At 40.0% G+C, this 72,089-nt stretch overlaps 1 protein-coding gene across 1 annotated transcript; it reads left to right on the top strand.

Annotated features, from left to right (window-relative positions):
* Positions 1-16,346: 16,346 nt before the first annotated feature.
* On the top strand, positions 16,347-65,149 carry hecw2a (HECT, C2 and WW domain containing E3 ubiquitin protein ligase 2a). Its single transcript, XM_072440177.1, has 30 exons — positions 16,347-16,768; positions 20,036-20,143; positions 21,258-21,358; positions 21,475-21,541; positions 21,627-21,796; positions 22,671-22,810; positions 22,881-22,972; positions 25,863-26,159; positions 26,881-27,443; positions 30,670-30,979; positions 31,940-32,032; positions 33,783-33,933; positions 36,172-36,278; positions 38,662-38,786; positions 40,159-40,344; positions 41,042-41,176; positions 42,795-42,897; positions 44,510-44,606; positions 44,729-44,812; positions 46,355-46,437; positions 48,979-49,099; positions 49,357-49,470; positions 50,840-50,992; positions 51,966-52,064; positions 52,442-52,571; positions 53,589-53,735; positions 54,886-55,000; positions 62,910-62,995; positions 63,773-63,885; positions 64,375-65,149. The coding sequence occupies exons 1-30, from the start codon at positions 16,381-16,383 to the stop codon at positions 64,484-64,486; spliced, it is 4,590 nt and encodes a 1,529-aa protein (XP_072296278.1). The 5' UTR covers positions 16,347-16,380; the 3' UTR covers positions 64,487-65,149.
* Positions 65,150-72,089: the final 6,940 nt, after the last annotated feature.

The raw sequence follows: 72,089 nt of genomic DNA, 5'->3' as shown, positions 1-72,089 counted from the left end.
GAACAGAATTGTACAATCAAAGACGAAAAGAATAAAAAAGAAAACGAGTTCTCTATACAAAGTCAGTCTGGCATATGTCACAATTTGATATTTAAAATTAAAATAAACATTCATGCAAAATTCTAACATCTCCATGGAGACGACGAGGTAGCGAACCCTGGATGTGTAACTTAGTGCACCTTTAAGTCACTTTCTTAACCACGTTTTACTTCTGCCGCCTCAATCGCTCACACTAACCACCCTTTTGTGGCTTATCACATGTTTGGATCACCGCCGCGTGTGTCATAAACTAAATGGTGATTGTTCACTGGATAATTACACGTAAAAAAACACTGTTATTGTCTTGAAGTGCTTTAAAGTGCCGTCTCGTTTCCTTTATTCTCGCCGACAGCAGCTCGAGCGGCTCCAACGCTGCTGTTTGTGCGGAGCCGGTTCGTTTGTGACCTTGTAATGCACCATGAGTCCATTTGGTGTTTTGAATAATATACTTTACGAAGCAGCTCTGGTGTGAAGAGTGTTTAACCCCCTCAGGTTTAGGCTTTTGTCGAAATGAGCTAATTTGTTATTGTAAAATACTGTATCTCTGTCATTTTTTATCTGATGTCACTGTAAATGGGTAATAAACTGTGCAATTTTTCGCACTCGTTGTTAGAATAAAACGAAATACAAACACAATGTTGGTGTAATTTTTGTTCATGGACGTGGCTGAGATGCAAAGAAATATTGTGTTTTTCAAGTCAATAATGTCTGTCTTCTGGTAGAATAATTGCACATTTAATTTTAATGTAATTTATTTTGGTTAATTGGACACAAGACATTACAGTCAAACAATATATTTCAAAAAGCAAACTAAATTATAATTCCCAAAACTAAAATTGCAGCACGTGGCCAGTTGGACATTTACACAATCATAAGAAGGAAAACGTTACCAACAAATATTCCACTATCATTATTATTCATAAATTAGTCATAAACTTTTCCATTTTTATCACTGACTATACTGTATTTATAAACTCTACTATAGGTGAAACCACATGTTGTCAATTACCATTTGTTTTGAATTATTACCCAGCAAAAGTTGACCAAAATGAAAGTATGTTTACTAGAATGTTTATTTCAGTCAAGCAAAAAATTAAAATGTTGGTACCACTTTTTAATAACTACTCCAATAAAGCATGAACAAAGACTTAATTCATAATGAATGTGAATGCTTCAGGCTTAGTAAATAGTTTATTAACTCCTAAACCTGAATCAGTCTTCATAAGGAACACATCGTTTATTAAATCTTTGTTCATGCTTTATTAACACTAATGTGTTTTTTGTGTGTGTTTGTTTGTTTGTTTGTTTGTTTGTTTGTTTTTAATAAGTGGCACCAACAACATTTAGCTTGGATGAAATGTAAAATATTCAATAAAAAATAAAGCTGAAAAATGACTTGAAATTGGGTTGTTTTATTGCATCGCTGCAATAAGATCAGTCTGACAAAACATCAAATAAATAAAAAACGAATATATTTCCACACTCTTTTGTCTTATTATTCGACTGGTGTCATATTTGTGTCAATATTTCATCTTCACACGCACGACGTTTATTATTTCATGTGACTTTATTTACTCTGGTTGCCTGACACCACGCTGCACCTGCTCTGACCGTCCACCAGAGGGCGCCGCATCTCACCAGCACCATGGACAGCGGCTGCGTCTGAAGTTACGAAAACTCCTCTGTCACGTGACACAAACTATGTAATGGGTAACACTGAATACATAACTGTGTGCAAATTGTGGTTAACATCAAAGCTAGAGATAGTTTTGTCTATTTTTCTTTAATGCACAGTATGTTAGTATTTGAATATGAATGCTTTTCGTAGTAAATTATACATGTTTTTGCGACGTCTATATCATTAAAACAAGAAAATATAGACTAAATAATATTTAGTCTATATTTTCTTGTTTTAATGATTATATTATTGTAACAAGTAGATTTTTTTTTTTGTTGTGAACCAGAACTATGTCTCTGTACGAGTTTAAATGTACAATATTGTTTAGGTTTTTTAATCAGAACTAAACACTGCTGTATATAATGAGCTTATTAGAACCTCTACAGCTCAAATCATACTACAAAAAAACAACAAAATGTGTCTTCATTAATGCAAAGGAAATAAACTCACTACTAGGTTATTTTTCTATCTTCGTTTATTGAATGAGAAATGTACAATATAGTGACAACCTAAGCCTGAAAATAACTTTGACAACTTTGAAATACTTCGAACATGACCTTTTGTGTTCATCTTGACAGGAAAAGCACGTCTCACCTCAGACCCCAGAATCCCCACGCGTGACTGTGACACAAAGTGGACCCCCGCGCGCGCGTGGCAGACTTCCCCCGCGTGCCACAGGTTGGATCGTAACACTGCAGTCTCCGCGTGCCCCGAGTCCCCGCCCACCCCGGCACTTTTCCCACATCAATATGCATCGTAATATGTAACACAAAACTCCCTCCGCGCGCCTATAGGACGGTCCGCGCGCGGCTGAATTACGAGCGCCGCGGCGAATAAACGCAAATCTCATCGTGACGCCATCCCCGGAGCGGCCGAAGGTAACGGTCCGGTCCGCCGCCGCCTCCCGCCGCCGCAGCTGGATTCACACACGGTCCCGTCCCCCGTCTCCTCCGCCACATCCGTGTGACTCTCGAGGACGAACCCGCGCGCGGAGAGAGACTGCGGCGCCCTGTCCTGTGCACGCGGGGAACGGGATGTTGTGACTGTGTTTTTTTGTTGTTGAATTTTTAGATTTTTTTTTACGCCATCGCCAGCGGTCGGACTGCGGCGTGAATGCGCACACGCCTTCACCGTGTCCGTGCGTGGAGAAGACGGCAGAAAAACGCGGCGTGAGGGGGAAACGGTTGTGGTTTTTTTTTAAAGGTTTTTTCTTTTTCTTTTTTTGGCGTTGCACCCCGCCCGTCTCGCCGCGGTCGGACTGCGGGATAAACGAGCCCGTGCGAGTCGAGGCGTGCGGAGCAGGTGCCCCGTCCGTGTGCTCGGTGCTCGGCGCGTACGCATTTTTCTTCTTCCGCCGCCGCCGCTGCAGCAAAAGGTAAGCGCTGGTGCTGATGCTGGGGATGCTGAGGATGCTGAGGATGCTGGGGATGCTGGGGATGCTGAGGATGCTGAGGATGCTGAGGATGCTGGGGATGCTGATGCTGATGCTGCTGGTGCTGATGCTGCTGACTCTTTTTTACATGCACTTCCACATCCAGCGGCGGCGCATTCATTCACCCAAATAAACCATCGCGTGCAAATATTGACGCGCAAATCTAATTAACCAGGCGTAATTCATTCACCGCCGCGTGTGTCTCGCTGCTCAATCGATCCCCTTTTTTTGTGTTTTTTTTTTTGCTTCATGGTGGGGAGGAAAAAACATATAGAAAAAAACAATATGACGTAGGGAATTCCCACAGTAATCCAATAGCGTGCACACAGACCCGCACCTGCGCTTTATTTTATTACTATCATGATGTGTGTTCTTCTTTTCTTTTGGCCGTTGCGTTGCCGCGCGCGGATCCGTCATGATGTGCGCCAAAAAAAAAAACCCGAACAGCAGATTAAACTTGGGAAGAAGACTGTGTTATGTAACGTGATTTTGCTGACGTGATCGGGCTCGCAAGTGGGGGTTACCTTCACGGGAGCGTTTGGGGTTGTTGTTTTTCTTTTTTCTTTTTTGCCCAAAAGGTGCTGCAAAAATAAAACGGGGGCAAGGTAAATGAAATAATGGCAAGTGCTCGGGTTGTGTACATGGCAACAGACAAATGTTGGTCTTATGACTGCGACAGGGCTCAACGCACGCCGCGCCAAAGCTGCAGAAACATTGCTTGTTTCACCTTTTCCCCCCGCGTGCTGTTGTCTGCTAATGCACAGCTGGGACCCGCAGCACCTTCTCAGCTACATCTAAAGCAGGTTTCTTTAATTATTTTGTTTGAGACTGAGTATGATGAGGACAGCCTTTTCAAAGAACACAAAATGACAACTGTAAATCGATTTGTTTTATTTGCCTTTGCCTTTGTCCTCTCCGAGATTAAGGTGTAAAAAGCATTCAAACCAGAATCTTTTGTTGGGCTGTCACTCAAAAAGAACAATACTCTGCATTTGTATGCTGCCAGGTGACTCCACGGTCCATCTGTGAGCGTGCAGCCTGTAAAGATTGTAATTCAGGATTTGTGTATGTATGTTCTTAGTTAAATGTGATTTATAGTTGTTTAGGGTGAGTTCACATTTGTACGTTCACCACCATCAAATTTGGGACTTAACAGTGACTAAATCCAGAACTGAACCTGCGTGGACTGGACCTGGGACTGGACCTGGGACTGGACCTGGGACTGGACCTGGGACTGGACCTGGGACTGGACCTGGGACTGGACCTGGGACAGGACCAGGACCAAACCAAGTCTATTCGGAGTCAAATGGGATCAAATCAGGAGCGAATCTGGACTAGTGTGAACGCGCCCACAGTCAGTTGATCTGTCGATAATGTCTTAGTCGCCCAAATGTTTGTATCGACTAATTATTTTATTATTGGCCTGACGAGAGTTAACTGGGGTTTTGGACAGTTTAATCTTCCTTCTCATTTCTTACGGGGCTGTTTACTCGTACGCCTTTGTTTTTGTGCAAGATTTTAATCATTCTGAGAGCTTTTGCCAGAGCCACGCCTCCTTTTAGTCGATTAATCGATGCACATGGATGGTCTGTCATGCTGGTCTCTATGAAGATGCATGATGTTTAAGGTGTTTTTATTGGTTCAATCTTGAAAAACAGGCATTCTTATTGTAAGCGAGTTCACCTCTCCACAGATCTGACCCGTCTTGACCAGAAGGAGTCACATGATACATTGAATGCCGGACAGTGAAACACAAAATTGGTAACATCTCATGGAGACAAACAAGTGGCGGAACCTCCATCAGAAATGTTACATAGTGCACCTGATAATAATAATAATGATAATAATAATAATGATAATAATAATAATGAAAATAATGATAATAATAATCTTTATTTAAGAAATGTTTAAGTGCTGCAGACTCAGCATTGTTCAATACAAACAATCAAAGCATTTTTCTGTTTAATGTTACACAGCTTAAAGATGCATTCAGGCTACTTTCCCCCCCACTCCTCCAATAGGTCCTCTTTTTTAGGTCCTCTTCACGATAGGTCCTCATCACGATAGGCCCTCTTCACGATAGGCCCTCTTCACGATAGGCCCTCTTCACGATAGGCCCTCTTTTTTAGGTCCTCTTCACGATAGGTCCTCTTTTTTAGGTCCTCTTCACGATAGGTCCTCATCACGATAGGCCCTCTTCACGATAGGCCCTCTTCACGATAGGTCCTCATCACGATAGGCCCTCTTCACGATAGGCCCTCTTTTTTAGGTCCTCTTCACGATAGGTCCTCTTTTTTAGGTCCTCTTCACGATAGGTCCTCTTCACGATAGGTCCTTTTCACAATAGGCCCTCTTAAAGATAGGTCCTCTTCACGATAGGTCCTCTTCACAATAGGCCGTCTTCATGATAGGTCCTCTTCACGATAGGTCCTCTTCACGATAGGTCCTCTTCACGATAGGTCCTCTTCACGATAGGTCCTTTTCACAATAGGCCCTCTTAAAGATAGGTCCTCTTCACGATAGGTCCTCTTCACGATAGGTCCTCTTCACGATAGGTCCTTTTCACAATAGGCCCTCTTAAAGATAGGTCCTCTTCACGATAGGTCCTCTTCACAATAGGCCGTCTTCATGATAGGTCCTCTTAAAGATAGGTCCTCTTCACGATAGGTCCTCTTCACGATAGGTCCTCTTCACGATAGGTCCTTTTCACAATAGGCCCTCTTAAAGATAGGTCCTCTTCACGATAGGTCCTCTTCACAATAGGCCGTCTTCATGATAGGTCCTCTTAAAGATAGGTCCTCTTCACGATAGCCCCTCTTCACGATAGGTCCTCTTTTTTAGGTCCTCTTCACGATAGGTCCTCATCACGATAGGCCCTCTTCACGTCAGGTCCTCTTAAAGATAGGTCCTCTTCACGATAGCCCCTTTTCACCATAGGTCCTCTTTTTTAGGTCCTCTTCACGATAGGTCCTCATCACGATAGGCCCTCTTCACGATAGGCCCTCTTCACGATAGGTCCTCATCACGATAGGCCCTCTTCACGATAGGCCCTCTTCACGATAGGCCCTCTTCACGATAGGTCCTCATCACAATAGGCCCTCTTCACGATAGGCCCTCTTCACGATAGGTCCTCATCACGATAGGCCCTCTTCACGATAGGCCCTCTTTTTTAGGTCCTCTTCACGATAGGTCCTCTTTTTTAGGTCCTCTTCACGATAGGTCCTCATCACGATAGGCCCTCTTCACGTCAGGTCCTCTTAAAGATAGGTCCTCTTCACGATAGCCCCTTTTCACGATAGGTCCTCTTTTTCAGGCCCTCTTCACGATAGGCCCAGCTGAATCAGCTGAGTCTTGCACAAAGCAGTGAGTTACAGAGGGATAATCACTGCAGCAGGTTAAGACTTTTGACCATATGTCACTGGAGGAAACATACGTGTTTATGAAAGTGTTTTAGCCTCAAAGCTAAAGGCTAATATACAGTAACTTCAATATACAACACACAAACTTGATAAAAGTACATAGAATGTTTTTGTGAACAGGTTAGTTCAGTTTGTGGTGATTATTGTGTGTGATTATTGACTGCATTTATTGTATGTTAGCATTAGCTTAGCGACAAAAGCCCTTACTTTTATAAACACATAGATGTCATGGTACTAAAGGTCTTAGCATGCTTCCTGTGATTTTCCATCTGTAACTCACTCTCCGCTTTATGTTTATCATTTATTGATTTATCTTAGCAAGACTCGGCTAATTCCCCATAATGAACCAACGGAGCAGGAAGTGGAGCTCCGCATCTTTAAGCCAACTGGAACTGTCCGAGCGCTGTAATGAAAAAGCACCTATTAGTCAGCCTCTGCTCTGAGTGACGGGAGGATTCAACCAATCACAGTGAAGTATAGTTTCCCCTTTGACGCATCACAAAGCTGATTATTAAAAAAAACTGTGATTAAATCGAAATGTAGCTTATTGCGCATGATTCAGTGGCTGCGTATTTAGCTTGAGACAAATTCCAGACATTCCTTTCAGACTAGCATATTTATTTTATCCAGAGTAGCCTTATTTAGCCCCCAAAAATGTAGCCGGGTTTGTAGCCACGGCCCTTATGCCTGTGTTTGGTCAATGGGACGAAGCCAAGACTGAGACACTATTTTTATTCAAATATAAGCGTCCACTTAATCCTTCGCATCCTTCTTTAATAGCACGCGCTCAGGGAAGTTGCACCAGTGCCAAATCGCTACAGCCGCATCTGGCGCTGCTTTAGTGGGAGAAACGTCATAAATTAAAGCTATAGGAGTTGAATTAGTTACGTCTGACAGGGTTCAAATGGGAGCGGGCGGGGTCAGAGCTGTTTGGTAAATGCAGGTCGTTCTTTATCCGTTTGGCACCCGCCCTGTTTATGCTGAACCAAAACAATCACTCACTTGCAGCGATTTAAATACTGTTTTTTTTTTTTTTTTTGCCGTTCGCTTTATCGACAGTAAAGTACAATGTGGGATTGGGGATGAGAGAGAAGGGGAGGACATGCGGTAAATTGTCCGAGTCGGGAATCGAACTCACGACACTGCGGCCGGCTGCATATGTGCTGTGCCTTAACCACTCGACACAAGCAAATGTATTTGTATTAAACATATTTCATACAGACCGTGCTTCACTTTAAAATGTCAACTCTGACATTTGACTCTAGCACCAGCAGGAGGCCGGTCCATGTTTAGTCCTGACTCTGGCACCAGCAGGAGGCCGGTCCATGTTTAGTCCTGACTCTGGCACCAGCAGGAGGCCGGTCCATGTTTAGTCCTGACTCTGGCACCAGCAGGAGGCCGGTCCATGTTTAGTCCTGACTCTGGCACCAGCAGGAGGCCGGTCCATGTTTAGTCCTGACTCTGGCACCAGCAGGAGGCCGGTCCATGTTTAGTCCTGACTCTGGCACCAGCAGGAGGCCGGTCCATGTTTAGTCCTGACTCTGACACCAGCAGGAGGCCAGTCCACGTTTAGTCCTGACTCTGGCACCAGCAGGAGGCCGGTCCATGTTTAGTCCTGACTCTGGCACCAGCAGGAGGCCGGTCCATGTTTAGTCCTGACTCTGGCACCAGCAGGAGGCCGGTCCATGTTTAGTCCTGACTCTGGCACCAGCAGGAGGCCGGTCCATGTTTAGTCCTGACTCTGGCACCAGCAGGAGGCCGGTTCCTGAGCTCCATGTTTAGTTCCAGACGATGTTTGAGCTTAGTTCAATCAAGCTTTGCTATTTCAAAAAAACACAACAAAAACAATACTTAGTTCATATCAAGATTATCACTTATTGTTTCTATTTATTTATTTATTCATTTCTATAATTTGTCTTGGTTTGGGCTGTAGACTAATGACATGTTTGGTTTACTGAACACAAAATGATTAAGACCTCACACAAAACTTCATACACAGAAAAGCACGAGTAAACAGCATCTTCAATAAGCAGATTAAACTGTACATGAGTGTCCAAACTATGGCCTGTTTGCAAAATGCGGTCCTCAGACTGATTTATTTATGCCCTTAGACCTCCTGTATATGTACATGTATATGTACATGTATATGTACATGTACATGTATATGTACATGTATATGTACATGTATATGGGGTTCACGATTCCTGTAAACTTGAGTGAACTAAAGCCATCTGCTTTTTCTGAAAGACAATACAATTTGTGAATCACTATGTGTCGATTTGACCAAAGTAGCATCACTGGATCATACTTCAGTTTTCATCATCATCATCATCATCATCATCATCATCATCATCATCATCGTCCTCATCAGAATCATTATCATCAGAATCATCATCATCATCAAAATCATCATCATCATCATCATCAGAATCATCATCAGAATCATCATCATTATCATCATCATCATCATCATCATCATCATCATCATCACCATGATCATCATCATCATCATCATCATCATCATCACCATGATCATCATCATCATCATCATCATCATCATCATCATCATCAAAATCAAAATCATCATCATCATCATCATCATCATCATCATCATCACCATGATCATCATCAGAATCGTCATCATCATTATCATCATCATCATCATCATCATCATCAAAATCAAAATCATCATCATCATCATCATCATCATCATCACCATGATCATCATCATTATCATCATCATCATCATCATCATCATCATCATCAGAATCAGAAGATTTATTTTCATTATCAATTAACAGAAGTCACAAACATTGGAACTTACTTTGATGATCCGGTGCAACATAAAACAATGATAAATGGATCAAACAACCTACATAAGTCGAATATAATGTCTGGTGTATAAAGCGCTCTGCACTACCATCACGTAGCGTCAGACCGTATCAAAGGCAGCGGCGTGTGACTCAGAGCCGTATCGTCAGCCTCTCAAACGCTTATCTGTCAGGATTCTTTCAAATCCGTTGAAATTCCCATTCAGTGAAGCGTCTGCATTACAAACGAGCCGCGGCTGATAGCGATCGGCTTCTTCTGACGAGACGTGTCGGGGAGACCTTCTGAGGAGTGACTCATCCCAAATGCAGGAGGACTCACTTCAGGGGCCTGAAGCGCCTTAAGGGAAACGTCCAAAAGGTCTGCTCCGGACCTTGAGTTTGCTCTGTGACTCATGAGCTGCAGCGTGATGTTTTATGCCGTTAAGTTCAGGCGAGGACAGAGAGAAATAGGTTTTTAGAAGTCAAGGATGGTCTGCTTTCGTATGCGAGTACTGCAGTTTGACATGTAGCACTTTTGTCCAGAGCTTCTTTTCTTTATCATTTGCAGCGCTCTTTTATTTTGTTTTTAGCATGTTTTTTCCCCCATGTTTCCTTTGTGTATCTCCATCATTATCAGCAGGAGAATCCTCCAGATGACCTGCACCTGACCAGTTCAGTTCATCTTTATTTGGTGGGACGACGTACAGAGACATTAAGCACACTTGAAAAAGACTGGAGATCTAGTCCAGACTAAGATCTAGTCCAGACTAAGATCTATTCAAGACTAAGATCTATTCCAGACCTAGATCTTTTCCAGACCGAGATCTATTCCAGACTGAGATATATTCCAGAGCGAGATCTATTCCAGACTGAGATATATTCCAGAGCGAGATCTATTCCAGACTGAGATATATTCCAGAGCGAGATCTATTCCAGACTGAGATCTATTCCAGACTAAAATCTATTCCAGAGCAAGATCAATTCTAGACTAAGATTGATTCCAGATTTAGATTTATTCCAGACTAAGATCTCCAGGTAATGCCCAAAACTCCTAACTATATTTTCCCACAGAGAGAATTTAAAAGTCTTTATTGCCCCAACATGGACCTAACCTAAAGTTTCTGGAGTTTGGTATTACATTTACTATTATAGTACTATTATATTATTTTATTTTAATTATAGGGATGTTCTTAATCTTAATCCAAACATTATTGAAGATGTCAAAATCTATATCAGGGACCATTCAAAGCCACCTTCTTTTCAAACCTGAAAACTGTTCCATGTGCCTCAGCTCGTATCCCTGGAAACACTGCTTTAGTCCTGCACTTTTGTTCCTGTTTTCTTTGGGAAAACTCCATGTATAATCCTGATCCAGCCTCGACCGCCGGCTCCTCATTAAACTCTAACATACTGACGTGGCATCCTCTAAAAGTTGTAGCTTATTGTCAAAAGTGATTGAGTTGCCGCCTCATTCGTGCCTTTATTTCTACTTTATGTGTCAGCGAGTCACTTCAGACGGCGCGTGAGTGGGTCCGTGCCAGAGCCCAAGGTGCCCCGATCTGTCAGGCTTAAACTACTGCAGTCACCTGACCACACGCACACACACACACACACACACGCACACACACACACGCACACACACACACACACACACACACACACACACACACACACACACACACACACAGGATTCCCCTGTAAACGCTGCGCCTCTCGTTCTCGTTTGACCCGTGGAAATACTTTTACTTTATCAGATATTATTTGAACTTTGGCTGCATTAGTGATATTGCAGTTGTGAGTAGAAGTCGTTTTGAGACTCTTGAGTCTTCAATTCTGTGATTGGTTTGGGGGAAAATTCTACGGCATTGATCTTGAGACATCCACAGTCTTGTTTCATGAAATAAACATGAGATATATTTTGTGTACTACTGTCTGTCAATTATTAGATGGCTAGTTTACCTTATTTCAATAGTCAATTCTTAATTTATGCATGCCATATTTGACTCTATAGACTTTGCTATTATTATTATTTTATTATTAGTTGTTTTATGTTGCACCTTAACGCCATGAAGTTCAATGGCAGTAAACACTTTTCCTCATTCTGATAAAAAAAAATCATAGTTATGTTTTTATTATTGTAAAAAATGTTATCTGGACATTATTCAATACAGAAATTCAGATTTTCATCAAGAATTAACTTTATTTGTAAGTACTCTCTATCTAGAAGCCTTCAGTCACCATATTTCAAACTTTTATTTACTTAACAATGTATTTTAAAAAAGTCTCAATGTACAATTTCCCTATTACCGATCATATATTAATTTAATTTCCATTCTTCAAAGGGGATTTTTAGATGGTAAACAAATCCTGATCCAATTGTAAACTGATATTATTATGATATTGTGATATTATTATGTTTTTGATATTTTTTGTAGTTGTGGTGCTTTGTTTACCCGTGATCCCCCCCCCCCTCATCTCCTGAGAATCAATCAGTAATCCTACTTCAGGTCAGGCCCCACGCTGCTGCTGCTGCTGCTGCTGCTGCTGCTGCTGCTTCTGCTGCTGCTGCTGCTGCTGCTGCTGCTGCTGCTTCTGCTGCTGCTGCTGCTGCTGCTTCTGCTGCTGCTGCTGCTTCTGCTGCTGCTGCTGCTGCTGCTGCTGCTGCTGCTGCTGCTGCTGCTGCTGCTGCTTCTGCTGCTGCTGCTGCTGCTGCTGCTTCTGCTGCTGCTGCTGCTGCTGCTGCTGCTGCTGCTGCTGCTGCTGCTGCTGCTGCTGCTGCTGCTGCTGCTGCTGCTGCTGCTGCTGCTGCTTCTGCTGCAGCTGCTGCTGCTTCTGCTGCTGCTGCTGCTGCTGCTGCTGCTGCTGCTGCTTCTGCTGCTGCTGCTGCTGCTGCTGCTGCTGCTGCTGCTGCTTCTGCTGCTGCTGCTTCTGCTGCTGCTGCTGCTTCTGCTGCTGCTGCTTCTGCTGCTGCTTCTGCTGCAGCTGCTGCTGCTTCTGCTGCTGCTGCTGCTGCTGCTGCTGCTGCTGCTGCTGCTGCTCATTGTGTACTGCTGACTGAACACAGTCTTGTGTTTTTCTGCCGTTTTTATATTTTTTATACCAAACGAAGAGTCGGTGGATTTGTAAACACAGACTCATTTGTGAATACGTGGTAACAATTCAAATGAACTTTTAAACTGTATTTTCTTTGGCTCCGCAACGACCAATCGACTATAGAAACAATCATAGTCGTAATTTCTTACAATTGCGCCCACAAAAAGACCATTTTATAACGAAGACAGTGGCATTAATAAATCAAAATGACAACATTTAATAAACAATTTCAGATTTTCTTTAATTTATCCATGGAAATTGTCCTTCAAGAAGAATTGGCCTTTGGACACCATAAATCAACATTTGTTTGGTTATTGATGTATGTAAAAAGTCTCAACGGTATAAAATAATTAATTATCTGACTAGTCGACTACAAAATGAATAATTAGCCCAAGTTTTAGTACCTCTATGCATAAAACTACTTTTGAACCCCTGAACCTTGGTATTCCATGTTGTAACTTATTGTAATACATTGCTGCATTTTGAATACACTTCCTGGATTATGACACCATCATTTTTTACCTCTGCAGCATAAAAATGGAGGATTACTCAACAAACAAGAGGGATTGAAACCAAATACAACCCGAGGAGGGAGACCAAATCCAAATCAAATCCACTCTACTTATAACGTGCTGCACCGACTCAAAAAATGACAAATAATAAAGAAATAATAAATATTTCACTAATGCTCAACTGGATCGTCCCAAAACCATAAAACCAGCCACCCGTATTTTCCGGACTATAAGTCGCACTGGAGTATAAATCGCACCAGCCAAAAAATGCATAATAGAGAAGAAAAAAACATATTTTGTCTTTTTCAAAACAGAGACAAATACAGACAAAAAAATAAGGCGTGAAAAAAACAAAAACTGGTTAAGGCACATAAGGTCCAAGGTTGGTGTCCCATTCAGTCCAGTTTCTGTTCTGTTGTTGAGTTCGCAAGTGATTTTTTTTTCTCCATTGTCCGTAAAAATAAAAAGTAGTCTAATTTCTCAGCCAAAAAAAAGAAAGAAAAAACACAAATAAGTCGCACTGGAGTATAAGTCGCATTTTGGGGGGACTTCCAAAAAAATCCAAGACCAAGAACAGACATTTCATCTTGAAATGCAGTTTAAAATAATAACAGATGAGAGAACATGGTGAATAGGTGTACGTATGCTAACGCTAACACCTTCAGCTACATGACGTATGCTAACGCTAACACCTTCAGCTACATGACGTATGCTAACGCTAACACCTTCAGCTACATGAGGCACAGACAGAACTGTGGTAAGTGTCTGGTATGTTAACGTAACATATGAACAGTTATTCAGATAACTATAGCATAAAGAACATGCTAACAAGTTTACCAAAGCATCAGTTTTACCCCAAATCACTAAATCCACTGAATTCTTCTTCCTCTGTGTCACTTCTAAACAACTCCACAAACTCCAGAGGAAGTGCAGATTCTTCTTCTGCGTCGCTTAGAGCCTAGAGCTCCCTCTTGTGGTTGTTATTGTGTGAAAATAACGAATATTAACACATATAAGTCGCTCTGGAGTATAAGTCGCACCCCGGCCAAACTATGAAAAAGGGTGCTGAAAATACAGTATTTGGAAGTCAAAGTGCAATATTTTTTTTTTAATCTCTTTAATGTTTGCCATTTCCAGATTAGTTTGCCCCCCTTTTTTTTTGCATGATTCTCCTTCTTCTTCCCAAACCTGTGCGAGTGCGTGAAATCAGATCACTCGCATCGGCTGTAACAATTTACACGACGCATATCAACATAGCCGGTGTTATAATAACCATAACAAATAAATAAAAAAAATAAGTAACATAATTGCAGCTTTACTAATTGCAACCGTTCAAAAATTCCAATTTCGGTTTGATTGTGACCAAGATGAACACACAAAACCTCCGCGAACACATTCAAACCATGATTCAAACGCGCTCTTTGCATTCTGAGCAGGCGGAGGAGTCATGACAAACTGCTCTGCGCTCCGTTTCCACCGTCGCATCTCTGAACCTTCTCCTCTTATTAAAAATCCGCAGCTTTCGACGGGAGAGCGCTGCGTCTCTGAGTGGACGAGATTAGCAGAGCGCGGAGCCGATCACGCACGCCGCGCACAGGATTTACAAGGGAATAAAACCTTCATCGAGGGAATACATAAATCCAGGCGGAGCGCGCGCCGGGTCCTGCAGCAGCTGCCGGAGGGCGCGCGGTTTGTGCCACCTTCTGACGCCGAAGGAGCCGAAATGTGCTGAGCAACTACGGACGTGCTAAACATAGATGGTGCAGTTTGTGTTCACCCCATTTTTGGATTGCGTGTCCTGCATTAGACGTGTACAAATCTGTCAAAGTCGATTTCAATACTAAGGAATGATACTTAATACCGATGTCGATAAAGCAATGATAGTACTGATAACAATAGTCCTTTCTTACATACTGCTGTTCTTATTTATCTTCTCTATGGGTAAAGATGATTCTAAAAGTGTCAATTGTTGTACAGTTTTTGGGTTATTTTGGTATCGATGCTTCAAATGAGTGTCGGTACACAGCTGTAAATAAGAGTGTTATTTTTATCAAGAGTGTAGCATTTTTTTGTAAGAGTTTTTTCTAAGCGTTTTTTTTCTAAGAGTTTTTTCTCTGAGAGTTTTTTTTATGAGCGTTTTTATAGAGTTTTTTTCAATTTTTTCAAAGTTATTTGTTTCATTTTTTAATATTTTTAATACTTCTGTGCCTAATCTCTTTCTGTAACTTATCTGTGGGACAAACAAAGGTTTATCTTATCTTATCCACACTAGAAAACACAAACACAAAATGTGGCGAGTGTGATTTTTCTAAACAAACATAAACTGTTTTAATCCTTAGTCACATTTTTACACTACAATACAATAAAACTCTGATTGGACCATGCAACGGGAAAAAAATAATTGCCTGTATTCAGTATTCTGTAAGTAAATATATGATATAATAATTGTATAAGTATTTTTTACAATGGTGACAATGCCACTGTCTTTGTTATAAAACGTCTTTGTGTTTTAGAGTCTGTGCAGTCCAGATGACGATTATCAAAATACCACTATAATGTTTTTTTTTATTGTTGACTAGTCATGATTACAATGTACAATTAATTATTTCTCTGCATGTAGTTAAATGGTTAAAAGTGTTTCCCTCCAAATGTTGTGCAGCTCTATCAAATTTGGCACATGAACAATGACTAAAACATTATTTCACTAATTTACTTTTCAGTTGTGTCATTTGCTTAGAAACTCATTACAGTCACACCACTTTTGTGATTTTGACTCATAGACATAAACTTAGCCTATGTCCTATTAAAACTATTATAGTGTTTTGTTGGCAAAAATGAAAGTTTTTATTTAATTAAACACGGATCGAGACTAAAAAGAAAAAGACTTCAATATAAAGTCACTTTTGTCTCATTTGTACGTCAGATTTGTCGATATTAAAATTCATTGCAAAAATTAGTCATTTTATAGATATCTGTTTTTTGGGTCTTTTTTGTTGTTTTGCTGCAGTCATATCCACAGTTATCCATCTATCTTTTCAACCGTTGGAGTTCCACATCCGAGACACAGTGTTTCAAAGTCAAACAGAATGCCTTTATCGAAGCCTCATTAATCTCAGTCTAGTATTAAGGATTCAAACAAACATTTTCAAGTCATCGTGCGTGTTCCGTTGCTCCTCATTGTTTATCACATTATTCTTTCACTGATTTCCCCTTTTCTTCTCGTCCCCGTCTTCAGGCTCCCGGATCGCTTGACACCTCGATGACTTCTACTTCTCACTGGACGACTTCCAATCGCTATCAGCCCGAAGCGTAACCGATAAAACGACATGCTCCCGTGGATTCTCTAGCCGCTTTTTCCCCCCCCGTCTGATAGTCGCTTTTCGCTCTCCACACCGCCATGCGCCCATCACTCGCCACTGCGGTCCTGCCCCCCCGGACCCGCACGACGCACAACGCCCCGAACCTCTCGGTGGGGGGCCGCGAACACCTGTCCGCCCCGAGGAGACGCAGCCCCCACCTCCGCCACACCCTGAGCCCCGAGAACCTGCGGACTCTGACCGAGCGGGGGGCGACCGCAGCGGCCGTGGACAACGCGTCGGTGGTGAGCGCACCTATCGGACTCACGCGGGCCAACAGCGACACGGACCTGGTCACGTCGCAGAGTCGGTCCTCGCTGACGGCGTCCACGCTCGAGTTCACGCTGAACCGAGGGCAGAACCTGGTCATCTCCTGGGACATCAAGGAGGAGGTGGACGCCACGGACTGGATCGGACTCTACCACATCGGTGAGATACATGCTCGTGCCATAGGCTCAGCCATAACGCACGGTGTTATATCGCGATTATTCTGCACGTGCGGCTGCTGGTTTTACTCACACTTTGCGTAGAGAGGCAGATGGAGATTGCAGCTAATTGGGATCGGTAGAGATGCTTTAACACGGATCCGTTAATCATCTCTGCAGTGGCTAAACACACAGAAAAAGACTGTGAGGAGTGAAATCAGAACTCATCGACCACTGAAATACGCTGAAAAAGTTAGTACAATTATTATAGATCCCTCCATTAAAGGTCCCATATCATGTAAAATCAACTTTTCAGAACTTTTAACCTTCTTACAGTGCTATTGGTGCCTTGTATATGTGCCCAAAGGGTTTTTTGAGTGATTATTGCAGTCTTTAGCTAGAGAACAGTCTCTTTCCTTCTCCTCGGATGAGCAGACAGACGGGGGCTACCCATACGTAACTCAACCGGATATTTACGCAGCATGTGGTTTCATCCCATCCTCCAGGAAGCACTCTGTACCCAGCATACATTCTGCATAAACTTTGTCTGGAATGAGTGTCCCTAGTGTGATGTCACTTCCTGTCATTTTCTACAGATTTTTCAACGTTTTCTCCACAAATACCTGCTTGATTGGTGTAAAACTATAATTTATATGTACAGCAGGTATAAATACACCAAGTAAAGTCAAAATTTGAAAATTGTAAAAACCTGTCAGAGGCACTTTAATCCGCCTGTCAATCACAGCCTTTTTTATATCAGGGAGACAGGATTTGATTCCAGAGCAAAACGTCTTTGTAAAGTTTTGCCAAAGCGCATGGTCCCGGCTGGTCAGGCCAACACGTGGTTATATATCATTTTCTATCTAGTTGAAGATACAAATTGCTATTCTCACACTCGACAAAACAGTTTTAATCCAGTATTTGAGTAGGACTCAAATACTGGATACAGGAGTATCCTGAATGTCAGACAGCAGAAACGTGTTAAAACATGTCTTTAAACGTAAGAAAGATCAATTGAAACGTTTGAGTGTTTTTTGTAAATAAATAGTTTTAAGTACAGTACAGTTCAAACATTTGAAGGAAATCGATTCTTTGCAATCTAAAATAAACAGCTTCAGCGGCCAAACGACTGCGCAGAAGCTGATTCTGTCTTACAGTATCCTCCGGCTCTATCTTTAACCACGCTCTCGTATCTGAGGCTAAGTTTATCCGGGAGGTTGTGTCTCAAAGTGAACCCTGAAACCGGAGCCTTTTACGCAGCGCTGAAGGCTGAGTTGGCCCCGGTGTTCGATAACACACAGCCCATCACAAACCAGCGGCGGCAGGAGAAACTGTGCTCTCTCCAATAACACGCGCCGGTCCTGCTTAGCGCCACACTTTAACGCTGCGGGGAGCGATACGTCCACCTGGCCAGCAAACTGTCAATCACCGCGAAAAGTAATAGTCAAATAGACCGGCATCCATCAAAATATCTCCAAATGTATTGATTACTTCATTCTCTGTAACGAGGCGGACAAAGAGAAGCCACAAAGGAGCCGTATTTGCTGGTAATCAATGCTGTGAAAAGAACTGCTTTGATCAGGTCTAAAGATGTGTTTTGCTGTCTCACAGGAGTTGTTTGTGCTTTCACCATAGCAACAGGGTCCCCGGGTTTGAGTCTCGGTGTGATGAGACTTGCGGTGTGAGCGGTTGCTGCTGTGTGAGGGTTTTGTCATGTCTGTGCTTCAAATGAGGTTTTGAACATTGTCTGTTTGTGTAAAGTTATCTAAATGTCACATACTCGGCTTTGATTTTGATCCCTCAAGTCATTAAATAAAGTAAATAAATAATGCCTGTCCACACACTGTTTCTCGCACAGCATTTCTGTAAGAGTTGTGAATTTACAAAGTCACAAGAGTCTTGAACGTCTCATACATTAGTGTCATTCAGACACTGGAAGAACAATCACATCAAACAAACCAAAACAAACCAAAACAAACACGGTCGACACACATAATCAGGTAAATTTGATCAGAAATACAGACCATATTGTTTTTTTTTTAAAACATGCTCAAGTAAACGCATCAGAGGATGGAAAAGGTGTCTGGATTGAACCGTTCTCTGTGCTTGCTCCGCTGTTGAGACGCTTTGGGTAATCAGCAGAGGCATTCATGTGAACAATACCACTTTTCCCGTTCTCTTTCAGCGAGAGGTCCCAGACTGATTATGTGTATATTCTGAATCAAGAGTGCTTTACATATCACTCTGGCTTCTGCAGGGTGCAGTATTTTTAGCTCCTCAGAACAAGGACTAAACCATCTGCATAAGTTACTGAGTCTGTGTCACAGAGGAGCCAGTGGGGCCCGTGCCAGTCAGGACAGGGTCACTGTTTATTGATTATGGAGCTGCAGGACTCCATCACCTGCCTCAGGGTCTAATACCCAAGAGGGGCTCACACTTTCCTTGACTAAGCAGACATTCAATGATAAGCAGGCTGCCCTCCCCCTCAGCACTGCACACTTTGGTGAAAATGCTACGCACAGCGGATTCCCCCTCCTCGATTTAACTCAGGAAGTTTCTGCCCGTCCTCTGGCTGAAAGGTTGTGCTATTTTGGGAAACGGATTTCTCTGATTAAAGGCAAACTTGTATTTTGGAGTCAGCAGAGTAAACAGACTGTGGATGTATTGAAAGAAAGTTACATCCTGTTTACTGGGCGTGTGCTGTTAGGAAAATGGTTGAAATATTTCTTCCATGTGTTCATTGTTAATTGTTTATTCTTCCTGAATCAAAGTCTTGTGACAAAAAGAAGTTTGACACATTGAGCTGCAAGTTTAGCCTTCTATGTTTTTATGACATCCAAATATCCAGGAAAAAAAGTACAACATCTTGGTCTAAAGAAGAAACATAACTGGTCTAAATCCAGGCTACATCAATAATAAAATAGGAAGAATGCAGAGGAATTCCAGAGAGTTTCAAAACTTCCGCATTGTAAATTGTGGATAGATTGTGTAATTAGCCAAATTAACCCTTTGAGGCTGCTGCAGTTTCAGATTTTAAACCCCCTGATGATGTCTTGCCCTGGAAATGTCTGTGTAAAGTCGAGGTTAAACTGCTTAGCCACTCGTCACCCGCAAGTCTAAACAACACAAGACGGAAAAAGCCATTTAAATCACAATTAAACCGCCTAAAATAGCAATGAAAGCTCCTGGAAGTATCTTTGGAAATATTCCGGGATTAAAAAGAATGAAAACACGTCCCTGACCGGTCCCAATCGTCCGCTTTGGGTTCCAGATGAAACCAGTCCGTCGAACGTGTGGGACTGTAAGAACCGAGGGGTCAATGGCACGCAGAAAGGACAGATCGTTTGGAGACTGGAAGCCGGACCGTACTTCATGGAGCGTGAGTAAAACAGCCACGGTTTAGTATTAATACACAAAGTATAAAGTTGTGATGGCGCAGTAGCATGGCACACTTGCACTTTATTGTCAAAGACTCAAGACTTGACTAAAGTCCATATTGAAGCGCTACAGTTGATGATTAGATTTAAATTATACTTTCAGTGTTTCATTTTTCAAGAACAAACTGGAACATTTTTAGTAGTTTTTAGTTAAATGGTACCACAAGAATTTTACTTTTACTTGAGTCATTTCTTTTACTTTTACTCACGTATCAACTTCTGGCACCACTGACTAACCCTAAGTCATGACTGAGCTTGAATAATTATTTAGTCTTCGTCTTTGTTCATGCTTTATTAAAGGACAGTCTAGTGCTGTTTTATTATGTTTTATTATATTTTATTACTAAGTTACTACAGTAAAATTATCTATTTTAGATCCAGAAGCTCTGGATCCAAAATTATTGTTATAATCTTTACATTACCATATCACAATGTTGTCAACATTATTGAATTGTTTTTTAGTTTTTAATGTGAAATCACCAGATGCAAAATGGACCATGGACTGACTTGGACTTGCCTATGTTTGAATTGGACTTGGACTTGACTTGGACTTGAGTTGGTTTTGACTTGGTCTTGACTGGAACTTGACTTGGACTTGACATGGACTTAACTTGTACTTACCTGTGTTTGACTTGGACTTGACTTGGACTTGACTTGGACTTGACATGGACTTAACTTGGACTTACCTGTGTTTGACTTGGTCTTGACTTGGACTTGACTTGGACTTGACATGGACTTAACTTGGACTTACCTGTGTTTGACTTGGTCTTGACTTGGACTTGACTTGGACTTGACATGGACTTAACTTGGACTTACCTGTGTTTGACTTGGTCTTGACTTGGACTTGACTTGGACTTGACATGGACTTAACTTGGACTTACCTGTGTTTGACTTGGTCTTGACTTGGACTTGACTTGGACTTGACATGGACTTAACTTGGACTTACCTGTGTTTGACTTGGACTTGACCCTTGACCCTTCCTTTACCCTCATGTCACGTGACGTTCCTCTCCTCACTCGCTGACCTTCTTCTTCTTCTGTTGTGTCGTTTCCGTAGCCGAGACAAAGATCTGTTTTAAATACTACCACGGCGTCAGCGGAGCCCTGAGAGCCACGACCCCCTGCATCGCCGTCAAGAACCCGTCCGTGCCCGCTTTTGTACGCATCGACTGCACCTTCAAAATGACTCAAATTATGAATGAAAACTATTGTGTGACTGAATCTAAATCCCATTTGCATTGTCGGGCGAATAACATTCTTTTAAATCCTTTCAGGTGGAAGGTTTGGCCGAGCAGGTGGGCATAGAACACCCCCGGAAGTTAATCAGCTTCACTTTGACAGGTAAAAGGAACAAATGTAACAATCAGAGTTGTAAGTTATAATATGGGATGAGGTCTCCGCTAACGTTTGGACCTTCTCGCTCCAGACCTTCGAGCCACGGGTCTGAAAAAGGGCATGTTTTTTAACCCGGACCCGTATTTGAAAATGTCCATCCATCCGGGAAAGAGAAGCGTGTTCCCCGTCTTCAGCCACCACGGGCAGGAGCGGCGGTCGGCCATAATCGCCAACACCACCAACCCGGTGTGGCACGGCGAGGTAACGGGCTCATCGCACAGACACGCAACGTTATTGTCCAGGAAGTCAGGGTTTTATGTTTTAAAAGTGCTTAATAACAGCAGATTTTCATGTTTTCTGCGCTGAATTTGAGTAAAACATTATAGGTAATACTTTATAATTTACTACACCTAATTAGCCTTAATAAAGCATGAACAAGAACTTAATTCCCCTTAAAAAACAGGTTTCGATCTCAGTTGGTTTTTGGGTTTTTCATAATGAACAAATGCTTTATTAAGAATGATTCAGGCTTAGTTACTACTTAATTAACACAAAGGTAAAAGTAGCAGGTATGTGTAATTTCTACTCCATAAAATGTTTGAACTGGGCTGAAAAGTAGAAAGCACTTTTTATATGTTTTGAGGGTTTATTTTTTAGCACATTTATGGTGAGATTCTGCATAAAGGTCTTGAGTTCAAGCCTCAGCTTTGAGCAAACAAAAATATACACATCGGATTCACTAGAAAATAGGAAATTGATTGGAATTGCTACTATTTTAATTGCAACAGTTTAGGCTTTAATAGTTAACATCTGTATGAAATACTTTTACTTTTTTATTCTTTAAGTATATATCTTTAAATGGGGAGCTCAAAACATTTACTTTTATAGGCTACTTTTACCATTACTTGAGCCATTTCTTTAACTTTTACTTAAGTAACAAGTTATATCGCCACTTCTTCTTCTTCTTCTTAATAAACTATTTGTTCATTATTTATTCTTATTAAGTCTTTTTTCATGCTTTATTAAGGGACATTCTGGTCTAGTTGGTGCTGTTTTATTACTATGTTACCACAGCAAAGTCGTGTATTTTAGATCCAGAAGCTCATCACATTGTCATCTTTGTCTGGTTTTACAGAAATACACATTCGTGGCTCTTATGACGGACATTTTATACATTGAAGTGAAAGACAAATTTGCCAAAAGTCGACCGATCATCAAGCGCTTCCTGGGCCAGCTCACTATCCCCGTGCAGCGACTCATCGAGAAGATACCAGGGTATGTGACGCCGACGTCTGATGAAAAGTACTGGATTGTATTGTACTGCGATAACGTGACTTCTTCGCAGAGTTCAACCCGTGACGTTCCCTCTGTGCCGGCGCTTGCCCACGGAACATGTGAGCGGTCAACTGCAGTTCAAAGTGGAGCTCACCACAACAGGTCTGGACCATATCCCTCTTGTTGGCGCGCTTGTTTATGAAAAAAAGGGCAAGAATCAGAAAAGTTAGAATGAATCAAATGTTTAATCCCTGTCAGTACAATTCTAATACGATCAACAGAGCGCTTACCAAATGTGTCCCTATCGAATGTGACGCTTTCCCTGCTCTGCTCGTACATTTATAACATTTTGATATAGGGCGTAATATAAAGGTCTGTACTTTTCCAGTTTCGCACAGAGATGTTCTTGAGCTCGTCTGCAGCTTCTTATCTATGAATGTGGTCTGTGTGAGGCCCCTTCACAGTTTCAGCACAACTTGACTGAATGTTTAATACAATCTAGAAAATAATAATAATAATAATAATAATAATAACTTTTATTTATATAGCGCTTTTCAGTGACCCAAAGACGCTGAACATAATAAAAAAGGGGGGGGTATTTACAGACAGGGGGGACAACACGTACAATACACATTAATATACAGATAAAATGAACAAGACAGAAGAAGTAGAGAGAAAAAGATGGGGATGTAACAGGGGGTAGAAGTGTAGGCAATGGGGTAGAGGAGGCTAGGGGTAGGGGAGGTCATAGGCTTGGGTGAAGAGGTATGTTTTTAGGCGGGATTTGAATGTTGTGAGTGAGGGAGAGTGGCGGACAGGTTGGGGGAGGGAGTTCCAGAGTCGGGGTGCTGTTCGGGAGAATGCTCTGTCGCCAAAAGTTTTGAGTCGGGATGTTGGTGCAGTCAGGGTGAGAGAGGAGGAGGATCGGAGAGCTCGGGTGGGGCGGTGGGGGATGAGGAGGTCAGACAGGTAGGGGGGGGCAAGGTGGTGAAGAGCTTTGAAGGTGAGGAGGAGTATTTTAAAGTTTATGCGCTGCTTGATGGGGAGCCAGTGGAGAGAGCGGAGAACGGGAGTGATGTGATCACGGGACCGGGTGTGGGTGAGGAGGCGGGCAGCGGAGTTTTGGACCATTTGGAGTCTATGGAGGGAATGGGAGGAGATGCCAGTGAGGAGGGAGTTGCAGTAGTCGAGGCGGGAGGAGATGAAGGCATGGATGAGGGATTCAGTAGCGGGGAGGGTGAGGCAGTGTCGGATTTTGGCGATGCGGCGGAGGTGGAAGTATGAGGTCTTGACAATGTGGCTGACATGGGGAGTGAAGGAGAGGGTGGGGTCCATGATGACACCGAGATTGCGTACCAGGGTAGAGGGGGTGATGGTCGAGGTGTCGATGCTGAGTGAAAAGGGACCAGTTTTATTGAGAGTGGATTTGGTGCCAATGAGGAGGAGCTCTGTTTTGTCACTGTTCAGTTTGAGGAAGTTGAGAGTGAGCCATGATTTTATTGTAGAGATGCAGGTTTCAATGTGGCTGAGGGGAGGGTTTTGGGTGGATTTGGTGGTGAGGTATATCTGGGTGTCGTCAGCGTAGCAGTGAAAGTCCAGGTTGAGTTGGCGGAGGATGTGACCAAGGGGGAAGATGTAGCAGATGAAGAGGAGGGGGCCGAGGACTGAGCCCTGGGGGACCCCCTGCGTTACTGGGGAGAGGGTGGATGAGTGACCGGAGAGGGAAATGAACTCTTGCCTGTTGGTGAGGTAGGATGTGAGCCAGTCAAGTGCAGAGCCCTCAACACCCAGTTGGCGCAGCCTTTGTAGGAGGATGGAATGGTTTATAGTGTCAAAGGCTGCGCTGAGGTCTAGTAGTAACAGGATGTTGAGGGCCCCGGAGTCTGCAGAGGTGAGGAGATCGTTGAGTACTTTGACCAGGGCTGTTTCAGTGCTGTGAAGTGGGCGGAAGCCAGATTGGAGGGGTTCATAGAGGTTGTTTGACTGGAGGTGGGTAGTTGGTATTCCCTTATTATATCAAAGTACAGTTTTAATACAATCCAATAAAGTTAATATATTTGGTATTCCTTTCACTCTTAACCTGTTTAGGGCTAAAATTAGAGTTGCATGTTATGTTTACAGAGAAGGATTTTGTTCAGAGAGAAGACATTTGAGAGAAAATTGAAATTGAAACTGATAAACTAATGCAATTTTATTTTTAGATTAACTGTATAATATACAGTTAATCTAAAAATAAAATTGCATTAGTTTATCAGTTTCAAATAACATACAGTATAACAAAAAAGATACACTACCTAAACAGGCAGGAAAAGGCCAAAAAGCAAAAAGTACTTGAATAAATTAAATTACCACTTTATAATAACCACACCTTAATTTACTATTATAAAGCATGATTCAGGCTTAGTAACTACTTAGTTAAGGTTAGGGCTCGGTAAAGAGTTAATATTAGTTAAGTAGTTACTAAGCCTGAATCATTCTAAACAAAGTATTTGTTCACTATGAATTGAATCTTTGTTCATGCTTTACTAAGGCAGGAATACATGTAGTAATTGTGTGATTGTAGCTGTGTATTATTCAAAATTACTCTCACACAAACAATTTTCAATACAATCATTTAAAACAAAATGTAATGAAATATCAAAGACTTCTTTGAAACTTTTCATTTGACATTTCTGATTTGTCGTCATGCGCCTGATATGAAATTGCCTCCACATATTGCTTTGGAACCACACAATCACAATTTAGACACTGACGAATCTCTGAATTTCAGAACACATTGTAGAGGTCTAAACTACAGATCTAAAACGGCAGGCCAGGACCACCAGACTCAACCGCTTCCGTCATGAAGCCGCAGACCAGCTCTGACACGTTTCCCACCAACTTAGAAGCACTTTATACATTAAGAGTGTGAAAAGAGGTGGTGGAGCGATGGATTTGACACAACAATATATTATACTATTTTAATGCTGCCAATAACCAGGACGTGATGAGACTGAAACTAAATAAACTGAACTGAAGTTTGTGCCTTAAACTCCCGTTGCTTCTTGTCCAGGCGCGTCTCCGGAGTCCATCATTGGTTCTTCGGCTTTTAACGGCGCTCCCGGAACACCGTCCGACGATGAGGACCTGCCTCATCACCTTCCCGGAGTCTCCTCGATCGCTCTGTCCCCGACGGGCTCCCAGGGCTCTCAGGGGCCGTGGGACAGCGGCGGGGCCTCAGCTTATCCCGAAAAGGACACATCCCTCCTGGGGGCCGTGGGCAGATTCATGCCATCAGAACGTTTGTCCACGGCGGAAGTTTTGCAGCGATCGTTTGGCGAAGGATTGGACGCCATCGAAGCACCAAAAGGTCAGTTTCTCCACTTTTGCAATCGAGTAAATGTACAGAGAATGTGCTTCTGCGCCGTTATTCTTGCATTGTTTATGATCATTTTCATTCTGCACACGTCAATGTATTTTTGGAAATTATTTTGTTGAAAGATTTTAAACTTTTTAAAAATCTTTCAAATCAATAGATGTTTTTTATGCACTCAAAATCATAATTACTAACATGTAAAAAGTATGATTCTGGTTTCTGTATTTGAACTTTTTAACACATAAATTTCACTCAATATTTGACTCCTCTCTTGATTTTTGTATCACACTTTTTTCTATTTGCTATTAGATTTTAGAGCTGTCAGAGCAATAAAGCTGCAATGATTAACTGAACAATCATGACTAATCGACTATAAAAAAAAAACTAAAAATCATTGTCATATTTTTATAGTTGTAATCTCTCTAAATTAAAAAAAACCTGTTATAACAGTAGCATTATTAATCCAAAATATTTTTAAAAAGTAGAAAAAGTTAAACGATTTCAGATTTTCATCAATAATACACTTTATTTGTTAATATTCTCCATCTAGAAGCCTTCAGTCAGCATTATTTAACCTTTATTTGGTTGAAAATGCATTTGAAAAGTCAACAAACAGAAATAATCAATAAACTAGTCAAATAATCGGAAAAATAATTGCAGACTCTACTGTAACCTGCCAGATCCATAAAGTTATATCTTATGTTCTGTATCTTAGGTCCAGGGGAGAGACCGTTGGGTGCCGCTTCGCCCAAACTGCATTCCAGTTTCCCCACGCACACCCGACTTAGCGCCATGCTGCACATCGACTCTGACGAGGACGAGGAGCGATCCGGGGCTAACGATATACCGCCCGTCCCGCTGTCGCCTCTGCTGCTGAACGGGGTCCCACCTGGAGTTACGATCCCAGAGGAGGAAGACCCTTTCCCGGACGTGGAATCGGACCAGCTGGAGGTCTCAATCTCCCTCGACGGGGCGCTGAGTCCCAAGATAATCGTAGGCGGTAGAAGCCCCATGCTGGAGACCGTCCAGGACCTCGATGGGGGACTCGGGGGTCTCGACATCGACGACGCGCTCGACGCAGACGTGTTTTCGGAAGCGGAGGAGGGGCCCTTCGCGGAGGCGGTGTCCCAGAATGCGTCGCAACTGGGCGCGGAGGCACATGGGGAGGTGCGAGGAGCGGTGGAGGACCAGTCTTCAGAGATGGACTCCATGGAAACGGCGCAGCAAACCGTGTTCTCGACGTCGGAGAGCTGTCCGGTAACTCTGACCACGGCTGCGGTGAGGATGATTCACACACAATACATACATTAAATAAATAAATAAACAAATAAATTAAAAAATAATAATAATAAATAATAATAATAATAATACATTAAAAAACAAACAATAAATAAACAATACATTTAACATTTAAAATAAAAAAATACAAATAAAAAATAAGTAAGTAAGTAAGTAAGTAAGTAAGTAAATTAAATTAAATTAAATTAAATTAAATTAAATTAAATTAACAACATAGAATAAATAAACAATTCTTTCTTTCTTGCTTTCTTTATTATGAAAATACATAAAACGAATGAAAAAAATGAATTTAGAAAAGTGAGGCATCGAAAGAAAAGTTAAGGAAAAACAAAGTTCTAAATAAAAAAAACAAATTTGTCCATTTTCGCGTCCAAATGTGAATGGAACGATCCAGCTTACACATTTTGGGACAGTGCGGTTCAGCAGAGAACCAAAACACAAACATTTGTATAACATTAACAACATGTCCAATGTGTTTGTAATTTAGATAAAATGAATAAACTACTATTGTTATTAGAAATGACAGCTTTGGATTTGGGGACACAGATGGGAAATGTTTATTCATTTTAAAATCTAATTCTTACTTAAATCGTTCCTGTTTTATTGCTTTATTAAACATTCGCTGCAGCTTTGTCAGACCTGTTAAAACTACATAGTACATATTTCAATCATGAGTTTGCACGTATAGTTTTTGTAATGGAAGTCATTACACCCGGTCTAAAGACTGCAGTGGTCCGCATTTAGTTTGAAACACTTTTGACTCGTTAGATAGATGATAAGGCGTCACAAACTGCCCTTTGCAAAACCCACTGGGATGTTTGAGATTTGACCCATGGAGGCTACTGTACTTTGTCATTGCAGTGGAGTTTGAGAAAGTAAAACAAGAGCGAACAGCTGCGTCAGCTACAATTAAAAACAGGACTTTGTATTGAAACGTTTCATCATTTGAGCAAATTTGGTTTTGTTAGAAGAGTTATGATAAGTTGCATTTGCTTAATCGAAGTGTAGTTCCTGCTTATGTGTATCAATAATCAAACAAATCGGACATAAATCAAAGATACTTAAAAGAGCTATGTTTTGTGTGATTTTTACTGTCTTTCCTAACGTAGGCGTATGTCCTTATAAATCACTGTTGTCAGTAACGAGCATTCTAACGGTGCACCTCCAAAAACACTCTATAATTAGATGTAGACAGTAAACGGCGGTCTCGTTTTGACCTCAGCTTTTTTAATGAAAGTTTGATAATTGTGGTCATTCAGGTCACAATATGATCTGAAGATCTAAAAAACAATAATGGAGACAATTTCTCTTGCAGAAATGAAGTACTTTTAATTCAATCTGCGCCCAAACAAAATGTTAAGTGTTTTCTTTGGCTTCACTGAAAAAAAATACTGTCTAAACTAAAATAGTAAGTTAAAAAGTACCTTAAATAAATAGTATTTCTCTTGTTTTGGGAATATTTTGATAAGATGGACAATGGAACAAGCATAAAATGTCTTGTTTTACTTGAAATAAGAAAAAGACAAGCATTTTTTAACTTGAAATGAGAACACAGATTCTACTATGCTTAAAAAAATTAAACTTACTTCTTCTATTGGCAAATCTTATTTAAAGAAAGTCAGAATATACTCAATTGTTTTATTACATTTGCCATCTTAAAGGCACAATGGACAATTTTTCGGCGATTTGAGAACGCAGGCGGAAGTGCGCATGCCACTCCCCCGTGTGGACTGATACAACACACACGTGTTTGTTTATTAGCGCGTCGGATCGCATCGCATCTCTCGTCTCCCGTAGATTTCCGTCTACTTCTGAGTCAGCTCGAACTGTCTTTCTCCGTCTTCATTTTGCCCCGTACACTGAGGGAACTACATTATGATAGATCCATTCGCTTAGGCACGCGGAAATGTGGAGACGAACCGCACGCGGCTGCAGGTGAGCGATAGGTCCACGAGGAAATAAGACTTAGATTTGTGCCAAAAAAATCGTCCATTCAACCTTTAATCTGTACATTTTTCCAGTGTGTTTATGTCACTTTAACTTGACCTTATCATTCAGATTTAATTTTATAAAGTGAGTGACTGATTAACAATTTCCCTTTTGTTTTGTCCTGTTTCATGTTAATAATCGTGAATAATTGTGACATTTTCCACAATAAATGGTGCACTAAAACACTGCTCTATTTTGATCTGAAGTCTATCAAATCAATAAACCTTCTCGAGGATAGTTTCTGCTGCTCCATTTAACGCTGCAGTGTGATCCACAAGTCAAAAACTAGTTAAAATATTCACATTTATTCAGAATGGTGCAGTCATTCCTGTAGTGATGTTATTATATGATATTATTAGAGTTTACGGCCCCTGCAGAGCATTTTATTCAGGTGAGAGCTCTGCTGGATGGGGCCACCCACTGTTTTTAAATGTCCATATTTTGGAAATGATTCAAGAACAACATTTGCATTATTAGAGTTCCACTAGAAGCTTATTTGGCATTTATTTTTCTACAAACTGTCCTCCTAAAAATACAATGAGAGACTTGTTTTTGCAAGGATGATTACATTTTAGATTTAAACTTTATAATGTAATGTAAGATAAAAATGTGTTTAACAAAATTTCACCATTTATTGTACTTAGATTCAGTGTTTGAAAAGAATTTGATATAATGTAAATTTTCTGTATTTACTTTATTTTATTTGTGAAATTCTGTACATAATAATATGCATAGTCTTCTCTGGAACAAAAAATATTATTGTTTCAGGAAAAATTATTATAAGTGTTTGCTAAATTGCTTTGTCAGTAATAAAGTCAATATCTATCTATATCCAAAATAAGGCTAGATTTAAGAAATGCATATAACGAGGCTGTTAGCATGATGTATGCTAATTTCTGAGCTAATTAAGCCCAACCAGGGACAGAAGTTGAAAATTAGCTCTGGTTATAAACTTCGGCTGCAAGCTTTGTTGTAACTATGTATGATGCATGGTCCCTGTCAAATAAATAAATAAATAAATAAATAAATAAATAAATAAATAAATAAATAAATAAATAAATAAATAAATAAATAAATAGCTAACTGTAGTTTGCGATGTTTGGAGGCTAATGCTAACTCTCCCTTTGAAGACGCATCAGTGATAACCTGTACAATGGATATGCGTTTTGACTTCCTCTCACCCATGGATTTAACATCTCTGTATTTTATATTTTAGGAGCTGGAGGAGGGCGCAGAGGCGGCCATCGACCCGGGGGGAGAAGTGCCTGTGTCCCGCGCGCCTCCGGACCCTCAGGACCCTCAGGACAATGGAGGAGCTGTGTCCGGGCCGGTCCTACAGGCTGAAGCAGGAGGAGAGGCCTCTGTGATGGGCCGAGTGGTGGAGCAGGTGGAGGTCGTCACCGTGAGGAGACTGAGTCTGCAGGCCACAGGAGGAGGAGACGAGCCGGAGCGAACAGAACCCAAACCTGAGAACGAGGAACAAGCTGCAGACACTGACGCCAACGCAGACACGGACGGAGATGAAGGTAGTGCGTTGTGTGTAGTGTGATGGGGTTTTTGTGTGATTAAAAGAGTCAAGTCAAGTTCAGCTAGTTTTAATTTGACTTGCAAGGGGCCGTGTACACGTTAATTAATCCTACAAAAGAAAATATGATCTGCTCCAGATTTAGGTGACGTAAACTTAAATTGTCCCAGAAGAGAAAATTCGTCTTGGCCTCTTTAGCTGCATGACAAAACATTACACACACAGTGATTAAAATAACTACACAAAACTACAGTTCATAAGCCTTGTCAGAAAATAGAACTTATTTATATTCAAATAGGAAAAGGCGCTCTGGGCACGTACTAAAAAATACACATTACATTACAGTCCCATTCCGTGTCCAACTTTGCTCGTTATAAACATAAACTCTGTAAAATACAATAAAACATCACAATTTCACAGACATTAGATGGAGGTGCAGGGTATTCTACATTTTGTCCTAATACCCTAATAACATAATAAACTTAACCAAATGAACTGTTCCTAAACCTAACCCTAAACGTAACACATTTGATACATTTTCTAGCATAGCCACCAATTGAAACGAAAGAAAATACAAAAATAATAAAACGTTGAGCCACCCCCGACAAATTGCAATAATTTAGTGCAGAGAGTCTCAAAATGTGGGGTGCGGCCGTTTGGGGGGGCCCAGAGCCGTGCCTAGGGGTGTGTGAGACGTTTGGGGACGTGTTTTGTATTTGTTTTGTATTTGTATGTTTTATCGTGCACAAGCAGAAGTTTGATAAGCACTGATTTAGTGAGTTCCATAGGCGCAGATTAGCAGTTATGCTCTTGTCAGAATTCCCAAGTTCAACTGTGACTTGAGAAAGTGTTAATATTTGAAGTGTGTCCAAAGAGTGAAAGAACAAAGCACATAAATGTAAAGCAACGTCCAGAAAAGTGTCTAATGCATCTTGTGAGTGATGGTGGTGTTCTCTGGCAGGTGCCCAGGTGAATGGCCACCCCGTGCGGTCGCTGCCTTCGGTTCGACAGGACATCCATCGGTACCAGCGAGTGGACGAGCCGCTGCCTCCGAGTGAGTGTGTGTGTCTGCATGCGCCGTCCCGTTACACGTCTGTTTCATGTGCCCACGTCTGTTTCATGTGCCCACTGCTCTGTGCCAGGGGCGTCCAGACAAATGCGCTACTCAGACCAATTTTTGCTGAATCGGCCCAAATTGCCATAAGTAGATAATTTGTACTGCAACTGTGAGGAAGATACTATACAATGCCAGCCTCTATCATAAAAGTTTATACATAAGAGTTTATATCAAGTCAAAAAATGGTCGATAACGCAGTGTTTTTGTTTTGTTTTTTGAGTTTTTTTAAATTTTGTATTCATATTTGACAACACCAACAAAATATAAGGACGCAAGACATTATAAGACAACACCTACATAACATAAAACACTTTAAACCAAGTAGACATAACTTTTTTACATTAATAGACATAGACATTCTTTTGCATTGTTAAAACTCTTAAAACTCTGCTAAATGCACTGACCTATGACAAAAGAGAACTAAACATTGTAGAAGGATCCAAAATATATGTAACCTATGCCTGTGTTTATGATTATTGAAAGAAGAAACAACATGAGATCATGACCAATCTTACCCATTGTCTAACACTTATTCCTCAAGTTTGTGACCAGCTTTATGAAATTAAACTTTCTGAATGACAATGTCAACTTAATGTGACAAACATAGACAGATATAAATGTTCTTTACCTTTTACACATACTCTTGGAGCTACACATTTAATTAAAAATATTTAATTTTCCCTCTCAAATGCACATGATTATTATTTTTAGTTTTTTACGATTTTTGTATTTTGACCTGAACAATCACAATTAACAATTAAGATAATAATCTTGACTGCCGTACCTGCGATCAAGAAACTTTGTTCACCCATGCAAGAAAATTTGGGAAAACTAGATGAAAATTTCAGTTACTACTTACATTCAACTTCTCTTACTATTGCTCAAAAGTTCCCCAAAAAACCTGTGCTTTTCTCCTGGAGATCGAGAAGTTAATGCTATACTGCAACACCAATAACATCTCCATGGAGACAAACACGTGGCCTGTTTTCTTCCATCTCACTGGCATCTACCTGTTTTGTTACATAAGCCACGTTTCAACTGGTTCAATTTGAGCCGGATTTAAAGCAGAACTAATAACTTTGGCGATAGAGCTCCCCCTGCAGCTCCCTTGTGAAACTGCACTGTCAGAGTCAACAAACGCAAAAGCTTTTTGTCTTTATTCATCATAATACGACAGTATAATGATTATACTATAATCACACACAAATACATTACATTGCAAAATATAAGAAAAAAGAGCGAGGGTTTCTCAGGAGAGTTGGTCAATGTTGCACGGCTGATTTTCGGTCCAGAGACAGCAGGGGGCAATGACGGCCTCTTAAACTTCCCTGAAAATACATATTTAACCATCACAAGGACTCACAAAGGTGTTAATTAAGGTCAAAATGTTCCTAAGTTCTCCTTAAGCAATCCAATACAGACCCTGAGAAGTACTAGCTCCCAAAGCGCTCTTACTTGCTTTGGCTCCCAGAGTACTTTTGAGCGAGATAGTTAGATAGATAGTTAGAACGCAGACTCAGGTCAAAACAACACCACAAAAAACCCCAGATATAAACATAAACCAATAATTTCTCCCCAAACGCTGACTCGACCCTGTGATAAACCATTGTATTTCCAGTGATGGTAACATGGCGCACCTTTTAATGGTCGCACTGACTCGATTGTTGTGCCTGATGCCTGCCCTCAGACTGGGAGGCGCGGATCGACAGCCACGGCCGGATCTTCTTTGTGGACCACGTGAACCGGACCACGACATGGCAGCGTCCCACCGGCCCCCCAGCTCCACAGGGACTCACCCGCTCCAGCTCCATACAGCAGATGGAGCAGCTCAATCGCAGGTTTGACCACGGACGTCGTCTGTGTTTCTAGTTCATGTCTGTGAAGTTTACTTACTGTAATTTGGCAGACTCAGAGGTCCTCAAGTAAATCGAATCCCATGTGAATGCTAATGTCTGTGATTTGGGCTGTCTGTAGTCCGTGCGTTGAAGTTTACCGTATTTTCCGGACTATAAGTGGCACCGGAATATAAATCGCACCAGCCAAAAAATGCATTATAGAGAAGAAAAAAACATATAAGTTGCACTGGAGTATGAAATGCGGTTGCAAGTGTGAAAATGACAAATAATATCACATATAAGTCGCTCCGGAGTATAAGTAAGTGTAAATATAAGTATAAGTCGCACCTCGGCCAAAACTATGAAAAAAGGTTCGACTTACAGTCCGGAAAATACCGTATGTTGATTCAGAACGTCTCTACGGCCATTTTACATCTACATTTTAACTGGAACAATGTTACTAATTTGCCACAGAATCTTCTCCAATCAATTATTGTTTTTTTTTCAACAAATATAATGTAAGGAAAAAAGAAAAAAAAACTGCCGCAAAGTCACCACCACCGGAAGTACAACCCAAAAGGCCGAGCGGTAGGGAGCCTGTTTGGGAAAGTTTAGGTGCTTTTGGTGCAAAGGTGTTTGGGGATAATGAGAGAAGCTTTGGCTGTTTCAAAAGAAATACAATCGTGTAAATATCGTTCTGATTCTGATCGCAGATGGCAACATAAAGAACGACGACTCACGCTACACCACAGATAACGCTACATAATGCAAAAAACAAAGCTAAAATTGATGAAAACAGAAAAATCTTGCCACATAGATGGATTAAGAGGTTCTTTTAATTTTTAATTGTGTTTACCAGTCCGCCATTTCCGGAATGAAGTCTGTAAAAACAATTTAATTTCACCCTGGAGAGACTCAGATGACACAGAAAGGACTGTTTAGCGGCTTTATTACTTACTGTTATTTGGCGCTCAGACCCCGGCGGAAGACATTGCGATCATGGGCACTCCATAATCTATTTGTATTAGATGTCTCCCCCAGGAGCCTGGAGACTGGTGGTGGTAGATATGATGAGAGGGTAGATGATTAGGATGAGAGGGATGCAGAGGAGGAGGAGGGGAGGTGGTGGTTCGCAGTACGGTCTGAAGCGGCCGAGCCAACTGAGTGAGGGTTAATATGGGACCGGCTGTGCGCTGATTGGGAGCAGAGGTGCGACGTGCCGCGGGGAGGAGTCACTTGGTGCGTTGATTCAAGATGGGGAGCAGGTGCGAGGGGCGATGTCCTGGGAATCCCCTGCCCTTAGACTCTTCTTCTCGGCCAGGAAAAACTACAAAAACCTCCATGGGAAAAAGTAGAAACCTGGAGGAGTTCCGTGGTGAAGGACGGGCCGGACTGGGTGCGTTGGTTGAGCTGGGAGCAGGTGGCCTTGATGTAGATGGGTGGAGTTAGGTCTTCCAGGCTGAATTTACGCAGGCTTCATTACTGACATTTTTTATTCCATCCAAATGCTCTCAAAAAACACGGCCGTCCGTGGGTAAAACTAATCCTGTCCAAATAGAGCTTATAATATATTAAACTGTAATCAAATGTTGCCGTGTTCTTCTGACATATTACACGTTACAACTGTGTTCCCTGTGCTCACCCACCCACTATCTCCGCCCACTGCTCTGTATTTACACGAGAATATTCAAAGGATTCAGTTTTAAAACATTTCTTTAAGTGTATTAGTTGAGGTTTAATTATCAGACACATGTGAAACGTCTGTAACATTAAAGTGTAAAAAAATCACCTTGAAAGTTACAACAAAACTTTTTTCATTAGTATTTTTAATCAGCTCTTTATGTACTTAATATTTTTTTTAATATACCGGTAAACAATATATTTTCAGAACCACATTCACAATAGTATCTAAAATTCTATATATTGCCCACCTCTAGAAATAAATGTATGTAAAATGTAGAAATGTCACAACACAATACAGTGAAGAGGCGGGGCTTATCAGTTCTGCAGTTTTGAACAGGAAGTCAATGGACCTATTTCTATCATTACGCTGTTTTAGATCAATATTGCGGCTTACAACGAACAAAATATAAAAAGATGATCTACGTATGTTATAGTTTAATACTCGACACCTGGACAAAATCCTGATACGTCTCCTTTAAGAGCTCTGTAGAGTCAGAACCGATGGAAACGGAGCTTCTTGGTTCACGACGGTGACGTTGTTTTATTTCTCGTCGTCAGATACCAGAGCATCAGGAGAACCATCACCAACAGCGACCGAGCGGAGGAGAGTCCCGTGGATCTACTTCCAGAACCAGACTCGGAACTATTGCCACATTCACTCGCAGGTTTGTCTTCATATAAAGCTCTGAACGTGCAGAGGACGCTATTACTGCAGGGAAGAAACTGTGTTAATGAGCGGAAACGAGCCTGAAATGTAGCCTTTTGATTTTTATCTTTGTCATTAAATTAAGACGTAAATAACAATACATCTTAGTGCAGATTACACATGATTGACCGTCACCTGTCACATGTTTAGATTGTGGAGATTGCACCCTAAATCTGCTAAATCTGGACATCCGATTCACTTTCCACCTTCTATTATCATCAAAACTGTCTCTGGAGATGTTTGTGAGAAACACTCTTTATTATAAGACCTGTACATACAATGTTTACTGATATTGACAGTTAAAATGATGTGATTGTGATGTAATAGTGAAAAAATGTTGTGTTCTGACTAATGTTGTTGTACGAGACAGAGGCAAATTCACTCGCGTCAATGTCATAAACACCTGGAAATCATTGTTTTAACTTTAGTTTGTGATTCTATTAAACGGTCAATTATGTAAACAGTGTTTTTGAAAAGCATTTGTTGGTCCATTCTGTCTCAAGAAAGAAATCAAAATCACAATCAAAAAATGCAAAACTGCTCAAAATAATATTTTATGAAACAAAATGTCAAAATAATGCAATGACAAGACAATGACAATGACAATGGACCAACAAAGGACAAGGCGAAACATGGGGCTTAAAGTGCCCCCTGCAGGTCGGACGAACTGAAATGTCATTAAGATAAATATATTTAGAATTTTGCTCAAAAAATATTAAAATGTTATCACAGAAAAGCACATTTTTTTACGTTTATAATTTCACTTCCTGTTTATAGTTGATGAAATCACACTAGGAAATGACCCAGCAAACGTTGGGCCAAAACTCATCTAATGTCACAATTTTTATTTATTTTTTTGGCCCTTTTTGGCTTTATTAGACAGAACAAATTAGTGAGAAATTGGGTTGATGAGAGAGAAGAGAGGAGATGCAGTAAATTGTCGGAGTCGAGATTCAAACTCTCGACACTGTGGCCGGCTGCACTTGTAGCCTGGCATATGTGCTGTGCCTTAACCACTCCACCACCGGGCAGCACGTTCATTTTTCTTTTAATTTGACAAATAAAAATACATGAGAGCGACTTTATTTAGTCGAATTAATGTTTTTACCCGGTGTGGTGTCATTTCCTGTCATTTTCTACCGATTTTTCGACGTTTTCTCCACAAATACCTGCTCAATTGGTGTAAAACTATAATTTATATGTATAACAGAAAATCATAAAACCTGTCATACGCACTCTAAATACACTAAGAGACACAGCAGGACAATCAACAAACAGGAAGTCAAACTGAAAAACAAGCACACAACAGACATGTCAAAATAAAACACACAGGACCAAAACACAGAAAATAAAGAACCACAAATAGGATCCATGACAAATTGTTCGCAATCATAATTTTAAACATACATTTTATCAAGTGCTTTAATTTAGTAAATATCTGGACATTGTAAAACTATAGCAACTACACTTATAATCGTCTTAGTAAAGCACGACAAAAGACTTGAACTAGTCTTTTTAAAAATGATTCCGTCTGAGTAACTAATTAATAACTGAATTAAGTAGTTACTAAACTCATTATGAATTAAGTCTTTGTTAAAATTAAGGTGTATTTATTATAAAGTGGTAACGCGGACACTACTTTTCACAGATTTTCTTTTAAACAACAAAAAGCAAAGTGGCAGTGTCACATTTCATATTACTAATAAAATAAACATATTTTATTCTATTAGTAATATGAATAACCCCTGAATTAAGTAGTTACTAAACCTGAATAATTCTTAATAAACTTAGCTCATTATGATTTAAGTCTTTGTTCAAATTAAGGTGCAAATAAAGGTGTATTTATTATAAAGCGGTAACCCGGACACTACTTTTCACTGATTTTCAACAATTTAAAAAAACAAAAAGCAAAGCGGCAGTGTCACACTTCATATCACTAATAAAATAAACTTATTTTATTGTATTAATAATATGACTAACCCGTGAGTTAAGTAGTTACTAAACCTGAATCATTCTCAATAAACTGTCTTTTTAAAAATGATTCCGTCTGAGTAACTAATTAATAACTGAATTAAGTAGTTACTAAACTCATTATGAATTAAGTGTTTGTTCAAATTAAAGTGTATTTATTACAAAGTGGTAACCTGGACACTACTTTTCACTGATTTTCTACAACAAAAAGCAAAGCGGCAGTGTCACATTTCATAATACTAATAAAATAAACGTATTATATGAAACTTTAGAGCAGAATATGTGACAGTTTATTCATATCCCATCTTCTGAACGGTGCATTTGCAGTGGTTTAGCTCGACTCTAAATGTTGATTTCTTTCTCCTTTGCAGAGTACAGAAGGGAGAGTGGTGTGGCCACATCCAGCACGCGCTCTCGACTCTCTCTGCTGCTGCAGTCGCCCAGCGCAAAGTTCCTGTGCAGCCCCGACTTCTTTACTGTGCTGCATTCAAACCCCGTCAGTACCTCTGAATATTTCATCGCTCCGATACATAATTCACGCCGTAATTACCCCAAAACGTCCTTTCTATTTCGAGAGCCGAGACGGGACCGAAGTGACCGGCGTGATTAGTTACAGCTCTATAAATATCAGACAAAAGCCGGTATTGGTACCAAAATATCATGAAATTATTCATACGCAGCGGTGGAAGAAGTGTTCAGTTTAGTTACTTAAGTAAAAGTACAGATACAGGAGCCAAACAATTACTCAAGTAAAAGTATCACATATTCAAATCTGTTGAAGTAAATGTATAGAAGTTTGTGTTTAAAAAAGTTAAAGTATTTGTGCAGATTTCATTTCTAGACTTTTTATTGTAGAAAAAGCTTCAGTTGTAGTTGTAGACTTTTTATGTTTGTTTTTTATGTTTTCTCATAACCTTAAGCAAGAAGTCACATTTAAAAAAAAAGTAAGAGTAGTTTACACAGTTAAAATGTACCTGAATAAAGAACAAATACTTAAAAATGATATGTAAGTACAGTATTTTGACTTTTGCACTTGTTACTTTCCAACACTTTTCACGCACACAGTTTTTTTTCTCATTAGTATTGAATAAGAACAATTAATTCACAGTAGGGATCAACCGATCTCACACTAGTATCGTCATTAATTAATTAATCGAATCGCAAATATGACGAAAAATATCCTCCTTTTGAGCAGTGTGAACGTGCAAAAAAAACGAATAAGAAGAAGAGGCTCAGATAAACAAATGTGACATAATTGAATGAAGCCAGCCAATTACAACGGCTTTACCAGTCCTAAGCTTTTCAGGGACTCTTTGATAACTGATTCAACTTCATCATATCATCATCGTATCATAAGTACCGTATTTTCTGGACTATAAGTCGCACCGGAGTTTAAGACGCACTAGCCAAAAAATGCATAATAGAGAAGAAAAAACATATATAAGTCGTATTTTTGGAGGAAATTTATCACTAAATCTATTGAATTCTACTTCCTTTGTGTCACTTCTAAACAACTCCGGCGGTAGAGGAAGTGCCGATTCTTCTTCTGTGTCGCTTAGAGCCTAGAGCGCCCTCTTGTGTTTGTCAGTGTGAAAATAACACGTGAAATGGGGTTGCCAGTGTGAAAATAACAAATAATATCACATATAAGTCGGCCAAAACTATGAAAAAAGGTGCAACTTATAGTCTGGAAAATACGGTATTCAAAGTTTCGGCATCAGAACTGAAAAAGCTGGCTTGCTGCGTGGTAACATAGTAAACGCAGACAATACTTCATATCTAAACTCGGGACCAGCCAGTTCTTCATGCCTCTCAGCTTCTGGACTCTCGGTGCGTTTGACGCCCTTTTCCTCCCTGTGTGGGTGCAGAGTGCCTATCGCATGTTTACGAGCAACACCTGTCTGAAGCACATGATCAGCAAGGTGCGGCGCGACGCCCACTACTTCGAGCGCTACCAGCACAACCGAGACCTCGTCACCTTCCTCAACATGTTCTCCAACAAACAGCTGGAGCTCCCCCGCGGCTGGGAGATGAAGCACGACCAGACGGGCAAGGTGAGGGCGTTTGGGAGAACCGCAGAAGTGTTACATTTATGTGTCGAGAACATTCATTCGTTGTCGAGTTGTAGCTGACTGGAGTGATGTTGTTCAGTCGTTCTTCATCTCTTATCTTGTTCCTCAGCCTTTCTTCATGTATTGTCTTGTTCCTCAGCCTTTCTTCATGTCTTGTCTTGTTCCTGAGCCTTTCTTTATCTCTTGTATTGTTCTTCAGCCTTTCTTCATCTATTGTCTTGTTCCTCAGCCTTTCTTCATGTCTTGTATTGTTCCTCAGCCTTTCTTCATGTCTTGTATTGTTCCTGAGCCTTTCTTCATCTATTGTCTTGTTCCTCAGCCTTTCTTCATGTATTGTCTTGTTCCTCAGCCTTTCTTCATGTCTTGTCTTGTTCCTGAGCCTTTCTTTATCTCTTGTATTGTTCTTCAGCCTTTCTTCATCTATTGTCTTGTTCCTCAGCCTTTCTTCATGTCTTGTATTGTTCCTCAGCCTTTCTTCATGTCTTGTATTGTTCCTGAGCCTTTCTTCATCTATTGTCTTGTTCCTCAGCCTTTCTTCATGTCTTGTCTTGTTCCTCAGCCTTTCTTCATGTCTTGTCTTGTTCCTCAGCCTTTCTTCATGGTTTGTCCTGTTCCTCAGCCTTTCTTCATGTCTTGTCTTGTTCCTCAGCCTTTCTTCATGGTTTGTCCTGTTCCTCAGCCTTTCTTCGTGGATCATAATTGTCGCTCTACGACCTTCATCGACCCGCGTCTCCCGCTCCAGAGCTCGCGCTCCACTGGACTCTTGGCCCATCGCCAACACCTGAGTCGCCAACGCAGCCACAGCGCCGGAGAGGTGAGGCCTAACTCTCTGTTCAATGGTCAGTGGCCTAACTCTATGGTCCAGAGGCCTAACTCTAGGGTTAGAGACCTAACTCTAGGGTCAGAGACCTAACTCTAGGGTCTGAGACCTAACTCTAGGGTTAGAGACCTAACTCTAGGGTCAGCTTGGATTGTCACTCTAAATAGTTCTACAGTAAATAATACAGATTAAAATGTTGATTTCTAGAGTTACTGTGGGTCACTCTAAAGACTCGGTGTGATGAATGTATTTACCTAAATGGGCCAAGCAGCTCATGGGACACATTTATGTGTTTTTAAAGGAGACTTAAAGGTGCAGGTCTGATGTGGGAGGAAGAGAGACGACGGAAAAGGCCTTTTGAGTCTCGTTTATGGGACAAGTTGGAGCCTCAGCCCTCAGCGAGCGCTCAGGAGTATTATATAGTAGCATTTTGTTAAGTGATTTCAACACCTTTACTTGTAGTAGAAAAGGCAAACACTAAAGCATTTGACTACTGAAAGTATTGTCTCATGTTGTATCATTTGAGGCGTTGAGGGTCAGACTGTAGTCTTCAGTGAATGGGCTCAATACTAATCCACTACAGACTCCCATAGTCTCCACTCTCTGTTTAGAGCCACGTTACAAGCAGAATCAATACTCTTTGCAAAACCACACATTTGTTTACATGGCATAGTAAAAGTGTAACGTACCGTCGTCACATGGCTGGATACTTTTGTTTCATTTAGGACGCAGCAACTTTTTTTATTTTGAGATTGTGGATCCAACGTCTAACATTATTAGAGTTGTAGTTTTGTTCTTAACTTGTCTGCTAAAAGTGAACTATCAAGATCCTCGGCTTGTAAAACATCATCGGAACGCAGTCATTCTCTTGGTCTTGTTTTATATGCATTCTGACTGGACTTTTGACTTTATCCTTAAATATTGTATCTAATTTTGTAATGGGATTTGTCAAGGTTCAACAAACATACATAACAGTGTCGATCAGTCCATTTCTCTCAACAGCAGCTTTACTCTGCCTTATATTTACAGGATTCGCTTATAATTAGAGTCAATCAGACTTCACAAGCCAAAACTTCAGAGTCTCAGCTTCACAAAGACTCGAGACATTTGTTTCTCCTCCAAATGATTCTGGAACAGCTTCAGTTTGAATTCAGGCTAATTTTAATCAGACGTTTTATGGAAAATACAATTAGAATCAAGCATTTTATTGACCATTAACGATACATTTATTTTAAGACTATAAACAACTCAAATATAGACATAATTGATTCATAGGGAAAAACAACAACGCTGCCTTCATGTGCAATGGGAATTAAATTATATATATCATAAGTTGAACGTTTAAGATCATTTTAAGTCTTGACTGGGCGTACAGGTGTGTTAGGTGACCACGCCCGCTCACAGTGACAAACAAAAAAACAAAACTGAAATAAACTACAATTCTACATGAATGAAATGCAAGATAGAGACGTTTAATACCTGACAGCGCAACATTCCAGGCGCAGATGTGTAAAAATACTCATTATAAACCACAAAGATGAGGGTTTTGTGGCGTTTTGCGTGTCGGTGTGGAGGAGCGGGACGCGACATGAACTGTGTGCTCTGTCCTCAGGTGGTGGACGACTCTCGACAGGCCAATCCGCCCATCCTGCCGCGGCCGTCCAGCACCTTCAGCGGGTCGAGCCGGAGCCAGTACCACGACCTGGTGCCCGTCGGTCAGTGCGCTTTTCTACCCTCGGCCTCGTCCGTGAAATCCGGTGAAGGAGTCGGGGTCGGACGCGGGTCGAGTTGTCAAAAGTGTAGTCGAGTTAGAGCAACGACTCCAGAGTAAAACTGTCTGGACGTAACTTCTGATATTATCGTTTCGGGTTGACGTCTTTGGAAGGACAAAACATTAAATAATGCATGAAATCTGATATTTTCAAAGGAGAAAAAGGAGAAAATGTCAATCATATCTAAAAAAGTTGAAAAAATGGTATATATTTTTTCAATATAAAGCTGTCGTCACTTGTAGATTTACTCACAGTGGAAAGAGTAACCAAAACATTTACTCTCAGATATATTTCTCAAGTAAAAGTGTGAGGTCTAATATTACTCTATAACTACTAATGTAATTGAGTTTTTCACAATCAGAATCAGAAAAAGTTTATAGCCATTGTCAATGAAAAGAATTCACATGTTTTGAACTTGTTTTGGTGATTCGGTGCAACATAAAACAATGAACAATGAAAAAACAACCAATACAAGTCAAAAAGAAAAACTATTTAAATCTACTATGGGTTAAAAAATAAAATGAAAATAGGTTTTACCCGTCTCTGGTCGTAATTTACAGCAATTGTTGGTCCAGCTGAGGTTTATGTCGCTGTGTTTAGTCTGAACTATGATCTGGTATATTCTGCTTTTGCCAGACCTTGTTTTGTACTTGTTTCAGTTCAGATTTAGAGCCTGTGAACGTTTGAACAGTTTTTGGTTTGTTCATATTATTTAGTCCCGGTTTAGTCTTGTTCTAGACCACGTTTAGTCCTGTGTTTGGTTAGACTTAGACCCGGTTAATACCTTGTTTCAATATTATTCAATTCTGATTTAGCAATGATTTTAACATGTTTTTGATTAAATTGTCATTATTGTTTTTAGCCTTTCATTATGATCATTAGTCACTAAATTAATTAACAATCTTATCAACAAAACAGTTTCATTAGGGAAAACACATTTAATCTACATCTAGTTAATTATTTTTCTGGTTAGCTACACATCTGGGACACTGGGTACATGTATATATATATTTATACATGTATATTTTATGTCATTATTTATTGTAAGTGTACAAACGATAGTGAAAGTTTACATTGGGATAATTTGCCTTGACAACAAAGCTCGAAATAAATGACATGATTGATTGATTTACATGAATAATCTGATAATAACCCAATAAGTAGATCAGATTTTTGTGTGTGTTTACATCCACAAGAGAAATCTGATCATTTCAATCAATTTTCATTTTCACTCTTTCAATCTCTAATATTTTCTCTTTCATTTTTGTCTTTGCCACATTAGTTTTCCTTTATTTTCTTTATTTTTGTTGCTTTATTTTCCTTGTCAAAACTTGCACAATCAGAAAGAAATGCGATTAGCACAGTGGCAGAGTGGTTAGCAGAATGATGGGTCAAATGCACTGGACAAAAATGTACAATAAAGCGATAAACTGATTTCCTAACATTTCCGTTATCCGACAACTCTAGAAATCAAATAACCATCAGATTTTTGGGTGCGCACGAAAACATAGCCGGCGTTAATGTCCTCTGATATTTTTTTGCTCTTCTCTCTTAGCCTACAACGACAAGATAGTCGCGTTTCTACGGCAACCCAACATCTTCGAGATCCTGCAAGAACGCCAGCCGGAACTCGCCCGGAACCACTCGCTCAAGTACGACTTCCACTCGCGTTCACGGCGTCCGGGCTTCAGAGCCTCCGACTCTAAAGCGACGTACACTTTGCATCTGTTTTTTATTTGTATTTTTTCTATTTTCGCACGTGTGAATTCGACAGGGAGAAAGTGCAGTTCATTCGCAGTGAAGGAGTGAACGGACTGGCTCGCCTCTCCAGTGACGCCGACCTTGTCATGTTGTTGAGGTAAGTGCAGGTAAATGACAGAGTACAAAGATATAGGAGTAAAGTGTTTTGCAGTTGTGGTAGTAGAAGTTGTAGTAGAAGTAGGATACAGGTGTTACTATCTCGCTACGCCGCCATGTTAGTAGTAGTATATTTGTGTGTAGTTTTAGCACCGAACTAAGTCGCTTTTCTGCCCTTAGTCAGAAGAACCAGCTCATTCAGCACGAGTGGGTTTTACTGCCGTTAACGTTAGCATATGTTTAGTGTGGAACATTTAAGTGGGATAGGAAAGTCCCTCTTCATTCTATTTTTATTGCATTTTTTTTTTTTAAAGTACTGTATTTTCTGGATTATAAGTCGCACCAGCCAAAAAATGCATAACAGAGAATAAAAAAAACATATATAAGTCGCACTGGAGTATAAGTCACATTTTTGGGGAAATGTATTTGATAAAAACCAAGACCAATGATTAAAACAATAACAGATAAGAGAACATGGTGAATAGGTGTACGTATGCTAACGCTAACACCTTCAGCTACATGACGTATGCTAACGCTAACACCTTCAGCTACATGACGTATGCTAACGCTAACACCTTCAGCTACATGAGGCACAGACAGAACTGTGGTAAGTGTCTGGTATGTTAACGTAACATATGAACAGTTATTCAGATAACTATAGCATAAAGAACATGCTAACAAGTTTAGCAAAGCATCAGTTTTACCCCAAATCACTAAATCCATTGAATTCTTCTTCCTCTGTGTCACTTCTAAACAACTCCACAAACTCCAGAGGAAGAGGAAGTGCTGATTCTTCTTCTGCGTCGCTCAGAGCCTAGAGCGCCCTCTTGTGGTTGCCATTGTGAAAATAATCAACACGTGAAATGCGATTGTCAGTGTGAAAATAACAAATAATATCACTTATAATTTGCGTATTTGAGTATAAGTCAGCCAAACTATGAAAAAAGGTGCAACTTATAATCTTCTGTTTCCTAAATAATTTCTCTTGAGGATCAGTACAAATTGTCTGAGATTAAATGAAAAATGTCTCCCAATAAATTCATTGTTGTAAACGTACCTTCCCGGTCCGACTGGAAAGTAAGTTTTATTTTTATTTGAAAGGACGATGTGCAGAGACATTAAAACAGAGACGTTCCGCACCAGATCAGAGCTATAGACCTAGTTTCCATCTGCAGTCCCTCATTTAATAAACTATACAATGCAATTACACCCAGTCAACAGTAGGGACAATTCACAACACACACGCACAGGCATTGACACAAACACATTGACACAAACACTTATAGCATATGCATCACCGACTATGTTCTGCTTTTCACTATCAAATCAGTCCATGAGTTACATATCACAGTTACATAGCACACAAAATAAATACAAAATCCATACAAGTATAGAAATAAACATCTACATTTTACACAACTACACATTTCTCCAGTGTATTATTCTGAAATGCTGTTGTTTAAATTTCACCGCCAATATCCCAAATGTATATTTTGCTTGAAGGTGACACTGTTCTGAAGCTATTTCCTGCTTGTGTCTGCAGTTTGTTTGAAGAGGAGGTCATGTCGTATGTGCCGCCGTTACTTCATCCAGGTTACTGCCTCTCGTCCCCTCAAAGCTCCCCTGGTAATCCTGTCTGTCTGTGTGTCTGCCATAAGGTCACCCATGCCATACCATACCATGGGTCACACCAGAAACACTCAACTGAGGGTTAGGGTTTAGGTTTAGGGTTAGGGTTAGGGGTTAGGGTTAGGGTTAGGGGTTAGGGTTAGGGTTAGGTTATCTGCCATGTTTTAGGGTTAGGGGTTAGGGGTTAGGGTTAGGGTTAGGATTTAGGTTTAGGGTTTAGGTTTAGGGTTAGGGTTAGAGTTATCTGCCATGTTTTAGGGTTAGTGTTAGGGTTAGGATTTAGGGTTAGGGTTAGGGTTATCTGCTACGTTTTAGGGTTAGGGTTAGGCTTTATGGTTAGGGTTATCTGTCATGTTTTAGGGTTAGGGTTTAGGTTTAGTTTTTAGGGTTAGGGTTAGGGTTATCTTCCATGTTTTAGGTTTAGGGTTAGGGTTATCTTCCATATTTTAGGGTTAGTGTTAGGGTTTAGGTTTAGGGTTATCTTCCATGTTTTAGGGTCAGGGTTAGGCCTTAGGGTTAGGGTTATCTGTCATGTTTTAGGGTTAGTGTTAGGGTTATCTTCCATATTTTAGGGTTAGTGTTAGGGTTATCTTCCATATTTTAGGGTTAGTGTTAGGGTTTAGGTTTAGGGTTATCTTCCATGTTTTAGGGTCAGGGTTAGGCCTTAGGGTTAGGGTTATCTGTCATGTTTTAGGGTTAGGGTTTAGGTTTAGGGTTAGGGTTATCTGCCATGTTCTAGAGATAGGGTTAGGGTTATCTTCCATGTTAGGGTTAGGGGTTAGGGTTAGGGTTATCTTCCATGTTTTAGGGTTAGTGTTAGGGTAAGGGTTAGGGTGGGTTAGGGTTATCTTCCATGTTTTTGGGTTAGTGTTAGGGTTAGGCTTTAGGGTTAGGGTTATCTGTCATGTTTTAGGGTTAGGGTTTAGGTTTAGTGTTTAGGGTTAGGGTTATCTTCCATGTTTTAGTGTTAGGGTTAGGCTTTAGGGTTAGGGTTATCTGTCATGTTTTAGGGTTAGGGTTTAGGTTTAGTGTTTAGGGTTAGGGTTATCTTCCATGTTTTAGGGTTAGGGTTAGTGTTTAGGGTTAGGGTTATCTGTCATGTTTTAGAGTTAGGGTTAGGGTGGGTTAGGGTTAGGGTTATCTTCCATGTTTTAGGGTTAGGGTTAGGGTTTAGGTTTTGTGTTTAGGGTTAGGGTTAGGGTTATCTTCCATGTTTTAGGGTTAGGCCTTAGGGTTAGGGTTAGGGGTTAGGGTTATCTTCCATGTTTTAGGGTTAGTGTTAGGGTTAGGGTTTAGGGTTAGGGTTATCTTCCATGTTTTAGGGTTAGTGTTAGGGTTACGGTTTAGGGTTATCTTCCATGTTAGGGTTAGGGGTTAGGGTTAGGGTTATCTTCCATGTTTTAGGGTTAGTGTTAGGGTTAGGTTTAGGGTTAGGGTTATCTTTCATATTTTAGGGTTCGTGTTAGGGATAGGGTGGGTTAGGGTTATCTTCCATGTTTTAGGGTTAGTGTTAGGGTTAGGTTTAGGGTTAGGGTTATCTTTCATATTTTAGGGTTAGGTTCAGGGTTATCTGCCATGGGTTAGGGTTTAGAGATAGGGTTAGGGTTACGGGGTTAACGGTTAGGTTTAGGGTTTAGGTTTAGTGGGTTAGTGGGTTAGTGGGTTAGGGTTAGGGTTATCTGCCATGTTTCCCGCCACGTTTAGGGTTAGGGTTGGGGTTAGTGGATTAGTGGGTTAGTGGGTTAGGGTTAGGGTTAGGGTTATCTGCCATGTTTCCCGCCACGTTTAGGGTTAGGGTTGGGGTTAGTGGATTAGTGGGTTAGGGTTATCTGCCATGTTTCCTGCCACGTATATGTATCAGTTCATTTAGGAAGTATAGATTTTTTTTTAGAACGTAGATCACCTAAAACAATAGAACAAAAAAATATAAATTAGATAAGTAAATGACAAAAGTAATCAAATAATAATTATAATAATAAAAATGAGAATAATATGAGAATATTGATCATAATAATAATGACGACAACAATAAATAATAATGGTAATATTGATAATAGTAATTACGATAAAAATGAGAATAATGATGATCATGATGATGATAATAATAAAATATAATAATCATAATAAAATGTTAACAAACTAACATGATTAGCAATGTTCATACTTTATTATGGTTTAGTTACTATAAAGTGGCACTTTTCATTTTAATCAACATTTATTAAAATTTAAATGTATTATTGTTAAAATATACATTAACTCTCAATACATTCCCATATGCAATACACTTTGATACAATATTTTAATAAAAGGACTCAAAAAAAAAAAACAGTGGCAGGTTTAATGATATTTGTGTTCTTTTGAATCAAGCACACTGTTTGTGAATTAAAAGATAGATAAAGTATGTATGTTTTCCATCTTGAAGTCATGTCTCCGCCCCCAGCTCCGCCCCCAGCTCCGCCCCCAGCTCCGCCCCCAGCTCCGCCGGCGTCATAAACATCTGAGTTATTTGTCTTCTTTCCCCCCCGGTTTGCGTCACAGGGACCCAGCGAGCCAACGCCCGCGCGCCTGCCCCGTACAAGAGAGACTTCGAGGCCAAACTCAGAAACTTTTATCGAAAGCTGGAGACGAAGGGCTATGGCCAAGGCCCGGGGAAAGTCAAGTGAGTTCACGCACGACAATTCTGCGTTTTACGTGTTTACTCGTCACTTAAAATTCACAAATAGTGGTCAAAGAGCAGCTAAGTATCAGACACTTTTATGTGCTCTACAGTCATCTATATGAATACGTACGAGTCCGTAGTGTTTGGGATGAAATTAAGTATTGAAAACAAACGTAAAGAGTGTATTTTAGATGTGTTTGTTGTAAAAATGAGCAATTTATGAGCAATTTATGTGTCTTTTTCCACTGTGCTTCCAGATTAATTATTCGCAGAGACCATCTCCTGGAGGACGCCTTTAATCAGATCATGTGCTACTCGCGGAAAGATCTACAGAGAAGTAAACTCTACGTCAGCTTCGTGGGAGAGGACGGGTGAGGCATACAGCAATATTAAAACTTATCCACACTTTTGAACATTTTTGTAAGTGTTCACCGTGTCAACTATGAGATAAAATATACAAATGAAGTCTTCATCATTCTTCACTCCATTGATAAGAAGCACGTAGTAGAGTCTTTCTGGTGCTCCTCTCCATGGAGTACTGTGTTCTGAATACTTGGATACTTTTACATTACGTCATACCTACAAAGGATCAAAATAGCTTTATTTTTGTCGAATAAATGTATTTAACACTAATTAGAGAAGGGAGAATGCACATCACACTCACAGCAATGTTTACTGTACTTTTTTTCTTTAAAGTTTAAAGTATGACTGTTTTTTACAATTTTGTAATTTTGACTTTATTTAGTGTATATAACTTTTGTACATATAAATTATAGTTTTTCAACCAATTATGTAAGTATTTGTGGAGAAAACGAGAAAAGACAGGAAGTGACATCACACTAGGGACCCTTTTTTGACCTTTTAAAACATTAAAGGCGGTATGGACGATTTTTCGGCGATTTGAGAACGCAGGTGGAAGTGCTCATGCCACTCCCCCGTGCGGCCCGATACAACACACAGGTGCGTTTGTTTATTAGCGCAACGGATCGCATCGCATTGCTCGTCTCCCGTAGATTTCTGTCCACCTCTGCGTCAGCTCGAACTGTCTTTCTCCGTCTTCATTTTGCCCCGTACACTGAGGGAACTATATTATGATAGATCCATGCGCTTAGGCACGCGGGAACGTGGGGACGAGCCTGACGCGGCTGCAGGTGAGCGATAGGTGCGTTTATGATTGATACGTGGCAGGACAAATGATTTATCCACGCCACGAGGAAATATGATTAAAAAAAATTGCTGAAAAAAATCGTCCATACCACCTTTAACTCAACAAAATAAAGTTGCTCCCATATATTTTTATTTGAACATCAAACATTGTGACATTAGATGAGTTTTTTCCTAATGTTTGCTGGGTAATTTACCTCATCAATTTCAAACAGGAAGTGAAATTTTAAAAAATGTGATTTTCTGTGATAACATGTTTATACTCTTTTTTTGTTCAATTCAAAATATATAGCTAACTGCATTGTAGTTCAATGTGTTATTTGATTTAATGTTTTCTGATTAACAACATTAGAAAGTGTAACTATAATGGAATACATAATGGTATAATGGTTACTCTCAGTCAGTATTCTGTATTTTTGGTGCACGTATTAAATAGTTTAGATATAAATCTTTTTAAAGCCATAGATTATAACATGTGGGAGAAAGTAATGACTCTTTAATTGGATCCATACACAGTCATAGTTTTCTTTCTCATATTTCTGGAGTAATGTGAATGATGAGCTTCTGTCGCTGCAGCCTGGACTACAGCGGCCCCTCCAGGGAGTTCTTCTTCCTCGTTTCCCGGGAGCTGTTCAACCCGTACTACGGCCTGTTCGAGTATTCGGCCAACGACACGTACACGGTCCAGATCAGCCCCATGTCCGCCTTCGTGGACAACCATCACGAGTGGTGAGATCTCCGCTCGGACCAGTGTGATATTTACATTTTGACACGATTATCGTCGCCGGAATAACGATATTATCAGGGTTATTCACATTCAAATATTACCGTATTTTCCGGACTATTAGTCACACCGGAGTATAAGTCGCACCAGCCAAAAAATGCATCATAAACAAGAAAAAAACATATATAAGTCGCACTGGAGTATAAGTTGCATTTTGGGGGACATTTATTTGCTAAAATCCAAGACCAAGAACAGACATTTCATCTTGAAATGCAATTTAAAATAATAACAGATGAGAGGACATGGTGAATAGGTGTACGTATGCTAACGCTAACACCTTCAGCTACATTACGTATGCTAACGCTAACACCTTCAGCTACATGACGTATGCTAACGCTAACACCTTCAGCTACATGACGTATGCTAACGCTAACACCTTCAGCTACATGACGTATGCTAACACTAACACCTTCAGCTACATGACGTATGCTAAAGCTAACACCTTCAGCTACATGAGGCACAGACAGAACTGTGGTAAGTGTCTGGTATGTTAACGTAACATGTGAACAGTTATTCAGATAACTATAGCATAAAGAACATGCTAACAAGTTTACCAAAGCATCAGTTTGACCCCAAATCACTAAATCCACTGAATTCTTCTTCCTCTGTGTCACTTCTAAACAACTCCACAAACTCCAGAGGTAGAGGAAGTGCAGATTCTTCTTCTGCGTCGTTAGAGCCTAGAGCGCCCTCTTGTAATTGTCAGTGTGAAATGCGGTTGCCAGTGTGAAAATAACGAATAATATCACGAACCATGAAAAAAAGTGCTCATAGTCCAGAAAATACGGTATCACACCAGAGCTTTTAAAAGGTCTATTGTTACTGTTGTTGTGTGGACAATTTAAGTGTTCTGCTTCATTTGCCTCTGTGTGTATTTCATGTTTTGTTACTAAAAGGCCTTTCTCGCTCTCGTTGCAGGTTCAGATTCAGTGGGCGGATCCTGGGCTTGGCTCTTGTCCATCAGTATCTGCTGGACGCCTTTTTCACACGCCCGTTTTACAAAGGACTCCTGCGCATGTGAGTCCTGCAAATAGCACGCTTTTTATGTCAAACTATGCCAAAATACGTTACAGTTTAACAATGAAACGGCACAATGCTGTAAAAGAAAACGCTTGAAGTTGACTCAAAATGGGTCGCATTTTCTATATTAGAATCAGAATCAAAAAAGGTTTATTTCCATTGCCAATGAACAGAAGTCACAAACATAGGACCTTGTTTTGGTGATTTGGTGAAACCTATATAAATATCAGCACATTATTCCGATTAACTTGACTTTGTCGTGTCGTGTGAGCGAGTGTCACAAAGAGCCACAAAGAACCAATAAAGAGATAAAGAGTGAGGAATAAATGTGACCTGATGAACCTCTTGTGTCTCGACTCTTGTCTCCGGTTCAGCCCGTGTGACCTGAGCGACCTGGAGTTCCTGGACGAGGAGTTTCACCAGAGTTTGCAGTGGATGAAGGACAACGACATCGAGGACATGTTGGACCTCACCTTCACCGTCAACGAGGAGGTCTTTGGGCAGGTACGTGCGGACAAGCTGAACTAAAGATATTTTACTCATCAATTCTACAGCTTTTCACCAAATGTTTTAAATATCAGTCAGTAAAATGCGCTTGGTTATTTCCAATTTTGGTTTAAACTAAAAAGTATTTCAATCCAGTCAGAAACATTGTCGAGTAATCTAGAAGCAGTAAGTAAATAATCAATAATCTGTTAAATTCTCCTTCAGCCCTGTTGTAACTTTGCCCTCTTTTACTCCCTTTATCTTTTATTTATTTACATTTCTCTGATTTACTGGTTTATTTTATTTCACTCAATCTTATCTTAGATTCGGCATCATTTTTTTATCTCCACATATTTCAAGTTGTGTTTAAATACTGCACACCAGGCCATCAAATACAATCTTCCCTTCATTCTTTGTTCATGTTGATAAATGTTTTCTGTGGGACTGAAACACGTTAAGCAATCGATCACGACTAATCAATCATATTAATCAATCAAATAATTGTCAACTGAAAGTTTTTTGACTCGGGAGGACCAAGTCTTTCTAGCTTCAGATTCACTGATTATCATTATCAGAGACAGGAAAAAAGGCTTTCAACAACTTTGCTCCTGTGGAACAAAACACAGAGACTTTTTAAATTAAATCATTTTATGCCTTTTAATGATTTTAAAGCACTGGTCAAGTATCCTGTGTTTGTCTGTTGTTTATTTTGTGTTGTGTTTTAACAGGGACGCATGAAAAAGAGAACTTTTCTCATTGGGTTTTCCCTGTATAAATAAAAAACATGAATGAATGAATCCAAATAACTGCCTGCTAATCTGTCATATTCATCCAATTCTGTTCGTAAATGTAAAACATTGTTGTCTGTTAATGTATAAAAAGTGATGTTTTTTTGTGAATAAGTGTTGCCTTTTATGTTGTGTCATTGTGTGGTGTTGTTTTGTTTTCTTTGGTCAAATATTCATATTCCGAACATGTTTATGCAGCTGAATGGTCTGAAGTGAGAGTCATGTGGCTGTGGCTGTGACTCCTCAGATCACGGAGCGAGAGCTGAAGCCGGGCGGAGCTGGGATCCCCGTGTCCGAGAAGAACAAGAAGGAGTACATCGAGCGGATGGTCAAGTGGCGGATCGAGAGAGGCGTGGCCCAGCAGACCGAGAGCCTGGTGCGGGGCTTCTACGAGGTACGGCGCGCGGCTTTTGGGTTTTCACGTATACGTTTGACATAAATACGATGTACTTGTATGTACTATACGGTGTACTTGTATGTACTATACGGTGTACTTGTATGTACTCCGGCAACAGAACTCATAGGTCAAAGTCATACAGGGCGTCCCGTGGATTCTGCTCATACAATCTTTTTATTATAACAATTTGTGGAGGATAAATATCAGCCGTTAATTATTTCTTATTTACCGTATTTTCCGGAGTATCAGTCGCACCGGAGTATAAGTCGCACCAGCCAAAAAATTCATAATAGAGAAGAAAAAAACATATATAAGTCGCACTGGAGTATGAAATGCAGTTGCAAGTGTGAAAATAACAAATAATATCACATATAAGTCGCTCCGGAGTATAAGTATATAAGTATAAATATAAGTCGCACCGGAGTATAAGTCGCACCAGCCAAAAAATGCATAGTAGAGAAGAAAAAAACACATTTAAGTGGTACTGGAGTTTGAAATGCGGTTGCAATTAAATAATAATATCACATATAAGTCGCTCCGGAATATAAGTATATAAGTATAAATATAAGTATGAGTCGCACCCCGGCCAAAACTATGAAAAAAGGTGCAAATACAGTACGCAGTCTTTTTTTTAGAACAGTAATGTTACTTTTACATAATGTTCATGACAATACAATAATGTAAAATAAATATGGACTTGATTGTATTGTCCAGGTTGTTTTAAATTATTTTCAGTGGCCGCTATTAATGAGAAACACTAAACTCAATTACATTTGTAAAGCCCAACGTCACAACAGCAGCTGAAACCAAACAGCTGTTGGGCAATAATAGAGGAGCAGATTAAGTGACGTTCACGGGAATTAAGCAAATGAAAAAAACAGACCCAGAGCGTTCCCGGTCCTTAGGAAAAACAGCAACAACAAAAAAACTGTGAGAAAAAGTATAAACCTAGAGAAGAGTGGCAGAAAGACAGTATCAACAGTTGAACTAAATGGTGAGTATTGTGTATCGGGGAAGAAGGAGGAACCAGAAAATAACATGTATTCCTCCGAGGGCAGAATCCAAAGCAAGTTCCAGGTCTGTGAAATGTGCTGACTGTCGATGGGGATAAAACGTCCGTAAATGAGTCGCTCTTGTGCCTCTGCAGGTGGTGGACGTTCGGTTGGTGTCGGTGTTCGACGCTCGGGAGCTGGAGCTGGTGATCGCCGGAACAGCCGAGATCGACCTGTCGGACTGGAGGAACAACACGGAGTATAGAGGAGGTACAGGGCGTCGCCGAGTACCACAAAGTACAGAGCTGCAACCACAAAGTACAGAGCTGCAACCACAAAGTACAGAGATGCAACCACAAAGTACAGAGCTGCAACCACAAAGTACAGAGATGCAACCACAAAGTACAGAGATGCAACCACAAAGTACAGAGCTGCAACCACAAAGTACAGAGATGCAACCACAAAGTACAGAGCTGCAACCACAAAGTACAGAGATGCAACCACAAAGTACAGAGCTGCAACCACAAAGTACAGAGATGTAACCACAAAGTACAGAGCTGCAACCAAAAAGTACAGAGCTGCAACCACAAAGTACAGAGCTGCAACCAATAAGTACAGAGCTGCAACCACAAAGTACAGAGATGTAACCACAAAGTACAGAGCTGCAACCACAAAGTACAGAGCTGCAACCAAAAAGTACAGAGATGCAACCAGAAAGTACAGAGATGCAACCAAAAAGTACAGAGCTGCAACCAAAAAGTACAGAGCTGCAACCACAAAGTACAGAGATGTAACCACAAAGTACAGAGCTGCAACCACAAAGTACAGAGCTGCAACCACAAAGTACAGAGCTGCAATCAAAAAGTACAGAGATGCAATCAAAAAGTACAGAGATGCAACCAGAAAAGTACAGAGCTGCAACCAAAAAGTACAGAGATGCAACCAGAAAGTACAGAGCTGCAACCAAAAAGTACAGAGCTGCAACCACAAAGTACAGAGCTGCAATCAAAAAGTACAGAGATGCAACCAGAAAAGTACAGAGCTGCAACCAAAAAGTACAGAGATGCAACCAGAAAGTACAGAGCTGCAACCAAAAAGTACAGAGCTGCAACCACAAAGTACAGAGATGCAACCACAAAGTACAGAGCTGCAACCAAAAAGTACAGAGCTGCAACCACAAAGTACAGAGATACAACCACAAAGTACAGAGATGCTACCACAAAGTACAAAGATGCAACCACAAAGTACAGAGATGCAACCACAAAGTACAGAGATGCAACCACAAAGTACAGAGCTGCAACCACAAAGTACAGAGATGCAACCACAAAGTACAGAGATGCAACCACAAAGTACAGAGCTGCAACCACAAAGTACAGAGATGCAACCACAAAGTACAGAGATGCAACCACAAAGTACAGAGATACAACCACAAAGTACAGAGATACTACCACAAAGTACAGATACAACCACAAAGTACAGAGATACAACCACAAAGTACAGAGATACTACCACAAAGTACAGATACAACCACAAAGTACAGAGATACAACCACAAAGTACAGAGATACAACCACAAAGTACAGAGATACTACCACAAAGTACAGATACAACCACAAAGTACAGCGATACTACCACAAAGTACAGAGATACAACCACAAAGTACAGAGATACTACCACAAAGTACAGATACAACCACAAAGTACAGCGATACTACCACAAAGTACAGAGATGCAACCACAAAGTACAGAGATACAACCACAGAGTACAGAGATACAACCACAAAGTACAGAGATACAACCACAAAGTACAGAGATACTACCACAAAGTGCAGATACAACCACAAAGTACAGCGATACTACCACAAAGTACAGATACAACCACAAAGTACAGAGATACGACCACAAAGTACAGAGCTGCAACCAAAAAGTACAGAGATGCAACCACAAAGTACAGAGATGCAACCACAAAGTACAGAGCTGCAACCACAAAGTACAGAGATGCAACCACAAAGTACAGAGATGCAACCACAAAGTACAGAGCTGCAACCACAAAGTACAGAGATGCAACCACAAAGTACAGATACAACCACAAAGTACAGAGATACAACCACAAAGTACTGAGATGTAACCACAAAGTACAGAGATACAACCACAAAGTACAGAGATACAACCACAAAGTACAGAGATACTACCACAAAGTACAGATACAACCACAAAGTACAGCGATACTACCACAAAGTACAGAGATGCAACCACAAAGTACAGAGATACGACCACAAAGTACAGAGATGCAACCACAAAGTACAGAGATACAACCACAGAGTACAGAGACGCGACCACAAAGTACAGAGATACAACCACAAAGTACAGATACAACCACAAAGTACAGCGATACTACCACAAAGTACAGAGATACAACCACAACGTACAGAGATACTACCACAAAGTACAGAGCTGCAACCAAAAAGTACAGAGCTGCAACCACAAAGTACAGAGATGCAACCACAAAGTACAGAGATACAACCACAAAGTACAGAGATACTACCACAAAGTACAGATACAACCACAAAGTACAGCGATACTACCACAAAGTACAGAGATACAACCACAAAGTACAGAGATACTACCAAAAAGTACAGATACAACCACAAAGTACAGCGATACTACCACAAAGTACAGAGATGCAACCACAAAGTACAGAGATACAACCACAGAGTACAGAGATACAACCACAAAGTACAGAGATACTACCACAAAGTACAGATACAACCACAAAGTACAGCGATACTACCACAAAGTACAGAGATGCAACCACAAAGTACAGAGATACGACCACAAAGTACAGAGATGCAACCACAAAGTACAGAGCTGCAACCAAAAAGTACAGAGCTGCAATCACAAAGTACAGAGATGCAACCACAAAGTACAGAGCTGCAACCAAAAAGTACAGAGCTGCAACCACAAAGTACAGAGATGCAACCACAAAGTACAGAGATGCAACCACAAAGTACAGAGCTGCAACCACAAAGTACAGAGATGCAACCACAAAGTACAGAGATGCAACCACAAAGTACAGAGCTGCAACCACAAAGTACAGAGATGCAACCACAAAGTACAGATACAACCACAAAGTACAGAGATACAACCACAAAGTACTGAGATGTAACCACAAAGTACAGAGATACAACCACAAAGTACAGAGATACAACCACAAAGTACAGAGATACTACCACAAAGTACAGATACAACCACAAAGTACAGCGATACTACCACAAAGTACAGAGATGCAACCACAAAGTACAGAGATACGACCACAAAGTACAGAGATGCAACCACAAAGTACAGAGATACAACCACAGAGTACAGAGACGCGACCACAAAGTACAGAGATACAACCACAAAGTACAGATACAACCACAAAGTACAGCGATACTACCACAAAGTACAGAGATACAACCACAACGTACAGAGATACTACCACAAAGTACAGAGCTGCAACCAAAAAGTACAGAGCTGCAACCACAAAGTACAGAGATGCAACCACAAAGTACAGAGATACAACCACAAAGTACAGAGATACTACCACAAAGTACAGATACAACCACAAAGTACAGCGATACTACCACAAAGTACAGAGATACAACCACAAAGTACAGAGATACTACCAAAAAGTACAGATACAACCACAAAGTACAGCGATACTACCACAAAGTACAGAGATGCAACCACAAAGTACAGAGATACAACCACAGAGTACAGAGATACAACCACAAAGTACAGAGATACTACCACAAAGTACAGATACAACCACAAAGTACAGCGATACTACCACAAAGTACAGAGATGCAACCACAAAGTACAGAGATACGACCACAAAGTACAGAGATGCAACCACAAAGTACAGAGCTGCAACCAAAAAGTACAGAGCTGCAACCACAAAGTACAGAGATGCAACCACAAAGTACAGAGCTGCAACCAAAAAGTACAGAGCTGCAACCACAAAGTACAGAGATGCAACCACAAAGTACAGAGCTGCAACCACAAAGTACAGAGATGCAACCACAAAGTACAGAGCTGCAACCACAAAGTACAGATACAACCACAAAGTACAGAGATACAACCACAAAGTACTGAGATGTAACCACAAAGTACAGAGATACAACCACAAAGTACAGAGATACAACCACAAAGTACAGAGATACTACCACAAAGTACAGATACAACCACAAAGTACAGCGATACTACCACAAAGTACAGAGATGCAACCACAAAGTACAGAGATACAACCACAGAGTACAGAGATACAACCACAAAGTACAGAGATACAACCACAAAGTACAGAGATGCAACCACAAAGTACAGAGATACGACCACAAAGTACAGAGATGCAACCACAAAGTACAGAGCTGCAACCAAAAAGTACAGAGCTGCAACCACAAAGTACAGAGATGCAACCACAAAGTACAGAGCTGCAACCACAAAGTACAGAGATGCAACCACAAAGTACAGAGATACGACCACAAAGTACAGATATGCAACCACAAAGTACAGAGCTGCAACCAAAAAGTACAGAGCTGCAACCACAAAGTACAGAGATGCAACCACAAAGTACAGAGCTGCAACCACAAAGTACAGATACAACCACAAAGTACTGAGATGTAACCACAAAGTACAGAGATACAACCACAAAGTACAGAGATACAACCACAAAGTACAGAGATACTACCACAAAGTACAGATACAACCACAAAGTACAGCGATACTACCACAAAGTACAGAGATGCAACCACAAAGTACAGAGATACAACCACAGAGTACAGAGATACAACCATAAAGTACAGAGATACAACCACAGAGTACAGATACAACCACAAAGTACAGCGATGCGACCACAAAGTACAGAGATGCGACCACAAAGTACAGAGATACAACCACAAAGTACAGATACAACCACAAAGTACAGCGATGCGACCACAAAGTACAGAGATGCAACCACAAAGTAACCACTAGCTGTTGGGTACAGAGGGAGGGAGCAGTAAGAGCCAAATATGTACATCCAAGAGATACAGTATGGGATATAGGCTCTTCCAGTGATTGTAAACAGAACGCTTGCACTTTAACGGTGTCATACATTCACCTTTAATGCATTGTACGTGTACATGGAAGAGTTGGCGTCTCCAAAAATCACAAACTATGAAAAACCGGGGCCGTTTTGACTCGAGCACTCGTGAGTAACAGCAGAGCCTCGATAGGAAACAATACCACGTGTAGCATTGGTTTGTGAACTGTAGGGGTTAAACGCAGAGGTCAAACCAGGGCAAGTTTGCTCTGACTTCTCTCGACACGACAGCGCGCTCATTACCAAGTCAGATCATTTCTCCTGAGCTGCATGTTATTTCACAAACGTGTCATAATCACACAAAACACGTTCACAGTGTTTATATTATCACTCACGGCGCGTTATTGCAGCTCCAAGTCTTGAGTAAAGTAGAAGTTCTTGTCATTGACTAATAAACACAAATAAATGCCAGGTTTTCATGTTTATGTAATAATGACTTTACTTGGATTCGTTCCTGTTTAGTTTATGTTTATGAAGTGCTTTATGTGGGATCGTTGGCGTGGTAAATATTCATCATAGTTTTACGTCAGTCAAGAGTCAGTTTGTGGAGAAAAGTTGATTAACGCCGTGTTCATGTGGCAACAACAACTAATCTCACTGGTTGACTCTTTTAAAGGCTGTTAAACTTTTCGAGATAAAGCCATATGAACACAAACAAGTAAAATCCCAACTTTTCATTTCAAAAGCACCCAAGAACCACATGAATGCAGCAATAAAATCAATTACAGTTACAGGAAGTTCACGCAAAAAACACAATTTTCAGTTGAAACATTAATTTGACAAATTAAAGGTGGCGTTGTGTATTTCTATTCCTCAAATTATAATTATAGTGTAGATTATTCAAGCTTCAGAGCTTGTTTTTTACTATTACCGTATTTTCCGGACTATAAGTCATAGTCATAGTTTTGGCCGGGGTGCAACTTATACTTATATTTATACTTATATACTCATACTTACACTCTGGAGCGACTTATATGTGATATTATTTGTTATTTTCACACTTGCAACCGCATTTCATACTCCAGTGCGACTTATATATGTTTTTTTCTTCTTGTTTCTGCATGTTTTGGCTGGTGCGACTTATACTCCAGTGCGACTTATAGTCAGGAAAAAACGGTATCTAGTTGCTAGGTAACAGTTATGGAAATAGCTACCCATGCTCCACCAGGAAGTAAAATGATAAACTTTGTACCAAACTCTGGAAACTTAGACAGGATTATTAGCTAAGTCTTAAATATAATGCTGTTATACTATGTTTTAATGTGATATAACCTTTCATCTGCACTTTAACTGGCTCTGGAACATTCTTTTATCACAGTCACAACCAGTTTTTTCTTTCGTAATTGCTTATGCTCAATGTAAAACGGATATGAAACAGATTATATGTCATTATATTTTGGGTATTTTCAACAGCTTATAGTTAAACAATATCATATAAAGCAGCACAGTATTTTTCCTTTGAACAGGGGAGTAAATAATTATAATAAGTCCAGAGACGCAGGTGGGTTGAGGCTATTGCTCAGTGATTTATGCAAAAAATCAAAAGCCTCAGTCACAACAATACAGTCGTTTCCCGTCAATCATTTAAAAAGGTTTTTGGAGGCTGCGGCCAAAGCTTCAGCGACTGAACCTGGGCCAGAATCTGGAGACAAAAGACTCACGACGGCTCTGGACTCGGCAGAGTTTTGTGCGACCAATCGACAACGACGGCTCCTTCTGCCATTAAACATTAAAGACCCGAGCCCATTGAAAGGACGGGACTTTTTATTTCTGACAAAAATAATAATACGACGGTTTTATACATAAAACATTGTTCTATTGTTAGAACATGACAAGACAAACAAAAACGCAGAATTTCTTTGGCAGTTTGTTGCTTTGACATTTCTGTGAAGGGAGTGGGTTGAAAAAAACTGAAATAAATGTGTTATTTCCAAACTTAATTACCTGGAAATTGGTTTGGAAAGTCACAAAAGTATTTAAATAAACTTGCCGTTGCCGTTTGTCTCCATAGATATGTTATTGCTTGGAAAGTTCTGCAGTGTGGCTTTAAGCATATCTATATCTCCATGGAGACAGGTAGGCGACGCCGTAAGACCAAGTTACGGGTCCGATCTGTGGAGCGGCGAGCCCAATCACAGGGAGAATGCATTTGTCTTTCAAGGGATCTTTGAGCAATAAAACAGTTATAATTGAACAAATGCATGAATAGATGTGTTTAAAGCCATACTGAGGAACATTCCGGGCAAAGTAAAGCACCCTCCACCAGAAAAGGTACTGCACTCCTTTAATATTATGAATTCACTTGCTAGATGTTCCTTCTCTACTTTTACGTTCTAAAGAAATCAAAGCAGAAAATGCTAATACTTGAATTGATGTCCTTTTTAGCCAACCAGACTATTGCTGTATTTGAGATTACTTGACAGGATACTGCAGGAAATACCAATATGAATGTGGAAAATGTACTGAAAAATGTATAATATCACAATTTACAGCGATGCAAAATTTGAATATCCAGCGTTTTGTTGAAAATTATAACTATTACAATTACCCAAACCAAGCCTTTAAAGTCACATTTCTGCACTTCTGTGGCTCATTTTATGGTCCGTTCCCGTTTTGTGCGATACTTGAGCCTCAACTAAGACATATCGTTTCAATATTGCTATCGAGATAATGCAAAAAAACATTGAGATGTACATTTTTGTCAATATCGCCCACACCTAGAAGCAGAAAAGTTACAACATGATATTTAAACTTCAAACTGTCAATGGATAGAATTGTTCTCCAGGAAAATGTGTCATCTTCTTCCTACTACTCTTGGCATTACACGCCACCACATTGACCCCATGACATGGCAGTGTAATTGTGTGACAGAGGAGGTCGTCGACTCAGAACCGCCGCCACATCTCCGTCACTCTGCCCCGAGGCGGCTACAGCTACGCCAATAAACATAACACGGTTCAGACAAGAGGAGCGGAGACAGAGGCCTGCTTTGGTATTCACCTGACTCATGCGACTCCATCTCCCTCTCCTCCTCCTCCTCCTCCTCTTCCTCCTCTCCGCAGGTTACCATGACAACCACATAGTGATTCGCTGGTTCTGGGCGGCGGTGGAGCGCTTCAACAACGAGCAGAGGCTGAGGCTGCTGCAGGTACTGGCCCCCGGCGCTGAATGAGACGCTCGGACTGTGGGAGAGTGCTGCCATCGTGTGGACAGAAATGGTTCTGCTTGTGATGATCGAGCGGCTCGGTTACCGCCAGCTGACTCGGACAACACATATTATGATACATTTACTTTACTGTTCTAACTTTGTCGCTTGTTTGTTGAGTTGTATTTAGATTAATTCAAGTTAGTTTGAAAGAAAGTCCTCTCCCCTCCGAGCGTCAAAAACACACTGTTCTGAATCGCCTCGATATCTGACGTTTTCTCGATCTCAAGAGTCTTTTCTGCTGTTTTTTAGTCCATAAATCATCATTATTGTTCTTTAACGAAGACATGTCATGTTTTTTTTCCACCTAGAACTTAATATTAAGTTGTACAACATAAGTATTACAGTACATTCTGATAAATATTGCTCTAAAACAGCTTAGTAACAGAAACAGGTTCATTGACTTCCTGTTCAAAACTGCAGAACCTCTTCACTGTGACCTCACCGCACTAAGTAACATAGTTTGATTTACCTGTTTATTTATGTTTTTTAACCCATTGTGTACGACTCAGAGGTCCTGTCCCAATACAACACTTGACTGAAGAGCCCACAGCCATAAACATCTTAATTCCTTCTTTATAATAGTGCTCTACTGTCTAAACTGTTAATATATATCTTTATTGCATTGTCTGATATACAGGTGCAACACTGTGGTAAATGTACTACATTAAGCTCACATTTAGTCTGTATGAATTCATTTCTGTGTCTCCTCGTCTGCAGTTTGTCACGGGCACGTCCAGCATTCCTTACGAGGGCTTTGCTTCACTCCGAGGCAGTAATGGACCTCGCAGATTCTGTGTGGAAAAGTGGGGCAAGATCACCTCATTACCCAGGTACAAATGTAATCTAATACCTATGAACACTCTGCTTACTTTGTATTCCGTGTCAAAATATCATCTCGTGTGCTCGTGGATCATTAATAGACAGTAAGAGCTCAACAAACGGGAGGTAGAGCAGAGGTTAAAAGTTATGCAGAATGTGGTTATATTTGAGAGGAGATATCTTCTGAATTTGAAGGAATCCTTGACGTTAAACAGCCAAGTGGCATTCTCGCGATATTAGTGAGTTCACAAGCTCATGAGAATCCATCTGCCTTTCGCTTTTGTGCATTATTTTGTGAAGGGAAAGATAACCGCGCTTTCCTTTCAACTGGATTCAGCAAACGTGTGATTTTCTCTCCCGCTTCTGCCGCTGCGACGTGAACGATGAACGCGTTAAACTCAATTCCGAGCGCTTTTCGATGAGCAATTAACACAGGCTCTTGTATTTCGACGTTATTACTCGTTAGCGTTACGTGTCTTGTCGTTTTCCCCTCTCCTCAGGGCGCACACCTGCTTTAACCGCCTGGACCTTCCTCCGTACCCATCGTTTTCAATGCTCTACGAGAAACTTGTGACGGCCGTGGAGGAGACCAGCACTTTTGGCCTAGAGTGAACCCGCCAAGGTCAACTCACGAGACAGAGCGAGAGAGAGAGGGAAAGACATGTTTAAGACTGACTTTTTTCAGCCGAAATCACCAAAACCACTTCACGTTTTCTGCCTTTTTACTTTTGACTCTCGCTGAAAAAAGACAGTGGAAATCTCTATTTGTTTTTCACGTTCCTTTTCGAGCCACATGTGCTTTGAGTTAACGGCCTTGGATTTACAACTCTTCTTTTCCTCCTCGTCATCAAAAAGACTGTTGTTTTTTTGGGGGGTTTTCAGAAACTTCTTCCCTTTTTCCCCCTTTTCCTGGACCTCAAAACTGTGTCCTACGTCCTCCTTTGGGCTGCGGTGGAATAAAGACCTATAAATACACAAACACACAAGCGCGCGCTCACAAAAACAGAACAAAACTAAAATCTCAGCATTTATTTTTACAGTGCAGTTTTATCAGAAGGTTACGTGATGTTCGTTGTGATGGGTTAATTAATTCATTTTTAAATCAAATATGTATGGAAACGTTACCGCTATATGGGGAAAGAGATGATTGTACCAAACCACGCCATGTTTGAATGTATTAGAGTAAATAGAAACGCCATAAAATGTAAATGTTAAAGGGCCTGTACCAAACTTTTACTTGCTTTTGTTCAGGAATACACTTTTTACTGGTGATGGGCAGATCAATCTCAAAAACTATTATATATTATTTTGATACTGAAAAGGTATAAAACAGTAATGATAACTGTGCAAAAATATCAATTTAATTCAATTTCAATCAAAAAATTGCTGTTTTTCAATCAAATTTGTATCTGTTTTTGAAATATATTGATTATTTTTTAGTTTAGTCATTTTCGGATCAGTTCAAGATGAAATGGAGTACAAAATAATGATTAAAAAAATATGTTTAATATTGCAACATTTGATTTTAATACAAAAAGTAGTTGTGATTGCCCGTCACCACCTTTCACTCCATTAAAGCAATGTAAAAGCAGCGTTTTGTGAAGGAAATTGAGACTGAATGTTATTTTCTATACATTTTAAATACTATTTTGTTAGATGAGAACACTGTGGAGGAAACTGCTATTTACCACAGACGGCTTTATCGAATCACAGACATCGTAGGACTGTAGAAACATGCAAGAACATGTAAGAACCTGTAAGAACCTGTAAAAACCTGTAAGAACCTGTAAAAACCTGTAAGAACCCTTTGGGAAACTACTGTCTGTAACTTCCCCTGACAGTTGTTTCTCTGTCATGGTTCAACATCAGAGTGGGACAAGGCCCTAAAAAAAGTTCATTCTGGAACATTTTCTTCTCTTAAAATTGGTATAGGCCCTTTAATTTGCAATCAACGTTGGTATTTTTCCGTGTCACAATGGTAGACCAATGTATTTCCAATGTAAAAGTACATTGGACTGGCTTTGTTGTACAGGGCTACAGCGAGGAGCATTGAGAGCTTTCATTTCTTACATCAGATTTGACCCCAAAATAGTACAAGTGTCACAAATAATAGGTTGCGTTCACGTTCTATATGTCGTAATTGGAAAACACATCCAAACTTATGATCCGCAAATGTGGAATCTTATTGGCTCCACAAACTTCATATCATATTGCTCTTATGACTTTGATCACGTCTTTGCAGTTGAATAAGGGCATCACTTTCTGAATCTACTGGGAAAAAACATCGACTTTTGTTCATTTGTGACGGAGCAGACGTTGAACTTTGTACCTGTTGTCGTTTCATGCGGATAGGCCCAGTAAATACAGAGATATGAACCATAAACGATGTCAACAAATGTGCAATCCGACCTGAACTCCACCTCCATGCAACACCGTAAGCATTCCGCAATATTGTGAACGTGAACACAACCTATAGAGCGATCACACAAAATCTGCTGGATAACGATATTTAATTATAGCTGACAACAACAGAAAAACAAAACAAATATGAATGTGTAATGGGTAACCACAGGGGGGCACTGGAGTTACGCTTACTGTTACTGCACATGTGAGAAAAAAAAAAGTGTCAAGTTTTTCAACACTTTAACGCCTTTGAGGAAGACGATACAAACCATTACAACGTCAACACAATCCAAGCCTGAACCCACGTGCACTTTGACATACACACAGATACAGTATTTTCTATGGGGTGCATGCACGATCACACCGTCTGTACAAAGTCTTAAAACCGAGCTAGAACACAAAAGGGGCCGGGAATGGTTGGCTAAAACAAATCACACTTTGGCTAAACGTCTCCGATCCTCTCTAGCCCAGGAAAACCTCTGCATGTGAACCTCCGGGAGTCCTCCTGGTCCGCTCTGTGAGTCTGGACCTAAGGCAGAGACACTCCACCAGGTGGCGTCGTGTCATAGCTCGATATTTGCATGCTGAAATTGTGTCCTTACTAGCTTTTTGCATGAGGATATCGCCGTCCATTCGGAAACAAATGAGCTGGTCATATTGTGTCACTTAAACATTGAAGCGAGCTGCCAAAGTTGTGCTTAAAGTGCCTCTGACAGGTCGAGCGACTCATTGAACTAAAATGCAGTGGAGATAAATATAGTTTGAGTTTTGAAAGAAAAAAATAAAATAAATTGTTATCACAGAATAGCACATTTTTAAGGTTTATAATTTCACTTCCTGTTTGTAATTGATGACATCACACTAGGAAATTACCCCAAAACACTGGGCAAAAACTTAATGTAAAATAACAATATAAGAGAGTGACTTTATTTTGTTGAATTAATGTTTACAGGGTCAAAAAAAAGTAGTTTATTTTGTGTAAATTCTGCATAAACTTTGACTGGAATGAGTGCACCTAGTGTGATGTCACTTTCTGTTATTTTTCTACAGTTTCGACTTTTTTCCCACAAATACCTGCTCGATTGGAGTAAAACTATCATTTATATGTTAACAGGCATAAATACACCAAATAAAGTCAAAATTAGACAATTGTAATCACAGAATAACACATGTTTTAGGTTTATAATTTCACTTCCTGTTTGTAATTGATGACATCACACTAGGAAATTACCCCAAAACACTGGGCAAAAACTTAATGTAAAATAATAATATAAGAGAGTGACTTTATTTTGTTGAATAAATGTTTACAGGGTCAAATAAGAGTAGTTTATTTTGTGTAAAATCTGCAAAAACTTTGACTGGAATGAGTGTACCTAGTGTGATGTCACTTCCTGTTATTTTTCAACATATCTTTCAAAGTTTTCTCCGCATATACTTGCTCGATTGGTGTAAAACTATAATTTATATTTACAACCGGTATAAATACACAAAATAAAGTCCAAATTAGAAAATTGTAAAAACCTGTCATGGGCACTTTAAACTTACACTGTCTTTATAATCAGAGGTGAGTTTGGAATATTGATGAGTTACTTCATTTAGTTTTTTGATAATTTAATGAAATAAGGGCAGCTTTTCTAGTTGTATTCTTTTTGATCATAACATTTTCAGTTCGACATCTCAAAATCATCATCATTTTTTATCATGAACAATTTTATCACTCAATTTTTTACTTTTTGCGATTTTTTGTCAGTTTTAACCATTCCAACAACAGACAAAATGAGTGACATGATTTGCCTGAATATTATTGTTAATGAACGGTTCAATCGCACTTTATTTTTTGTTCTTTCCATTCTGTTTCTTTTTTATCCATCTCAAATATTTACAACAATGTGTACTTTAAGTTATTTAATGTTTTAATTCGTAGTGAAATATACCAAGTCAAAATCAAATCATGAAACTTTTGCATCACATTTATTTTTATTTCTTTTGGATTAAGTCTATATGTTTAAAAAGTGAGGATTTTTTAACTTTCCTTGACAAAATGACATTGTTATTTTTTGTGTTTCTTTCTTTTTCGTTCTTTCTTTCTTACATTCTTTGTGTGTCTAATTTGGTTAATACTAAACAACTTCCACATTTTCCAAAACCTCACTCTATTTTAGCAGCCATTTTAGTCATTTTTTAGTAAATCATATGCATTATTTTACATTACTATTATTTATTTCTTCTCTATTCCACTCGCCTCTGTTTGAATGGTACGATATTTTGATATTTTGTGAATGAAATGGAGAGCAGACTTACATCGACAGTGTTCTGGTGCGTTTCCGTGGCAGCGCGCTTCGCTTTAGTTTTACACGTGCGACTCGGCCGATCTTAGTAATAGGTGAAGGTGACTTTTCCGTGCTCTTGAGCGGGCTGAAGTATAGGGCTGTTCTGGTTCTTGAAAGAGCACATGTCCGTGTACATCGAGTGCAGTCCTACTCGTCTGTGTATATATTTGTACATGTCCGTCGCGTTCTGTGTCAATGATGATATTATATTTTGCACCGAATGTACCAAAGTTTGGGGCTTGCAATCATATTTAGGCCAGTTTTCCCTCTTAAAAAACACATACCACAAATCCAAAAATCCACAGTAAAGACAGTAAACTGCATTTTTTTCCATTTTTTTTTTCATTTTTTGCCGAAGATGATAAAATTGGTTACTCAAATCACACCGTTAAACCACGCGTCTTTTTCTTGTACATTTGATTCACTCTATGCAAAGCTCCTGTACGTGTGTCTTCATTTCACTGATGATTGTAATAAAAGAGAAGAAATGGCTAATTTTAATTGACTATGACGTGACTATTTTATTTCATTCGGGGGGGTTTTTCTAGAATATTTGCAATATTTTGAATACTAAAACTGAAGATTATTGCCAATTTTTGCAATACACACTTATGTAAGGAGGTAAAATTTGCCAGAATATAGTGTGTTCTGGTTGTTTTTTCCTCCAAGTATTTTCTCAGGTGTTTTATTTCACTTTTCTACGACGGAGTATAAGGGCCAACCAAGAAGAAAAAAAAATGCGTTAAAAAAAGACGTTAGTTAATGAGAAAAAAGTTTAAGTCAGAAAAAAGTTGTAAATTAACGACAATAAACTCATTAAATAACGAGAAAAAAGTCATTAAATAATGAGAAAAAAGTCATTAATTAATGACTTTATTCTCGTAGTGCCCCGCATTATTATTATTTTTGGTTGGCCCTTATACTCCGTCGTACTTTTCTGTTGAAGGGGGCGTACGATATATTGCAATCGAATTTAAATTAAAAGTTGAATGGTTGCAGTTTGAGTCCTTGGAAGTGCAAACAACAAAATATCTGACTAATTCTGTAGTTTAGAACTCAACAAACAAAGAAACAAACAGCTAAACAAATACAAGAATCACTTGCATTTCAGAACACTTCAGTCTTAAATCATAATGCTCCTGAACATGATTAAATGTTTATTGATTATCCAACTATTTACATTTAAATAACAAATCTAATTACAATGTCTGAAAAGTTGCAAAATATTTTTCCTAAATCTTCAGCCCTAAAGCGGATGGTCTGCTTTGCCGAATGCTTCACACTATGGCTTTAAAAGGTTACCCATCTCCATGGAGACAAGCAGGTGGCTCCCCGGGCCAGGTTACAAGCCAGGTCTGTGGAGATTTAAGCCCATTCACAGTAAGTATGTTTGTTTTTTAGGTTCATTTAATAACCAAGATAGACACGTTTATGTCCTTATGCTGTAGTAAAACAATAAGATAGTGTGACCGACCCAGAACAGTTGTAATTATATGTAGGTACATATAGTGCACCGCAAAAGGAAAATTATATTCAGTCAACGAAAAAGTAATAACTGCAAACACAAAGTACTACCAAGTCTTTCACCACATGTATCATTTGTTCACACGCACGTTCCACATAAATCATTTGTCAATTCCTCTGACCCGCTCTACATCCTCTTCTCTCTCTGTAAAATATTGTTTGGATAAATGCTGTTAAAACGTAGAAACCATGGATGTATAACGATGAGCGGGAGGCGAGAATCAGGAGAGGGATTTATCTGACAACATTGTTCAGGAGACGTGACAGACGACGGTCATTCATGGTTTTTACCCTCTGAAACACATATATAAATAAACAGAAACACGAGGAACAAAGGAGCGAATAGAAACAGAACAGAAATAATATTGACATACCAAATAAGGAAGCTTACAGAATGACTTATTTCAATATTTATTGTATTATTCATTTGATTATTGTTCTTATTATTATTTTGATTATTACATTTTTCTCAATTGTTATACTTCATTTTATCTTATATATATATATATATATATATCTTCATTCATTTTTTGTTTTTGTTTTTTTTCATATTATTATTTGTCTTCTTTTGTCTTGTTTTTGTCTTTGTCTCTTATGTTGAATGAGGTTAATTCATTGGTTTGTTATGTGTTTATTCTTCTTTTGTCTGCATATTTCGAAAGGAAGGTGCATGTTCAGAGCATCCTTTAAAATCACGAATAAAAACAAACATATAATAAGAAAATCTCTCTATACATATCCACAGAATGGCCGTGGTTGTTTGGAGAGAACATTGTGGTGAGTGAGAGCTTTTATCGGTCAGACGATTGTCCCAAAGCGGCAGGTGAGACGGGGCGGAGTTAAGGAAAAGAGCGCTCCATTCCCTCACTTGGACGGCTGCGTTAAGGCGCTGATGGACTTCGTAACCACACCCATAAATCTCCTCTTGTGCCCCGTAACCTCTGCATCCTTCACCCACTGTACGCGTAAATCATCTTTAATCTCTTTAGTGCGTTTTAACTCTTTTCTGCTAAAACGTGTTGATTTGGGTCATTTTCACCCTGGTATTTGGGTTGCATCCATTATGACAAAGCGTTCAGTAAGCCGTCCCATTATTTAGGCCTGTAATACCAGCACCTACTTATACTATAGTCTTTTCTCAGGCATCCAGGTCATGGCGCGCTGAAAGGATTAGCATGTCATTCAAAACCAATGTATATTCTTAACAATTATACACAATTTAACAATGAAATCACTATATGTTAGCTTTTCACTGCATTTTTAAGCAATGTCACGATGCAAGATATAGTGCATGATTAAAGGAGGAGAATAAAAGTATTTCTTGATTAAGGCTGACACCGTGTCTTTATACTATAGATACAAGTTCTCAATTTTACATTCGATAATACGAATACAAATAATAATAATAATATATTTTATTTATATAGTGCTTTTCATGACACTCAAAGACAAAAGGAATTAAAGAACTAGCTGGCCCCTCCCCAATGTACAAATGGAAAATGGTTGAAAAAAATCAAAAATCAATTCATTCATTATAATTTGGATTATAGAAAATTGCCTATAGCTGCCAACTGACAGATGCAAATACACTGGGGCAATATAGTAACATGACAGATCCAGTAGTAGCATTTCAGAACCAGTACAGTAAGAATAAACTACTATAATGTCTTTCTCACAGCACATTTACCATACTATACCACAGGAGTTATTATATACACATTTTCATCTGTGCATATTGTATATGTGCAAGGCATGTTCCTTGTTTACACTGGGCCCTTTGTTATGGCCTAAAGCCACTGCAGTCGGCCGTATATAGGTCATGCATCGGCCTGTGCTGCTTCCTGAGGTCTGCGTGTGAGTGACCACCTCAAGCTGTAGAAGAAGACAAGCTGCAGAGTGTGATGGAACGTGCAGGCATGGACTGGTATACGCTCATACAGTAGATAATAACTGCAATA

Source organism: Eucyclogobius newberryi, unplaced genomic scaffold, assembly GCF_026437365.1.
Source record: "Eucyclogobius newberryi isolate DKJ021-1_F unplaced genomic scaffold, fEucNew1.0.hap1 SCAF_112, whole genome shotgun sequence".
Lineage (NCBI taxonomy): Eukaryota > Metazoa > Chordata > Actinopteri > Gobiiformes > Gobiidae > Eucyclogobius > Eucyclogobius newberryi.
This window is presented reverse-complemented; position numbering and strand designations above follow the sequence as displayed.

What these genes read in the sequence shown, in the direction of transcription:
- hecw2a (XM_072440177.1), top strand. Translation starts at nt 16,381, where the DNA reads ATGCGCCCATCACTCGCCACTGCGGTCCTGCCCCCCCGGACCCGCACG. An exon ending in AATCAGCTTCACTTTGACAG is followed by an intron (nt 21,542 to 21,626) that starts GTAAAAGGAACA and finishes TTCTCGCTCCAG; the next exon opens with ACCTTCGAGCCACGGGTCTG. An exon ending in ATTGCCACATTCACTCGCAG is followed by an intron (nt 36,279 to 38,661) that starts GTTTGTCTTCAT and finishes TCTCCTTTGCAG; the next exon opens with AGTACAGAAGGGAGAGTGGT.